The 72089-nt window shown below is 43.0% G+C and overlaps 2 protein-coding genes across 4 annotated transcripts; one reads left to right on the top strand and one right to left on the bottom strand.

Annotated features, from left to right (window-relative positions):
* Positions 1-18628: 18628 nt before the first annotated feature.
* On the bottom strand, positions 18629-34781 carry LOC131722728 (macrophage mannose receptor 1-like). Its single transcript, XM_059015741.1, has 8 exons — positions 34772-34781; positions 32614-32955; positions 31004-31345; positions 30044-30367; positions 28328-28669; positions 25211-25252; positions 18955-19043; positions 18629-18757 (listed from the first exon to the last, which is right to left on the bottom strand). The coding sequence occupies exons 1-8, from the start codon at positions 34779-34781 to the stop codon at positions 18629-18631; spliced, it is 1620 nt and encodes a 539-aa protein (XP_058871724.1).
* Positions 33011-67290, top strand: LOC117414326 (E3 ubiquitin-protein ligase TRIM39-like). 3 transcript variants are annotated; one of them, XM_059015965.1, is made up of 14 exons: positions 33011-33142; positions 37078-37164; positions 39320-39379; positions 42913-43043; positions 43526-43555; positions 43835-43939; positions 48911-49015; positions 50421-50569; positions 51314-51455; positions 52003-52140; positions 54091-54142; positions 55381-55407; positions 55493-55519; positions 64665-67290. In XM_059015965.1, the coding sequence occupies exons 3-14, from the start codon at positions 39349-39351 to the stop codon at positions 65225-65227; spliced, it is 1500 nt and encodes a 499-aa protein (XP_058871948.1). In that variant the 5' UTR covers positions 33011-33142; positions 37078-37164; positions 39320-39348; the 3' UTR covers positions 65228-67290. The 3 variants fall into 3 exon arrangements, with proteins under 3 accessions (XP_058871948.1, XP_034773950.1, XP_034773949.1); XM_034918059.2 differs by lacking the exon at positions 33011-33142 and having other exon boundaries at positions 37005-37164; positions 39270-39379; XM_034918058.2 differs by lacking the exon at positions 33011-33142 and having other exon boundaries at positions 37006-37164.
* The last annotated feature ends 4799 nt before the right edge of the window (positions 67291-72089 follow it).

Below are 72089 nucleotides of genomic sequence, written 5' to 3'. Positions count from 1 at the left end.
TCCCTGCACTTGCCTACATAAGCAAGTGCAGGAGAGATTCTTCTTTCTTTGATTTTTCCTTCTTTTTAAAACACTCCTTTTATTGATTTGTTAATTTTACTTGAAAGCTTTTATTTTTGTCTTTTTAGGAAAATCATTTTTTATGTAAATAGCTGTTTTAGTTTTTTAGTTAAAAATCGTTTTGTTTTAAAAATCCCCCATCTCTGCTGTGTGCAGAGTGGGGGAAGGGCAGGCAGGGAGCACAGGCCGTGTGCTCCTTTGTTTGCCCTTGGTTTGATTTTTGATTTTGATTTTCTTTTTAGTTTAAAACTATTTTTTAGTTTTAGACTTTGATTTATTTTTGAATTTTCTTTGTACCCCTGCACTATTGTAGTGCAGGGGTGTGTCAACTTGTATTTATTTGTTTATTTAAAAATAATAAATAAATAAATACGTTTGTCTGTATTATTGAAAAAAAAAAAAAAAAAAAAAAAAAATCCCTTTGTGTTTTTGATTGTTTTATTTTTATTTTGTTGTTTTTTAAAATAAATATATAATTTTTGTTAGTTTGTTTTATTTTTAATTTCACTACTCCTGCACTATTGGAGTGTCCGCCCCTTCTCCGGACATCCCTGCGGCGGAGCTCCTGGAGTTCCTGGAGGCCACCATCCACCGCAGGGACAAGGTCCAGCTGGCCCTGGACAAATGGGGGGATTTCCAGAGGATCCTCAACTCTGTGAGATCCTTCCTCAGGGCCAGCCACGCCAGCAAAACTTCGGGCACGTGCGTGCACATACGTGCCCGAAAGTTTCACGACCAGTTGGTGAACTTCGGGAGATCTCAGGATCTCCCGTGAGTGTCGCCAACTACTCCTGACAGAGGACCATGTATCGCATCGGGACCGTGAACGTCAACGGATGCAAGGACCATTTCCGCAGGGCCCAGGTAATCTCCTTTCTGAAAAAAGGGGGTTGCTCTGTGTGCTTCCTGCAGGAAACCCACTCCACCCCGCAGGCCGAGGCCAACTGGCTGCTGGAGTGGGGGGGGAGAGTGTCCTTCAGCCACCTCACCGAGTCATCTTGTGGGGTGGCGACGCTCTTCTCCGGGTCCTTTGTTCCCACGGTGCTCGATGTGGTCAACGTCGTGCCGGGCCGTCTGTTGCACCACCGGATCCGGGACGGGGACGCTACCGTTCACCTGGTGAATGCGTACGCCCCGTCCTCGGGTCCGGCGAGGGTCCAGTTCTTCCGCCGGATGTCGAACCACCTGAACACCATCGGCGCCGACGAGCTCGTGGTCCTCGGGGGTGACTTCAACTGCACCCTCGAGGCCGTGGACCGGGTGGGGCGCGAGCCCTACCCGCTCTCGTCGGCCGCCCTGAGAGAGCTGATCGCTCGGCTCTCTCTGGTCGACATCTGGCGGTGGCAACACCCGGACGCCTCGGCCTTCACCTTCACCAGGGTGAGGGAGGGGCGGGTGTCTCAGTCCCGGATCGACAGGTTCTACGTGTCGCGGAACCACGCTCATTGCGTTCGCGCCTCCGACATCAGGCCGGCGCCGTTCACGGACCACAATCTGGTGGCCGTGACGGTGGCCGTGGTGCCAGCTAGGCATTTCTCCGCCTACTGGCACTTTAACAACAGCCTGTTGGAGGACGAGCGCTTTGAGCGGTCTTTCCGGGACTTTTGGACGGTCTGGCACGGCAGGCGATCTCGCTTCCCCACCTGGCGTCAGTGGTGGCACGTGGGGAAAGCGCAGATCAAGGTCCTCTGTCAGGAGTACACGAGGGGCGCGAGCAGGCGGAGGGACTCGCGGATCGAGCGGCTGGAAAGGGAGCTGCTCGGTCTGGAGAGCCGCCTGGCTCGCGGGGACCAACTCGAGCAGAGCGCGTACGAGGAGAAGAAGTGCACCCTGCGGGACCTGCAGCTCCAGCGGTCCCGGGGGGCGTTTGTGCGCTCGCGCGTCCAGTTCCTCCGGGAGATGGACCGCGGCACACACTTCTTCTACGCGTTGGAGAAAAAGAAGGGAGATCGTAAAAACATCACCTGCCTCCTGGCAGACGACGGCTCCCTTCTGACGGATCCGGAGAGCGTAAACGAGAGGGCCAGGGCCTTCTACTCGGCCCTCTTCTCTCCGGATCCCGTCGACTCAGACGCGTGCAGGGTTCTGTGGGATGGGCTTCCCACGGTCGGCGAGGGCGTCCGGGACGAGTTCGAGGGCCAGCTGACCCTGGCCGAGCTCTCCGACGCCCTCAGTCAGATGCCCTATAACAAATCGCCGGGCATCGACGGGCTGACCGTGGAGTTCTACAAGAAGTTTTGGGACTTGCTGGGGCCCGCCTTTGCGCGGGTCCTGGCGGAAGCCTACGAGACCGGGGAGATGCCCCTTTCGATGAGGCGGGCGGTCATCACGCTCCTGCCCAAGAAAGGGGATCTCCGCTGCCTGAAGAACTGGCGCCCGGTCTCGCTGCTATGCACGGACTATAAAATCGTGGCCAAGGCCGCCTCCCTGAGGCTCAAGTCCGTGCTGGCAGACGTGATCCACCCCGACCAGTCCTACACGGTCCCGAACTGGACGATTTTCGATAACATCTTCCTGGTTCGGGACCTCCTGCACTACTGCAGGAGGACCGGTCGGTCGGTCGCCTTCCTGTCGCTGGATCAGGAGAAGGCGTTCGACCGGGTGGATCACGGGTATCTCTTCGGAACCCTGCAGGCATTCGGATTCGGGCCGCGCTTCGTCGGCCTGTTCCGGATGCTGTACGCCTCTGCCGAGTGCCTCGTGAAGGTCAACTGGTCCCTGACCGCGCCCCTCGCGTTCAGGAGAGGAGTGCGTCAGGGCTGCCCTCTGTCCGGACAACTGTACGCGCTGTGCATCGAGCCCTTCCTCTGCCTCCTTCGCAGGAGGCTCACGGGGTTGGCGCTCGGCGCGCCGGACACGAGGGTGGTCCTGTCGGCCTATGCCGACGACGTGCTCCTGGTGGCCTCCGACCCGGTCGACCTGGAGAGGATGCGGAGCTGCCAGAGCGTCTACTCTGCCGCTTCCTCTGCCAGGATCAACTGGGACAAGTGCTCCGGGTTACTGGTGGGTCCCTGGCGGGTGGACTCCCTCCCTGTCGCGCTCCAGCAGTTCAAGTGGAGCGCGGACAGTTTTAAATATCTGGGAGTCCACCTGAGCCCCGCGGAGACCTCGGTCGCAGCCAACTGGGTGGAGTTGGAGGACAAGGTGGCTGCTCGGCTGAGGTCGTGGTCGGGTCTGCTGAGACTGCTTTCCTTCAGGGGACGGGCTTTAGTGATTAACCAACTGGTGGCGTCGATGCTTTGGCATCGACTCACCGTCCTGAGCCCGCCCCCTGAGTTTGTGTCCAGGGTCCAGAGGAAGCTGACGGACTTCTTCTGGGCCGGAAAGCACTGGGTCTCTGCGGCGGTTCTGAGCCTCCCTCTGGCCGAGGGAGGGCAAGGGTTGGTGTGCATCAAGAGCCAGGTGCACACCTTCCGCCTCCAGACGCTGCAGAGATTCCTGTACGCAGACCCGGCCCCGCAGTGGTGCACGCTGGCGTCACTTTTGTTACGCCAGCTGCACGACCTGGGCTACGACCGGCAGCTGTTCTGGATCGACCTCCGGGGAATCCGTCTCCCCGAGCTGCCGGTCTTTTACCAGGACATGCTCAGGACCCGGAGCATGTTTTCTATTGGCCGAGACGCCGTTCCGACCGAGGGCGAGGGACTCCTGCTGGAGCCCCTGCTGCACAACCCCCACCTGGGTGTGCAGGCGTTGGAGTCCCCCTCGGTGCGGCGCGCGCTGATCTCGGCCAAGGTGACCAGAGTCTGGGATCTCCTGGATCGCGAGCGGTCGGAGTGGCTGACTCCCGAGTCGCTCGTCGCCAGGGCGGCTCGGGCGACCGTCAGGACGGCCGGCCGCGCGATCCGGGAGTGCAAAGCAGCGTTGCACCCAGACTCTGTCAGGTATCTCGAGGGAGTTCTCAGGACCGGGGAGCCATCTTCCATCCCCCCCCCTACCCCCGGCTCTCCGGTCCTGCTGATCGAACCCAAGGCCCGAGCCCCCCCTCGGCCTCCCCTCGAGAACAACCTGAGCAGGATCTCGCAGTTCTCCTCGACCCCCCTCTGTTCCGCGTCGAAGAGGACCCTGTACGCGATGACGCTCCACACCCTCCACTTCCTCGCCCTCGTCTCCCGCCGAGACACCGCTTGGCGGGAGACCCTCCGACCCCCGGAGGGCGTCGGTCCCCAGTGGGAGGCCATGTACTCCCCGCTGGTCTCCAGGGGAGCTGGGGACTTGGGGTGGAGGGTCCTGCACGGAGCGCTCGCGTCAGGAGAGATCCTGCGTCACTTTACCGACTCGGACGCCGCATGCCCTTTCTGCGGTCAGTCCGAGTCGGTAAGCCACATTTATTTTTTGTGCGCCAGGCTGCAGCCGTTTTTCCTTTTATTGAAAAACCTTTTGCTGCAGTTCTGGCTGCATTTCTCCCCAACCCTCCTCATTTTCGGGCACCCTGTTCATGGCTCCAGCAAGAAGAGGGACCTCCTCGTGAATCTGCTCCTGGCTCTTGCTAAACTGGCAATTTACAAGACCAGGAAGCGTAAGATGATCGGGGAGGGTCTCTTTGATTGTGGGGCCATGTTCAGGGCCCTCGTCCGTTCTCGGATTCAGTTAGAGCACGCCCACGCAGAGTCCGCTGGTGACATGACCTCTTTTGTCGACCAGTGGGCTCTAGGGGGCGTGCTCTGTTCCACATCCCCTTTTCTATTACACATTTAATTTACAGTCCTTTTTACCGGGTTTTCTGTTTTTTAGTTATTATTATTATTATTTATTTCTTAGCAGACGCCCTTATCCAGGGCGACTTACAATTGTTACAAGATATTTTTACATACAATCAACAACAAGTGGGACACAATCATGAAGTAACAGTAACAGGGCTGAATAATTTTGCACGCCCAATTTTTCAGTTTTTTATTTGTTAAAAAAGTTTGAAATGTCCAATAAATTTCGTTCCACTTCATGATTGTGTCCCACTTGTTGTTGATTCTTCACAAAAAATTACAGTTTCATATCTTTATGTTTGAAGCCTGAAATGTGGCAAAAGGTCGCAAAGTTCAAGGGGGCCGAATACTTTCGCAAGGCACTGTATTTGATTGTAGGTGGAAATCAATTTAGTTATCTTACAATCCTTCTGCACACATTTTTTTTATTAATCTTTAAGCATGCTTCCATGTTTGGCTGTACTTCTACCATATTGTAGCATGCATGTGCAATACTTTCATTCAGGGCCGTCATTTGCTATAGGGCAGGGTGGGCAGCTGCCCCCCCTCCCCCAGACACACAATATAATCACTATTAAGATGGTTGAAGTTTTCTTCACAAATGAATAAATGAACGACAGTGTGTGCCCAGCCTTCTCCCTGTTGCACTTATCTCACCCATTATTTGATTGACAGTTCATCGTTGTCCAGTGATTATATCGACAACACAGAATTACACTGCAATCTATTATTTCTATAAGAATATAATATTATTGATATCATGATGAGTCAAAGGGAAATGTCGGATATGTTTGTCACAGCAGATGGAAAACAAGAAATTAAACACAGCGAGACAACAAGGAGGGATTCACTTAAGAAACTATTAATATTGCTGATGCCCACGTACAATTATTTATACCTGCTCTAAAGAAAAAGTACCATAGATTTGAAACTAGATTTAGCCTCATGTGTAGAGCTGTGCTGTGCGTTTTCGGTTTGGATTGGCTGAAAATAATATTTAAGGTGTTATACTTGTTATAAATTAGTGCCGTGCTTTACAAATGCTTGCATTGCAAATTTTTTATAATTTATTTTAAGAATAAAAACGATGTTGACAAAACGCTCGTTATCTCATTGTAAACTGGACCAATTACTGCCTGTTTATATTCATTCATGATGCTAATCACTGTTTTAAAATGTTACATTGTTTAAATATGCATTTATATGGAAAAAAATAATGCAATGCTATTCATAAATCTATGAATTTATTTTTCTAACGTATTTTCGTATATATGCAAATGTTGGTATTACTTTGGCAAACATATTAGACTTACAGGCTGGTGTTGACACACATTTGCCTTGATGAAAGTGAGACGCCACCCCCTTTTATTTTATTCATGATTATCGGGGTAAACATGTTATTTAAAACTTTGCTACAGATTTATACTTTCGACATTCACAGAATTGTGGTGCTTATTTAGCAGTTCATGTTCATTGGTTTATATTTGATACAAACAGCATGATTTTCAAAAGGGGAAAAATAAGATCTAGGTTAGAAAGTGATTTCTAAAGCTGATTTGGGACACTAAGTATCTGGCTTTCAAAGGGTTTAGATGAAAAGAGTCGTGAATTCACTTGCTGACACTTTAAAAATACAAATCAAGTGATGTGGTTCCATTAATCAGGCTTTGAAAATCATTTTGCCACCTCGTTCTTGTTTTGCCCCTTTTGAAAATCATGCTGAAAGTGTCATTCTTTGTGGAAAGCAGGTGAAATGTATCAAACTTAATTCAAGGTTGTAAGTATATATCAAATCTGGTGAGATGTATTCGGATGGACGCTCTAAATTAAAGAGTTAAACTGCGTTCTTACCCCTGGCTCTTTTTGTAAAGCCCATGCAATACAGGACTTTCTTTTATTTTTTTTCAATGATCTGAAATAAGAGTCTTATGTCCCGAGCTGCTTCTCCAAAACGATTTGAAAGAGATGATGTTGTACCACTATTTGTTTAATGTAGCAGTAGTGACGGTTTGCACCTGAAATGTTTAGTTAACTATATTGGAAGCTGGCAGTACAGTAATTCAGTTAGTGTTAAAGCCTTTACTCACTTTTAATGTTGACACAACATTGCCCCCCCCCCCCCCCGAATTGTTCTGAAATGATGCCCCTGCTTTCATTTGATTTATCATTCATTGACTAGCTTTTCCTACACTTAACTACACTTTTACTATGAAACTACCATGAAAAAAGGTTCCTCACTCCCCTGTCCTTTACCATGTGCTTCCCTGTTTTACCATGCATAACAGTATGTTTTACAATAATCAATTTCGTTTACCTGGCTTGCACACTCTGCTTTTACCATGACATTAACACAAGACAACAGCTCAAAATATATATTTTGAATTACGATTGAGTCTTCAAACCCGGAATCTTTCACTCTAACTGTCCCCAAACCAGATGGATAATCAGCAGAATGTTTAATAAAGCACCAGCAATAATACTTACATATCAGTGTAGCGAGTTCACAAGCCTGCATTCTGTCTCGAGATGTTTTCAAAGATGAGCTCAGGGTAGAAACTTCACAGTTTTGAAGTTGTAAACATACAGGTTCCTCCTACTACGCCTATTTATTAAATGACCACAAACGGATTCCTAATATGTCTGATTCTGTTGTCTGACAAAACATAGTCACGTGATCTCATTTCGGGGAGTATTTATTTTTACACTGAGCATCAAACAACTTCATTTACATGCAAGAAGCTAAAACTTCTATTAAGCAACTGGCTGCTGGAAAACAAAAACACTTTACTCAAGAACTGGTCTGATGAAACCACTGTTCAAATGAGGGGATTGAAACACTTCTGTACACACACTTCTCTGTGCTCTGTGTGTGGGAATGTAAGGTTGGCAGGGATGGGGTTAAATCTCTCCCTGCCAGCAATCACAGGTGTGGTCATTCCACCATTAGGTAATTGATGCTAATTGGGGAGTGGCCACATCTGATTGTTTTGTTTAACCTTTTGTTTTGACCCTTGTGTCTTTTTCTTTGTTCCTGTGTTTGTTAATAAGCGTGCGCACCAGCACTTAAACTGCAGCTTTCTGTCTCTGAGTCTCTTCCTGCCGGTAACAGCTTGGGCCGTGATGCTACCCTGTCACAAAGGCAATAACAACGTGCGCTTATAATGCTACAAGCAACATTCACCACAGTGATGGTGTACCGTATGTACCTACACAGAATTTCCATAATATATGCAAAATGTTTGAAAATGATCTGTATAAATGATATTTTCCAGCAGAAAGACATTGTCAGTACAAAATCTAATTTCTCTGCCAGGGATAAAAATTGAAAGATCAGAGCCAGGGTCCATCTGTCCATCCATCAAATTGCATCCTGCTAACATATTTTGCAAAATATATTTTATAAATAAAGTTGTTAAGGCAGGAGAAAGGCAGACAAAAATCAAGCACATCCTCTCGACTTAATTTACTAAACGTAAATAAATGACCATCAAAATAATTATATACATTTCTGTACCAGTGGCGACTGGTGACTTCTAAGTCAGAAGAGACACGACTACAAGCCTGTTGTTCATCAATCTGCCCATTTCTTCTAGCACAGTAAAGAAAATGCATGAAATCAGGTCATTCTGTCATCCTAATAAATATGGATTCTTATTTCCATGTGAGCAGCAAGTAACTTGTCATATTGAGCAATTATAATGCTGAACTTTGCATTACTTAAGATATGTGCATGTGTCAGTGTTTCATAGTAATGTGTTCATCGCCATGGTTTCAATGTGAACTTTTGCATATTATAATGAAATGCACTTTTTAGATATCAAAACATAAACACCAAAACACAAAACAGATCAAGTGAAACTTACATACTGTATTTCTTTTTTTAAGCCCAATTGCTTGAACACTGTGCTCTACCTTTAAAAATGTCTGCACACAACAAGCACCAAGGGATAAAGATGATAAAACAGCTGTGTTTAAATATACAGTGTTTTTAAAATGTTCCTACACTTATCATGGATTTCTTTTTTGTCTGATCACTTTTTAAAATCTCACTCATAGTAGGACGACAGCAGTGCTTCAGCAGGGGACGGGGGGGCTTGAGATGATCCTCCAATTAAAACCATTGCTAGTACTGTACTGTGTGGTGGTCACAGGAGATAGGAGTTTATAACAGAGTCTTGCCTGCTCTGAGGACCCAGTGCTGCTGGTAATATAGGAATGTTCAATCCAGGGTTTTGGTTAAAGTGTCATTTTTTCTTGCATTTTAGACAATATTTTTATGTTTTTGTTTTATTGAACATTATTTTATATATATATATATATATATATATATATATATATATATATATATATATATATATATATATACTTTTGTTCATGTGAAATTGAGGAGGCAGGAGCCTCCACTGATACTTATATTGACTCATCTTGTCAATAGTGGCACTAGCTTGTGAGCTTTGTGTATGTAAAGCTGTCTTATGTACTGTAGGCTGCTCATATCCAGAGATCTAAATATATCAGCATATAATTATCAGTTGAATGATTTATTTGCAATATGAAACATATATTCAAGTCAAGACTAAAAACACACTTTTATGGCTTTCTTATCTTAGTGGGTTTTAATGTAACTTTAAAATGGCTGTTTTTGTATTATTATTATTATTATTATTATGTGTACCAGTATACTGTTATTTAAATGGTCTGATTGTGGCAGTTGTATGTGTGACTTGCTATACAAATGCATTGTGGTTTGTTCTTTTTTCTGCTATGTACTGTACAGTGCTTTGATACTTTTGTATGAAAAGCTCTACAGAAATGTAATAAATGCAATAAAGAAATATATAGGCAATATAATATTTACACATTTCTAGTGTAAAAGACTAGAATTCTATAGTCAGCATATTCTTATGGATTTCTAAAAAGTCAGTATAAAGCTGTCTTATTTTATTTAATGCAGTCCAGTGAAGGGCTTCAGTTGAGTGAGAGGAAGTGCTGGAGGATGAGCACACAGCAGGGTGCACAGGAAGTGATGGCAATACATTAAACTGACACTTTAGATTATTATTTAGAGGAGATGTTAATGTTAAGATCTTCAATCCCTGTGAACGGGGCAGGACATCCCTGGACAAGAGATGCTGCAACTCAGAGGATTCAGAAAGCTTGAACTCGCACAGCTTTAGATGATGAATTCAATACTTCAGTGGGGTTCTTTAACAGCACTGCAGAAAAGTGTCTCACACGCAGAACTTCATCTCATGAGTTACAAGCTCAAGTTAAAGCTTTGTGAACAGGGCCCTTTAACTAGACAAACATTTCAGCTAAAGCTTTCACCATCACACACTGTAACAAAAACTCTGTCAAAGACAGATCTTTTCATTTCAGGATGCTCGGATTGCACCTGCTCTATGAATAAATGGAGATGCACAAAAATAAATCATTTAAATACAATGTTAGTAACATACCTCCCCAGCCATGGATATAAAATTAAGACAAGTCTTATCAGTGTCATGAGAAAGATACACAGAGCAGTTTCATGAATATCAAACAGACTGAAAAGGGTCAGAACAATCTTTTACTCCATATAAATGTTCATGGAGGGCAGATGTTGCAATCAACATTATTAACTAGCAATACAAAGTATATTAGTAGGATTTTACATTCAGCTCTCCGAAATCCATAAATAACACAGGAGACCCACAATCACTGGGTAATGAAATAAATACTTTAATCATAGAAAACGGTGCTTTCCTCTTGTGTGAACGAGCCATTACTAATGTAAAGTTTGTATTTCACCTCCCAGCAGTGCTAAATGTGAACGAGCCATTACTAATGTAAAGTTTGTATTTCACCTCCTAGCAGAGCTAAATGTGAACGAGCCATTACTAATGTAAAGTTTGTATTTCACCTCCCAGCAGTGCTAAATGTGAACGAGCCATTACTAATGTAAAGTTTGTATTTCACCTCCTAGCAGAGCTAAATGTGAACGAGCCATTACTAATGTAAAGTTTGTATTTCACCTCCTAGCAGTGCTGAATGTTTGTTTAACGCCCCCTCCCCACATTGTTTGTGTGGCCTGTGAAGCAAATATCAAATTCAGTGTATATTTCTTAAATAGAATGTGACACATGTTGCTAAAGTTGATAACCTGCTGATAAAGAAAGAAATAACACTGAATAAATCAAGTGCTCGTGTGCTCGCTTCCTGTGCTTAGTTTAACAGTTTGTTTCAACAGGAAGTGTCAGTGAGCTGCTGTAGCTACAGTTCAGACCAGTTCAAAGGGCCTCAGCAGCATCAGCATACATCACTGTGAGAGGACTTTCTGTACCACTATTTTAAATATATATATATAGAACAAAAAACCTGACCCAGAGATAAACATTTTTATTCAAAACACAAAACAAACAAACAAACCCCCTGCTCTCATTGAGCTCTCACTACACACATGCAGGTCCCTGTCTAACATGCAGGATAGCTAAGCTGTGTACCTTACATATAACACCAAAACAAAACACTTTAATACAAATTTTCATAAAACCAAACTTAGTTTTAAACAGACCTTTACGACTTTCCATCAAGCTCTTCACTCAACAGCAGCAGCCTCAAGCAGACTGACTGCTTCCCTTTTATACCCTGCACCTGGCTCGAATTTACAATAACTACCAGGTGCAGGTGATAATTAAACAAAACAATAAAACAATTAAATGAAACAAAAGCAATTACCTTGGCAGGGAGGCTTTAGCTCTGTCCCTACCATAAAACAAAACATTTTTATATTGCAGGCCCCCCTGTCCTGATACATCTGTTACAATATATATATATATATATACAGTAACAAAAACTTTGTTAAAATAACGTTAAGGTTGCAGTTCAAAATCACAAGTGTCAGGAAATGGGACGTTAAGGCACGGAACCTTAACTCACCCCTATGATGCCGATGCATCGCATCAGATATGATGTCATACATGACATCAGTAATGACATCAGCAATGACTAATCACATGATAAATGCTCCACCAAGACTGCCCAGAAGGACATTACCTGGGTGTGTTTATTGGTATGGAGAATATTGTTCTGCCAGCTGTTCTTAGGAACTCATATGACAATAACAACACAAAGACGCAGAGTGTGGTCTTCATTCTCCATGGCACTGTTCCAGAAAAAAAATCCTTTTACTGAGTGAGATACATATTCAAATGCATTTGATAAACCAATGGTCTTGGATAGATATGTGGCATTGCCATATTGCATAGTGGCAAGAGTGCCTAGTTTTGCATTGGAAGTAACAGTAGTAATTATGCAACACCTATATATCACGTCTACAGACAACAGTGCAAAGAGTGACCCGAGTGACAGTGAGCTCAATGAAAGTGTACTTGTTCTGTCTATGATTGTGTCTACGTTGGCATGTACGCCAAGAAGCATGATAGCTACAGTCCAGCACAGAGAATTTTTTTTCCAGTGTAATGTCCATCTGGGCAGTCTTGGTGGACCATTTGTTATGTGATTAGTTATGTGAACATTCATGTTAAATTTAATTACAAAAAAAGACGTATTCCTCTAGACGATTAGATTTGACCTCTGACCTAAGCAAAGACACCTTTATATTGTCTTTTTTTAACATATACTAATATCCAGGTTTTATAAAAAATAAAAGATGTACTTCAGTGAGTTACAGGTTCTGTGACTGTAAACTAAAGGTCTCCTAGTGTATGATGACATCACAGAAACTCTCCAAAGGTTTATTATTTTGGTAATGTCCTTCTGGACAGTCTTGGTGGAGCATTTGTCATGTGATCAGTCATTGCTGATGTCATTACTGATGTCATGTATGACCTCATATCTGATGCGATGCATCGGCATAATAGTGGTGAGTTAAGGTTCCGTGCCTTAACATCCCATTTCCTGACACTTTGAACTGCAACCTTAACGTTATTTTAACAAAGTTTTTGTTAATGAATTTCCATAGTTTCTTTGTTTGTTTTACTTGAATCTACTACAGTATAAATTTCTAAAGTCCTACACACATCGAAGGAAATATGTAGTACAGCAACCCATGAAGTGGAGACCACACAGAAAAAGGCAGCCAGCCTGGTATAACGCAGGTGAAACAGGACTGTTCTAAGAGATCCGAGTAACACACCGCATATCAACACATTTTTTTTTGTTTTTCACCCAGGGTCAGGGGCATAAGAATGTGAGATCAGCTACTGAAATGTGTCAACTGGCTTATTTATGAAAACATCTGTCATTATGCACATGACTTTATTATACACTACAGCAATCCAGTAATGAGACCAGCTTTGTTTTTGTGTGCAAAATGTTCTACTGCAAAAACATGCTAGTTATCATCTATTAGTGAAACTTATATAATACTCCATACAGCATACCGCATATACAGTGTGATGAACATGAGACATAAATGCAGCCTATAGTATAAATATTACAATCGAGTGCAAATGTTAAACTTATTTAAGCATTTGAACCTGAAGGAGCGCTATTAGAATATGGATCTGTTAAAAAATGAAAAATAAATAGTTTTTATCCTGATTCAGGTTCTTTCAGTTTAATCCAAGTGGACCCTGTGGTCTACTTCCAGTTGTGACGTAAATAGCAACTTCATACAGCACTGTATTTAATTTAAATATTCTACTGACATGCAGCTGTTCATACTCTGTTTTGTGAAGGGTTTGTTATCAGTAACTTTTTTTTCTTTATTTTTTTTAATAGGGTTTGAGTGCATATTTTATGCAGCCAGCTGAATTTCAGTATGTTAGGCTATTATTATTTTTTTTTTTAGGCTGAGGCGGGGCAGTTTGGGGTGGCTGTTCAGAGCGCTGGCTCTGAAAACGCCTCCTGTGATGCTGGTGTGTGGGCTGGCCACATCCTGCGTTCCCTCTGCCTGCCTGTTGGGCCCGGTTGTTTGCTGCTGATGTGCAGGCCTGTAGGCGATGCCTTGGTTCACCCAGCAGAGCCATGGGGACTGAAACTGTTCTGGTGACAGTCCGCGTCTGAGAAGCTAGCCAGCGGCTCCACCTGCCCCAGGCAGAGGCGCGGGGAGGGAGCAACGCAGCCATCTGCTGGGACACCTCCTGTACCCGGTGGGATTTCTGTAGGATCTCCTCCACGGCTGGCACAAATATATGTCCTGTGGATATAGGTGCATCAAGCAGCGCGGTCTTATCCACATCAGGAACTCTGGCTTGTGACAGCCACAGCTGTCTACGAGCCAAGATCAAGCTAGCCAGGCTCCGGCCAAGAGCTTGCCCTTGGAGACCGGAGATCTGCAGCAGTGTGCTGGACAGGAGATGCAACTCCATGGCCACCAGCTCGGGGAGCGGGGCCTCGCGCAGTACACCGTCCAAGTAAGCAGTAAGCACACTCACTGTGCTAGACAGCTGAGTTGCCTGTGCCCCTGCTGTATATGGGGGTTCGTCACCCTACACTGAGTGTTTGGGCACATCGAGTCCCTTGCCAATCCACCTACCGACGGGGCCTTAACCACGGCCAAGATGGTGGAGTCTACCGGGGGGAACCCTGCCAGGCCAAGCTTATCCGCACCCTCCAAGGAGGCAAGTGGTGCGGCATGTTTCAGCACACTAGGACTTGAGGCTGGATGATCCCAGGAGAAGTGTACCTCCTCCATGAAGTCTGGGAAGGCTGGGAACTGCTGAGGGCGAGGAGCCATCGCCTGCGTCCAGAACACGGACCGGCGTGGTTTCGCTGGTGGCGTCCAGGGGACCTGCAAGAAAGCTGCAGCGCACCCCATAAGAGCTGAAACTGAGCTGGACAATGGGGGTGCACTGGCTTCCAAGGCCACCTCGAAGCAATGGGGCCTGGGCGGCTGGCGCCTGTTTAGCCAAGAGCTCTAAGACATGGACCATCTGGGCCTTGAAATCCATAATGTCCCTTGCCTGCTTGGAACGCTTCACCCTTCTCGCTCGTGGCGATGGGGATCGACTGCGGGCAGCCTGCGCATCGGGGATGTCTAGCAGGGGGTCCTGGGACAGGTCATGGAGGAGGAGCTCTGGGGCTCCAAGAGCTGCCGACGTTCCAGCCATAGAGGACATGGAGCTCATCCTCATGGCCCTCCCCAAACGAGCTTCTTTCACCCGGGGCTGGAAAGCCTCACAGATGCTACAGGCCATGTCCCTCTCGAAGGCCAAGGTGGCATGTTGAATGCCCAAGCATCGCACGCAGAGGGTATGCTTGTCCTCTTGCGGGATATTGGCGTTGCAGGCCGTGCAAGGGTGGAACCGCGACTTGCCTGACATGGGCCTGGTGTTTTGAATGGGCAGTGCAGAAAACACCACTTGCACTGCACTCGAGCACTGATAAGTGTGAATGCCGTGCGCTCACCTAACACCTAGCACTGCGCACTGAGTACCATGGCCACCTTGTGCACCACGTACCGTGCCACACCATATGTCCATGCAGTAGTGTAGTACCAAGCACCGTGTGCACCGTGCACTGTGTGCAGAGCCTGTGCCCACTGAGTACCGTGCAGCACCATGCGTTCTCGCACTAGCGTTGTGGCAGTGGGTACCAAGCACCGTGTGCACCAAGCACCGCACGCACAGAGGACCGTGCAGCGCTGTGACTCTGCACTGACGCTGACGCACTGGGTACTGTGTGCCGTATGCACTGAGCAGTTGTGCTCCGAGATACCTGAGTATCAAGGGCTATGCGTGCGCCACGGTACCGAAACACCGGGGAGGCCGCTACACAATGTGCCTACCCTAAACGCATGGTCAACACACTGGTCAGAATGTAACTTGTACCAGGGGGACACAAGGCCGAAGCCCCCGCTGGGCGTGCTGAAGCAGACAGCAAAACACTATTTGTTTATAAGGCCCGATTCACCGAAGTGGCAGGCTTACACAGCCGGCAGGGTCTACCCGAAAGTGGGGATGTGGCAAGGCCTAGCCCTGTGGAGGAAAGTGTGGCTGGAAGAGTTACTCAACAGCGGGGATAAGGCAAGGCCTAGCCACATGGAAGAACTGTGTACACAACGATCATTGCGAGTTAGGAATGAGCCCACAGGTGTTGAAGAGAACACAATGGTAGACCTGTGGTCAGCGTACTTGCCTGCCATGACGTCAAGGAGTTAACGTGTAAACAGGCTGCAGGTGTGGTTAGGTAGGGGATCAAGTTTGGACCATGATTAATTCTCATTAGCCTTAATTGGCCCGCACCTGTAGCCTGTAACTGTCCAATTCCAAGATGATCCAGCACCTTTAAAAGAAAGCCTTCACAGCCAGTCAAGGGTGGTTTCCAACCAGTGGGCAGTGTGAGCTTATCTACAACCAGGACTGAACGGGAATACAAAAGAGAAGCTAAAACTGCCTTTGCGACTGAAATCTTCTTTCCTGGGCCGACGCTGTTGGAAGGGAAATACAGCAAAGTGGAAAGAGACGCTGCTGGTTTTCACATGCTGGAGACAAGCTGAAGCCAGCACATGACCTGGTAAAACCCAGGAACCAATTACTTCAACTGGACGCGGTTAACTGTCCAGTTAGTTTACATTGTTGTTGTTTTTTTGGTTCTACAAATCCTGTTTGAACTGTTTATTTTCTTTATATCTCATCTCGCAACCAGGATTGTATTTTCTTTTGTCAAGTAAGCGAGCAAGTTTATTTTTTTCCCTTTGTGAAGTTTAATAAACAAACTTGGATTATATTGGAAACAACTGTCTGCGTCGTCTGTGCACCCACACGCTCACTATATATATATATATATATATATATATATATATATAATTTGGATGGAGGTGTTTTATCGGTTTTTATTAATTAAAACGAAAATCAGAAGCCCTATTTATAATGCAATCTTCATTAACAGTTAAATAATAATAATCATTACCATGAAACATAAATGTATATAATTGTTATTACAATTGAGAGCAAGAATTTAACATATTGCTCATTATTCCCTAAAGTTAGAACTTAAAAGTGATTCTATTAAATGTAATATTAAACTGCAGTTCCAATGTGCCTATTGTTGTACCTGCAATTTATTGTTCAAAGCCTTATCTCCATTTGTGACCTCTGGTCCTTGTTTCTTTTTTCAGGTCAAAAAAGTCCCCTGGGTCGACATTGCACCCTAGTGCTCCCTAGTGGTCATGATGGGAATGGTGACCCATTGTTAGACCCTGGGTGTCCCACTAGGCTAAGCATTGTCATATCTACAGAGTAGAGAAAAACTCAAAATGAATGCAAAAATGACTAATAGTACCAGATATGTGACCTTAAAGTGGCATAGTCTGGTTCATGACAGGAGGTGCTTTGAATAAAGGTCATGCTGTAACCCTTTCAAGACCAGATTATTTATTTAAACCTGCAGACAATGTCAGCAACTGCTGGTGAACTGGTGAACTGGTGATCAGCTACGACTTGGGAACTGTTACAAAGTGAACAGCAAATAGATTCATTTAGGAGTGTAGACAACAAACAGCTGATATAGATCCATTCAACCAGAACCCAGTCTCCTGAAACACACTGTATAGAAAGGGATCCATCGCTATAGAGCAGTCTCTGTTCAGCCCCTGTGCTGCCCATCACCCAGTCTCCTGAACCACACTGTATAGAAAGGGATCCATCGCTAAAGAGCAGCCTTGTCAGGGGACTGCAGTCTCTGTGAAAATAGTAATAATAATAAAAAAGATGCCATAGATTGAGATTGAAACTTTATTGAAATAAATCAGCAAAAATACATTCAGAAATACAGAGTAGTAGAGTATCATTATCATGCACAACCCTTCATACAATCCAATGACATGAATCACATATTTTCTTTGGTACAGCTCGTGTGATTTCTATGTGTTTGCATGAGATGAACATGTTTCATGAATGCATGGATTTGCCCCCCTCCCCTCTGCTCCCCACACACTATAATGCGAAATAAAACTTTTTCAGTGACTCTGTTATTTTTATGTTTTTAACAGTAATGTAAATTAAATATCATCAGAAAAAATGACATTTCCATTTAAATCATAAACTGTAGCAAACCACCCTACTCATAGCCTTAATGACTTCACCCCATGTTGCATTGCACCCTGCAGACTGCACATATATTTCTGTGTGATAATGCAGACCTATTTAAAGACCATAGGGGGTGCCACAGTGCTAGTATATGCTGTAGCTTCACTTGCATTGCGACAGGCTCCAGTCCTGGAGGGCTTTTCCTCCAGGTAGAAACGCAGCCATGGTTGGAACGCAGACCTGGACTGGAAGAGACCAGCTTACTGAGCTGCACTAGGACAACTCGTCTCACTTACCAGACAGAGGCTCAGAGTGACCCAGGCTAGAGCTGCCCATATCATTGCACTGGAGGATCATGTGAAAAAGAGAACTGTCCTTCACCTGCCATCTACCTTAGCCCTGTCCTCCTGATAAGCAATTCAACACCTGTATCCTGGCTGTTGTTTGTAATGTAGACCTTCCAGGTGATTGTATAATTATACAGGAGCTTGCTCCCTTCCTCCCTCAGTAAATGTGTTTATGGTGCCCTCTATGGGATTTAATAGTACACTGCAAGTTGTACATTCATTCTGTAAATCCATGCTCTGCCATGCCACGGGGAAGAGGCCTGTTACTCTGTTACCACTCTGAATATATTCTTTACAAGGTGAAAGAAACTTGCACCAGCAACTAATGTAACCTCTATTAGAATCATTTACTACATTAAAACACACATCATCACCTTAATATAAATATGTGCTGCACCAGTAAATAATTAAATATATATTTAAATTAACATTAAAATTAAAAAAACACCCCCATCAACTTAATATAAACCAGTAGACAATGTAAGATTAATATAAACCAGTGCTGCTCTGAAAGCCCACGCTTGTCATTGTGGGCGCTGTTATCTCACGGCATGAAGTACTTCTCCTCCTCCTCCTCCTCCTCTTCCTCCTTGTGGAATATCTTCCCGTCTTGTTTTCTCCAGCGCAGATTAATGCCGTCCATTGGAAAGTTCTTGGAGAGGTGCTCCCGAATCTGAAACAGCAACACAAGAAACACAGTGTTATCAAGGAGCACCACATCTCTCTGTGTATCTATCAGGGAAACGAGAGGACACTAGAAGGAACTAAAGGGAAGCAAAGTCAACGTGAGATTAGCTCATCAGTGTCACACAAAGTCCAGTACACAGGAAGCAGTGTCAGTTTGGATTTCTGAAAGGGAGTGTCACCTACCTGCTCTAAAATGGATTCGCTCACTTTGGGGTCCTCAAGATTCATTCCTTTGGGTACGTTTAGTTTGACCCTTGCTATTGCCATCTTATCTGTGCAGACAAACAGAAGAGTTCACACAGCCATTAACATAAGCTTATTTGCATGTGTCTTGCAGATGATTATCTGATTTCCCTGTAAAAATGCACATCACATTAGTGCAGAGCTTGCATGTAAAACAATAAGACCCCACGTAGTCTGTAATGTGCAGCACAGAAGAGTTCACACAGCCATTAAATAAACCCCATGTCAAACAATAAGACCCCACGTAGTCTGTAATGTGCAGCACAGAAGAGTTCACACAGCCATTAAATAAACCCCATGTCAAACAATAAGACCCCACGTAGTCTGTAATGTGCAGACAAACAGAAGAGTTCACACAGCCATTAAATAAACCCCATGTCAAAAAATAAGACCCCACTTAGTCTGTAATGTGCAGACAAACAGAAGAGTTCACACAGCCAGTAAATAAACCCCATGTCAAAAAATAAGACCCCACGTAGTCTGTAATGTGCAGCACAGAACGGGAGCAGCGTTCCCTTTTTAGATTCTGAGAAATGTGCCGTTATAACTGAGAAAGGATCAATTACACTATGTAACACAATTTTTATTCCTGGGTAGTAAGTGTTATTTCCTAATTGCTTATGCCTCAAAAGTATAGAAAATGGCTATTATTCCCCACAAACTTTGCTTTTAATACCAGGACAGTGATATTTGAAAATTTACCTATTTCCAATGAGAAAACGGCGAATTTGTGTCTTTTCGTTCACATAACGTCAGAAAAAAACAACATATGAATCCAAATTAACATGTATTTATACTAAAGTAATACAAAAATGACTACAAAAGATTTAGAAGTGAGTAGTTTTTCGAGATTTACAATTATACTGTAAATCACTTTCACGAATCAGCCCCCTTGTGTAGTCTCCCATCATGTTCTCGTTATACTGTCCTTGGTAGCGGCGTTCAAAGTCCAGTATATCCTGGTGGAAACGCTCGCCTTGCTCCTCCGAGTACGCTCCCATGTTCTCCTTGAATTTATCAAGATGAGCATCAAGGATATGGACTTTGAGGGACATCCTACAGCCCTTTGTGCCGTAGTTCTTCGCCAGAGTCTCAACCAGCTCCACATAGTTTTCGGCCTTGTGATTGCCCAGGAAGCCCTGAACCACTGCGACAAAGCTGTTCCAAGCCGCTTTCTCCTTACTAGTGAGCTTCTTGGGGAATTCATTGCACTCCAGGATCTTCTTTATCTGTGGTCCGACGAAGACACTGGCTTTGACCTTTGCCTCAGACAGCTTAGGGAAGAAGTCTTGAAGGTACTTGAAGGCTGCCGACTCCTTATCTAGAGCTCTGACAAATTGTTTCATAAGGACCAATTTGATGTGCAGTGGTGGCATCAGCACCTTCTGGGGGTCCACCAGTGGCTCCCACTTGACGTTGTTCCTCCCCACAGAGAACTCGGTCCGCTGTGGCCAGTCCCGCCTCACACATCTTAGCAGATGCTTCCACGGAGTACTTTTTCGCTCTTGTCTTGATAAATTGGCCGCAGACATAGCAAAATGCGTCTGCCGGATGCTTGCAGCCTCTTGATGCCATCTCACAAAAATGCAGATATGTATCCACTTAGGCAGCTGGAACTAAACTGAACTGGTGGGCTTGAGGCCCCTGTATTTATACTACTATTTATAATACTGGAAAGTTCTAGATGTTACTCCAAGTTTACTCAGCAATGAATCTATCTGGAATGTTCTGGAAAATAGGTAATTTTCAAAATATCACTGTCCTGGTCACAAAAGCAAAGTTTGTGGGGAATAATAGCCATTTTCTATACTTTTGAGGCATAAGCAATTAGGAAATAACACTTACTACCCAGGAACCAAAAAAAAAAAAAAATTGTTACACAGTGTTATCAGTGAGGAACCTTCGACGACGCACTAACCCTTTGAAAGTATTCATTTTGTTTCATTATACAATTTTGAAATATAATTTAATTTAAAAAAACTGCCTTGGTTTAATATTGCTAATTACAGCTTTATTAAAACACAGGTAGCATAGAAAGAAATAAAGTAAACAATCATTAAACATGCAATTCATTTTCCTTCCATACTTCAGGAAAGAGCAGCCTTGAACACAGTGTCTTAGATCTCAGTTTTCAGCATAGTGAATGCAGTGTCTTAGACCTCAGTTTTCAGTATAATGAATGCAGTGTCTTAGACCTCAGTTTTCATTATATTGAATGCAGTGTCTTAGACATCAGTTTTCAGTATAGTGAATGCAGTGTCTTAGACCTCAGTTTTCAGCATAGTGAATGCAGTGTCTTAGATCTCAGTTTTCAGCATAGTGAAAGCAGTGTCTTAGATCTCAGTTTTCAGCATAGTGAAAGCAGTGTCTTAGACCTCAGTTTTCAGTATAGTGAATGCAGTGTCTTAGACCTCAGTTTTCAGTATAGTGAATGCAGTGTCTTAGACCTCAGTTTTCAGCATAGTGAATACAGTGTCTTAGACCTCAGTTTTCAGTATAGTGAATGCAGTGTCTTAGATCTCAGTTTTCAGTATAGTGAATGCAGTGTCTTAGACCTCAGTTTTCAGCATAGTAAATGCAGTGTCTTAGATCTCAGTTTTCAGCATAGTGAAAGCAGTGTCTTAGATCTCAGTTTTCAGCATAGTGAAAGCAGTGTCTTAGACCTCAGTTTTCAGTATAGTGAAAGCAGTGTCTTAGATCTCAGTTTTCAGTATAGTGAATGCAGTGTCTTAAATCTCAGTTTTCAGCATAGTGAATGCAGTGCCTTAGACCTCAGTTTTCAGCATAGTAAATGCAGTGTCTTAGATCTCAGTTTTCAGCATAGTGAAAGCAGTGTCTTAGACCTCAGTTTTCAGTATAGTGAAAGCAGTGTCTTAGACCTCAGTTTTCAGCATAGTGATTGCAGTGTCTTAGATCTCAGTTTTCAGCATAGTGAAAGCAGTGTCTTAGACCTCAGTTTTCAGTATAGTGAAAGCAGTGTCTTAGATGTCAGTTTTCAGTATAGTGAATGCAGTGTCTTAGATCTCAGTTTTCAGCATAGAGAATGCAGTGTCTTAAATCTCAGTTTTCAGCATAGTGAATGCAGTGCCTTAGACCTCAGTTTTCAGTATAGTGAATGCAGTGTCTTAGATCTCAGTTTTCAGCATTGTGAATGCAGTGTCTTAAATCTCAGTTTTCAGCATAGTGAATGCAGTGCCTTAGACCTCAGTTTTCAGCATAGTGAATGCAGTGTCTTAGACCTCAGTTTTCAGTATAGTGAATGCAGTGTCTTAAATCTCAGTTTTCAGCATAGTGAATGCAGTGCCTTAGACCTCAGTTTTCAGCATAGTGAATGCAGTGTCTTAGACCTCAGTTTTCAGCATAGTGAATGCAGTGTCTTAGACCTCAGTTTTCAGTATAGTGAATGCAGTGTCTTAGATCTCAGTTTTCAGTATAGTGAATGCAGTGTCTTAGAGCTCAGTTTTCAGTATAGTGAAAGCAGTGTCTTAGACCTCAGTTTTCAGTATAGTGAATGCAGTGTCTTAGATCTCAGTTTTCAGTATAGTGAATGCAGTGTCTTAGATCTCAGTTTTCATTATAGTGAATGCAGTGTCTTAGACCTCAGTTTTCAGTATAGTGAATGCAGTGTCTTAGACCTCAGTTTTCAGTATAGTGAATGCAGTGTCTTAGACCTCAGTTTTCAGCATAGTGAATGCAGTGTCTTAGACCTCAGTTTTCAGTATAGTGAATGCAGTGTCTTAGATCTCAGTTTTCAGTATAGTGAATGCAGTGTCTTAGAGCTCAGTTTTCAGTATAGTGAAAGCAGTGTCTTAGACCTCAGTTTTCAGTATAGTGAATGCAGTGTCTTAGATCTCAGTTTTCAGTATAGTGAATGCAGTGTCTTATACCTCAGTTTTCAGCATAGTGAATGCAGTGTCTTAGACCTCAGTTTTCAGCATAGAGAATGCAGTGTCTTATACCTCAGTTTTCAGCATAGTGAATGCAGTGTCTTAGATCTCAGTTTTCAGTATAGTGAATGCATGCTTTGCCATTGTTGCCGTCTTATTTGCATTCTTGTTTCCTCTACATGTTTATGACTGGCAATATGTTCTTTTAATGGTATTGACTCATACATGATCAATGGCAGTAAAACTTGAACAATAGTGTCCCACCATCCTCATAGAGATAATCAGATTTTGTTTTAGCTCTGTCTTTTACTGAAACATTGCTTTTTTTTCTTTGTTGGTGCAGCTGTCATGTTGAGTTTCAGCAGAGACACTTGAGTGAAGTCACCTAAACTCAACTTGCAAACAAATGCACGTGGTATGCCGTCTTCAATCACTACACTGTACTGTACATTACATTTTTACCAGTTTCTAAACGCTTGATATGATGGTATTTCTGAAATGTTTGTTTTTTAAAAGTGAAATAAAACAAAACCCGTGAAAGTATGAGTATTGTGATTTTTATTTATGTTTATTTATGTTGACTATTTATACTTCTAAATAATGCAGTAAGATTGTGCTTCAAAAACGTTTTCAATTATACGATGAGTTCAAAACTGAGACATTCCTAAGCAGCACCGTGCAGCCCTCTCCATAGAGGCAGAATCTCCAGACTCCTGCTTCACCCGCCCTGCACTACTGGATTCACTGGAGCCCCAGCGAGCTCTGTACTAATGTGACGTGCATTTTAACAGGGAAATCAGAGAATCATCTGCAAGACACACGGAAACATGCTTATGTTAATGCTTTGCACGAATGCTCTCAAAATGAGATGCTGGAGTCTCAAGGGAGGCTGATATTTGATAACTTGTAAAAGTTAATAAACTGAGTGGAAGGTTGTTGCCAGTTACTGTGTAAAATGTGCGCATTTTACCCTTAGAGGGAACGCTGAATGTGAGTTAAGTGCAGGGCTCAGGTGAGGTGCTGGTACCTAGAACACAAGAAGCAGACGTGTAGAGGTAGACTTTCAGAGATGAACTCTTGTGTTTAGATGTTTAGAGGAGTGTCTAATGTTAGGGCAGTTTTCAACAGTATAAACAGGGTTACCTGAAGACAGATTATTTGTACTGGACAAAATAATGTAACTCTATACATTAGGATTCCAAACCGAAAGACAACCGTCTGCTCTCCTAGTGTTGTTGCTGAATAGTTGCACACAGCTCTCCCACAGCTGATATAGCTCTAGTGGATCACATGACACATGAGGTGGGCTGTCAATCACACTGAACAAACTGCCATCTTCAAACTGCACTTACCTTGAGAGAGCGGAGTGGAAGGGGGCCTCGAGGATTCTGCTTCTGTAACAAGAAAGAGAGAAAAAAGAAAGTTTATAACAAAGCCAGATTCCTGCAGTGGTTCTGAATCCACTGAAGTGATTACACTGCATACCTTGAGAGACCGGAGTGGAAGGGGGGCTTGTGGGGTCTGACACTGTAAAGAAAACACACAACAAGATTTAGTGTTTCCTGTTTCAAGTGTATTGTTCAAATGCATTTCAATGAAACTGTGTCTATGCTGCTGTCTCCACCAGGACAATAAATAAATACTAATACAATCAAACAATAAGTCATTTATTACAAAGCCACATTCAAACTGAACTAGTGCACTCCATACCTTTAGAGGCTGGTGTTGAGAGAAGGCTTGAGAGGTTTGGATTTGCAGGAGTAAAAATACATCATTTGCCTTTCTACATTATTGTTTAAATATATTTGTGTGTCTGTGTGTGTGTGTGTGTCAGTGTGTGTGTGTCAGTGTGTGTCTGTGTGTATTTGTGTGTGTGTGTGTGTGTGTCAGTGTGTGTCTGTGTTTGTGTGTCAGTGTGTGTGTCAGTGTCTGTGTGTGTGTGTGTCAGTGTGTGTGTCAGTGTCTGTGTGTGTGTGTGTGTGTGTGTGTGTGAGTGTCAGTGTGTGTGTCAGTGTGTCTGTATGTGTGTCAGTGTGTCAGTGTGTGTGTGTCAGTGTGTCTGTGTGTGTGTCAGTGTGTGTGTGTGTGTGTGTGTGTGTGTGGTGCTGTCCTCACCAGGGCAATAAATAAATGCTAATAAATTGAAACAATAAGTCATTTATTACAAAGCCACATTCAAATTGAACTGATACATTGGTGAACTCACTGTTGAATTAGTGAGGTTGATAACAACACTGAGATTCATTTATAACTCATGGTGTGGGCTGTCAATCACACTGAACAGACTGCCATCTTCAAACTGCACTTACCTTGAGAGACCGGAGTAGAAGAGGGGCTCGAGAATTCTGCTTCTGTAACAAGAAAAAGAGAAAAAAAGAAAGTTTATAACAAAGCCAGATTCCTGCAGTGGTTCTGAATCCACTGAAGTGATTACACTGCATACCTTGAGAGACCGGAGTGGAAGGGGGGCTTGTGGGGTCTGAATCTGTAAAGAAAACACACAACAACAAGATTTAGTGTTTCCTGTTTCAAGTGTACTGTTCAAATGCATTTCAATGAAACTGTGTCTATGCTGCTATCTCCACCAGGGCAATGCTGACAATGACATGATTTATTGTTTTCAAATAAATATAATATATAGACAGTAAGAATGTATATCAAAGCACACGTCTCTCCTGGGTATAACAATGAGGGGTAGCTGCTCCCTCTCACACTCTTAATGACCGGGCTGGATTCTGGTTCTTCAGATCTCTAGGCTACACCCTGCCCTGCTCTGGAGGTCAGACAGCTACTGAAGGATCAGATGGACTGAGCCTCTGAGTCCCTGCTCACAGACTGGGGTACAAAAACTGAGCTGAATAATTAAATGAACCCCATGTAAAACAATAAGACCCACGTCGTCTGTAATGTGCAGCACAGAAGAGTTCACACAGCCATTAAATAAACCCCATGTAAAACAATGAGACCCCACGTAGTCTGTAATGTGCAGCACAGAACGGGAGCAGCGTTCCCTTTTTAGATTCTGAGAAATGTACCGTTTTAACTGAGAAAGGATCAATTATCAGTGAGGAACCTTCGACGACGCACTAACCCTTTGAATGTATTCATTTTGTTTCATTATACAATTTTGAAATATAATTTAATAAAAAAAACTACCTTTGTTTAATATTGCTAATTACAGCTTTATTAAAACACAGGTAGCATAGAAATAAATGAAGTAAACAATAATTAAACATGCAATTCATTTTCCTTCCATACTTCAGGAAAGCCCCGCCTTGAATGCAGTGTCTTAGACCTCAGTTTTCAGCATAGAGAACACAGTGTCTTAGACCTCAGTTTTCAGCATAGAGAACGCAGTGCCTTAGACTTCAGTTTTCAGCATAGAGAACACAGTGTCTTAGACTTCAGTTTTCAGCATAGTGAATGCAGTGTCTTAGATCTCAGTTTTCAGCATAGTGAAAGCAGTGTCTTAGATCTCAGTTTTCAGCATAGTGAATGCAGTCTCTTAGACCTCAGTTTTCAGCATAGAGAACACAGTGTCTTAGACTTCAGTTTTCAGCATAGTGAATGCAGTGTCTTAGATCTCAGTTTTCAGCATAGTGAAAGCAGTGTCTAAGACCTCAGTTTTCAGCATAGTGAATGCAGTGTCATAGATCTCAGTTTTCAGCATAGAGAACACAGTGTCTTAGACCTCAGTTTTCAGCATAGAGAACACAGTGTCTTAGATCTCAGTTTTCAGCATAGAGAACACAGTGTCTTAGACCTCAGTTTTCAGCATAGAGAACGCAGTGCCTTAGACCTCAGTTTTCAGCATAGAGAACACAGTGTCTTAGACTTCAGTTTTCAGCATAGTGAATGCAGTGTCTTAGATCTCAGTTTTCAGCATAGTGAAAGCAGTGTCTAAGACCTCAGTTTTCAGCATAGTGAATGCAGTGTCATAGATCTCAGTTTTCAGCATAGAGAACACAGTGTCTTAGACCTCAGTTTTCAGTATAGTGAATGCAGTGTCTTAGACCTCAGTTTTCAGCATAGTGAATGCAGTGTCTTAGAACTCAGTTTTCAGCATAGTGAATGCAGTGTCTTAGATCTCAGTTTTCAGCATAGTGAATGCAGTGTCTTAGACCTCAGTTTTCAGTATAGTGAATGCAGTGTCTTAGATCTCAGTTTTCAGTATAGTGAATGCATGCTTTGCCATTGTTGCCATCTTATTTGCTTTCTTGTTCTCTCTACGTGTTTATGACTGGCAATATGATCTTTTAATGGTATTGACTCATACATGATCAATGGTAGCAAAACTTGAACAATAGTGTCCCACCGTCTTCATAGAGATAATCAGATTTTGTTTTAGCTCTGTCTTTTACTGAAACATTGCTTTTTTTTCTTCGTTGGTGCAGCTGTCATGTTGAGTTTCAGCAGCAGAGACACGTGAGTGAAGTCACCTAAACTCAACTTGCAAACAAATGCACATGGTATGACGTCTTCATTCACTACACTGTACACTTCCATGTGTATTTTCAACTCTAATATTGTGATTACATTTTTACCAATTTCTAAACGCTTGATATGATGATATTTCTGAAATGGTCATCTTTTAAAAGGGAAATAAATCAAATCTGTACTTACCTTGAGAGACCGGAGTGGAAGGGGGGCTCGAGGATTCTGCTTCTGTAATTAGAAAAAAAGAGAAAAAAGAAAGTTGATAGCAAAGCCAGATTCCTGCAGTGGTTCTGAATCCACTGAAGTGATTACACTGCATACCTTGAGAGACCGGAGTGGAAGGGGGGCTTGTGGGGTTTGAATCTGTAAAGAAAACACACAACAACAAGATTTAGTGATTCCTGTTTCAAGTGTATTGTTCAAATGCATTTCAATGAAACTGTGTCTATGCTGCTGTCTCCACCAGGGCAATGCTGACAATGACATGGTTTATTGTTTTCAAATAAATATAATAAATAGCAGTAAGAATGTATATCACAGCACACGTCTCTCCTGGGTATAACAATGAGGGGTAGCTGCTCCCTGTCACACTCTTAATGACCGGGCTGGTTTCTGGTTCTTCAGATCTCTAGGCTACACCCTGTCCTGCTCTGGAGGTCAGACAGCTACTGTAGGATCAGATGGACTGAGCCTCTGAGTCCCTGCTCACAGACTGGGGAACAAACACTGAGCTGAACAAGAGCACAGACTGAACAGGGAGCCTTCAATCACAGCAGAACAAGGGGTACTGATAGCTGCAATCCACATCACCCCATTACCTCTGGAAGGATATTGAGCCTGAGCAGGGAGCCTGTGATTGATTCTCAAAGTGGAAACTGCTAGATTTGTCACCACCAGGACCTAATGAAGAGATCTAATCATGCTTCCCTCTTTGAACCTGAAGGTTTACACTGAACTAAATGAGAACACAGTCTGAACAGGGTCCTCACCCTCACAGCAGAAGAAGGACTTCTGAGAGTTGCAGCCGGTGTCAGTCCATTCACCAGTCTTACTCATCATCACACAGTTCTCATCCCCTCTCCCATTGTTTGGTTCCCCTTTGCTCCAGCTGTGAAATGTGTAGCTATCCCCCTGGTGTGACCACTTCCAGGGCTCATTGAACAGGCCTATCCAGAAGGTCTTGCCCTGCGCTTTCTTCACTATTTCTTCATTTTCACTGGCGTTCTTTATACTGACGAGGTCGGTGTGGTGTTCTCTACAGTACTGCTGAGCTTCAGTCCAGGTTTTCAGTTCTTTAATCAGGGTGTATCTCTCAGTGATGTTGCTGGTCTCTGTGAACACAAACAGATCAAAATCAATGTGATCTGTGGAGGTGCGCTGGCTCTCCTGTTGTATAGTGATTGAACCCGAGTCACATCCGGCTCAGCTATCAAGGTCATGAAAAGCAACATCTCTAGCAGTGCATGGGAGTCTCTTTAGTTTATGTCTGAAAAGTATTTAATAGCAAAGTGGGGGATGGGGGAGTCTATTTAATGATTTAGGAATAATCACTGTTCTTTTTCAAATTGATCATTCATTTTCCTCACAGTCGGTGCACAATCAATATGAAGCAAACAGTATCATTATGAACACATCCCCCCCATGTGCTTTCATGTATTTCCTGTACTGGCTGGTATTTTTCTATTTTGAAGTGAGCCTGTTCCAATGACAGTTTCAACATTCTAAAGCTCTGAGGGCGTCGACTGCATGATAATGAGCATTCTACCAGGAACCTGATTGGTTGAGGCAGTGCAATAACTGTTTAGTTCAGGTGGCTGTGGTATTTATTATTATTATTCATGGTGAATAATAATTTCCTATAATCGTCATTATTATACAGTCTTATTGTACACGGTGGTGGTGTGAGATCAGTGTGTCATAAGATTGCCCGTGTATGATAAGCGGGATGATAAAACTGCTAACCTCAATCTCTAAAAACAAACTCTACCACCAGTGCATGATCACAACAACACTGTTTAAAGAGAAATACAAGTTACATTTGTCACGAGCAACAAGACTGGCTCATCACTGTGGAGGCCGTACCTCATGAAACATTGCATTTATGCAGCCTAGTGTTGGTTAGAGAAGCACCTGCCAATCGAGCACATGTTGTGCTATCAGTCTGTCAGATCCTTTGCTCATGGTGACTGAAAATAACTTGTAACAGGGAGATGCAGCTTTTATATATTGCAGAATACCTGTCAGACCTCATTTGCATAACAAATGAATCAGTCATGTGAGGTTCAGCCCACTACACACAATACAGCAAAACTACAACCCTCTTTATCACCTTTTATTCTAATACAAATAGTTATTTAACTGCTAAACATATTTCTTCTACACATCTAATAAGGGTCACATATTTAAGACGAGGATTTTGCTGTCTGGAATATAAACAATCTAAACAAAACAATAAGAACTTTGAAGAATTCACATTTTCTTAAGTTTCTTATGAAGGGAAAAAAAATCATAAGAAAATGTGTTATGAATAACACACCTTCTTAACATTTTTCTTAATAACAAACTTAGAAACACTGTATTTAAGAAGATGTTTCTTCTTTTGAACGTTTTAAGATTACGGCCCCTGTGCAGTATCCAGGGGACCTGGCTTCATCCCCCAGTCCAGTCAGCTGTTTCATTAACAAAGGAATTGAATCACAACTCACCGCTGTAACACATGAAATAGTTACTCTGACTGCAGAGTGAATCCTCCCACTCTCCCTCCGCATTGACTGAAGCACAGAAGAGGTATGGTTCCCAGTTGGAGTAGATGACATCACCTCCACTGGACCACTGCCAGTTCTCTTTGTCACGATACAGCCCGATCCAGTAATACCAGTTACTAGTTGAAGGTATAAGAGCTATAAGCTTATTAACCCTGGCCTGGTCTTGAATGGTGGGCAGGTCTCTGCCTTGGTTTCTGCAGTAGCTCTGAGCTTCCTGCCATGTCTTCCCAGTTCCTTCATAGAAACACTGACCAGAGGAGCCGCCTGGGGAGAGGGGACAGCACAATAAAGATGAGTGAAAACGTGTTCTTCACAGAAAAGATTTCCACTGGAAATGGAACCAACAGTCACAGATTACTGGTCTTGTAAGAATGTAAGATACTAGTAGAAGTGTATGGTGATAATAAATATACTAACATGCTTGTGGTTTGTACTGTAACACGAGTATCATTCTGGCATGAGTGACGAAGGTCATGGAAACACCAGGTAGACAAAGAAATCGTTGTGAGAAAAACTCAGTTCACTGTCAATCAATGTTAATGTTATTTTAGAATGTGTAAAGGTACATGTCTTGTTATTATAGGATATTGCACAGCACAGTACAATACCTTAAAGCCTAAGGAAATATAACTGGGGTTTTGTTTACTCTTTAAACCCATTTAGACCCTCTGTGATTGATTCTCAAAGTGGAAACTGCTAGATTTGTCACCGCCAGGACCTACTGAAGAGATCTAATCATGCTTTCCTCTTTCAACCTCTGGAAGGATATTGACCATCCTATCAGCCTGAGCAGGGGGCCTGTGATTGATTCTAAAAGTGGAAACTGGTAGATTTGTCACCACCAGGACCTACTGAAGATCACTGAATTAAATGAAAACACAGTCTGAACAGGGTCCTCACCCTCACAGCAGAAGAAGGAATTCTGATTTTTGCAGCCATAGTCATTCCATCCATCAGTCTTACTCATCGCCACACAGTTCTCATCCCCTTCCCAATTGTTTGGTTCCACGTTGCTCCAGCTGTGAAATGTGTAGTTATCCCCCTGGTGTGACCACTTCCAGGGCTCATTGAACAGGCCTATCCAGAGGGGCTTGCCCTGCGCTTTCTTCACTATTTCTTCATTTTCACTGGCGTTCTTTATACTGACGAGGTCGGTGTGGTGTTCTCTACAGTACTGCTGAGCTTCAGTCCAGGTTTTCAGTTGTTCAATCAGGGTGTATCTCTCAGTGATGTTGCTGGTCTCTGTAAACACAAACAAACAGCAGCTGAGAGGCTGGGAGCTGTGGAGGGGAGCTGGCTCTAAACCCAAAACAAACTGTGTGTTTTCATCAATTCTACAATTTATCACAAACTGCGTCTTGTCTACAGTCAAGTACATCTATGTGTTATTTAAAAATAAGGGGAAAAATTCTCAGAAACTTGTTACGCCAAAAATATATATTTTTAGTTGGCTAATTTAGTCCTGTTTCAGTGTTCAATGAGATTCAATAATATGAGAATCAATCATAGAGGGTCTAAATGGGTTTAAAAGGGTAAACCAATAGGGGCTTCCGAGTGGTGCATTCGGTAAAGGCACTCCGTGTGGAGTGGAGGATGTTCCCTATAGCTTGGAGTTTTTAAGCTAAGCGATTAGAAGAGGATCTCTAGAATTCTCTAGAAGTTGCTTTGACTCGAATGTTATTATTGTTAGTTCATTGATAAATTGTTGTCTAAATGCCTTGTTTGTCGTAAAATCGTTTAATGGAATATTGGCTGTGCAGTTGTTTGAATGTGTTGCCTGCTTCATTGTTCACGTTGATATTAGACAGCTAACACACAGTCTGTCTCAGACAATGTAAGAAGGATAAGGACCCGAGAGACTTCTACAAGGAACTAAAACTCCTTTACTATGCAGGTGAAGCACAGCTTCAAGCTGCTGTTCATACGTAACCTGTCTGCAGAGGTCAGAGGTGCCGTGAGCACAGAAATAAATGCAGACAACTCAATGCCCACCATCCGGAAGCTGCGGAGAGTATGGTGAAATATACAGATACCTGGCCCAATACCAGCAGCACTCAGGTACTAGGAGATGAAGCAGAGCCTGACTTTCCTGGATCTGAAAGAAATGAACTGCCACAGAACTCCCAGAGAAGATTTCAACCTTCACACAGCAAACCCCAGCCCAGAGGGGAAGGTAAACCTGACAGACCTACACCTCACCAGAGGGGGGGGGGAACAGTGTTATAGATCCATCCATCTATCACTAATGAAATTTAGGTATTTTTTAACTGCCTCTGAAACACACCAAATACATCTAATAACCGTATGTTTTTGTATCCTTTCAAGGGCAACTTGGATTCAGGGTTTTGACTGAAAATATTTGCAAGCTGAAATAGTTTGAGATATTATCAGCTGTAGGAGTGGGTGGATTTGCAAACTCATACAAGCTCCCCTCACAAGGATGCTTAATAATTATAAGAACAGAAATAAATGAATAATCAATTGCAATATAGCAACAATTACGTCTTTACCTTTGTAGCACATGAAGGCTTTCTGAAGGTGGCAGGGTAAATCAGTCCACTTTCCGTCTGAATTGACTGAAGCACAGAAGACGTCTGCCCTCCAGTTGGAGTAGATGACATCATCGCTGTTAGACCACTGCCAGTTCTGTGTGTCATCACGATACAGCCCGATCCAGGAATCCCCGAGAGAAGCTCCTGTAATATTTAAGAGCTGCTTTGCTTCTTCCTGGCTGCGCACAGTGGCCAGGTCTGTGTGCTTCTCTCTACAGTAGCTCTGAGCTTCAGACCAGCTCTTCACAGTTTTTACAAACACGTGTTTTCTGATCTGGTTGTTTGCAGGCACACAAAACCCTGATAAAGAAAAAAAAAGAAAACGTTTTTTGGATTTTCCTAAATATATGTGTAACAGGTGGGACCGCGGGAACCAGGAAGTGTTAATTGTTGGCAGTATAAATATCGGCACCATAAGGGTGCAAGAGAACCAGGTAGTCGATGTGCAGCTGTGTTTTGGTGTTCCCGTGGTTCCCCCTGTGACGAGGTAAGCCGGTTGCACTATTGTTTTGCTCCCTCTTAATTTTTATGTGCAGTACTCTTTTGGTGTCCTGGTTTTATGGTATTGTTATTGGTATATTGTAGGGCGAGTCGGCGGATATACTTTTGGACGTCAGTATTCCGGACTCTCCCGAGGTAATGGAAACTGTGTTTTCAATGTAGCTGCTGCGTTAGATTTGTTGTGGTGGTGCGGCGTAACAAGGTTTCTTTTGTTGTTGTAGGAAGTGGAACGCCGCCAGCCACTGTTTCTGCTAGTTGTCTTTCCCTGTGTTTATCTTGCACATTGTTTTTGCTTATTATTGTCCCTTGTTTGTTTTAGTTTGTGTAGGCACGTTTTTATTTGTCTTCACAGTTTTAATAGTATCGTGCAGCGTTTAGCTAGCTTTTAGTGTGTGTCTATAGGAGCTGCGAGGGAGAGCGTCGCTATTGTAGCTGCTCTGCTCTACAGAGCATTGAACGTTTAGTCAAGTAAGGTGCTGGGTTGTGTTTTCTTTTTGAATTGTGCACTATTATGTTTGGTGTGGTGATTTTGTTTATAGTTACACTTTTAATATATTTACTTTAATAATTCACGTGTGGTTTCTTTTTGTTTATTTTATCACAGGTGGTGGTTGACTGCCCTTCTGGGCTTTGGTGGGTGGAGCAGCCAAATATTTATTAATTGGATGGACGTTTCTCTATCTCTCCTCTAGGTGTCGCTGGGGACAATAAATAAGCAATTATTCTATTGTGCAAGATATATGGTTAGGATTGTGTGTAATTGCACTGCAGCAATTGTGGGTTTTAGTGTTGTTGTTGATAATAAAGATTTTGTTGGCACAACCAATTTCCATTCTTTTGTCTTTTCATTTATTTGAGAGGGGCTCTGTGTGGGGTACCCAAATATTGCTGCTAGATTAATAAGGTTATGTGAGGTTCTATTTCTCGTTAAACTATAGATGGAGTAGTCTGCATCGCGACCTGTACAGTTAAATAGAGAATAGGTCGTGGACGCCACATGTTGTAGTGTTTCTTTTTTTTAAATTAATATTTCATTGTTTTCACAAAATAATACCCATACGTTATCAGTTAACCTGCTAGTATAATCAAATCATAAATATTAGTCAGTAATTCATACATAATTAAAATGAAAGACTAAACAAATGTGGTACAGTTTGGTGTATAACTTATTTATAAAATGTTGTAGTGTTTCTTTTTTAATATTAATATTTTATTGTTTTCACAAAATAACATCCATACATTATCAGTTCATCTGTTAGTGTAATCAAATAATATTAGTCAGTAAAGCCCCTTTCACGCTGGCATGCTCTACCCGGGTCAGGACCCGGTGCCATGCGGGTCGGCTACGTGATTTCACACTGTGTTTGATAAAGCAGGGTTGCCCTGGGTGACAGACGCATGTGCACAATGCGCTTACCATTACGGACGCATCCATGCAGGCTTCTCTGGATTGAACCGTCAGCTCAAATGATGATTAGAGCAAATGTTTCTACATCCCTGCTGCAATCTCGCTTATGCTGTGTCTCCATCAACAAAAATATGGCTAAACAGAAATGTTCCTTGCGGAAGTGAAACCTTCACGCAGGCATGGCTGTTTGTTATTGCATCAGCTCACGAACAGCCATAATGCATTTTTTTTTCTTGCTCAACCCTGGTCAAAGCGTGTTAGCCCACATCCTGAGGTGGGTCGCTGGGACCCGGGTTAACCTGTGGGATTGTGACCCGGGTAGCCAGGACCCAGGTAGGAGTGCCAGTGTGAAAGGGGCTTAATTCACACTTAGACACGCTGTGCTAACTTTAAGAACTTAAAATGAAAGGATTGATTAAAGTTTAACCAAATAAATAAATAACTACATTAATAACACTATGAAACAAAAATACGTTTTGGTAGCTCATACTTATTTAAATTACAAAATGTGACGCGTTTTAGAAAGGGACTGTGACAGAGACAAAGTGATTCTTGGTGATGCATCTCCCTCCCTCCTTGTGAGGGCCCTGTGTAAAGCAAACAGAGTACCCTGGACTGGATGGCCAGACAATTCATTCCCAGGGTTAGGCGGATGTTGGTCATCTAAAGGGGGCGGAGCTCCGGTACACTAAATAAACCCGGAAGGGAAACAATGTGGCAGCCGTGGATTGGAGGAGCTGTTATTATTATTATTATTTGTTTATTTAGCAGACGCCTTTAACCAAGGCGACTTACAGAGTCTAGGGTGTGTGAGCTATGCATCAGCTGCAGAGTCACTTACAACTACGGCTCACCTGAAAGACGGAGCACAAGGAGGTTAAGTGACTTGCTCAGGGTCACACAATGAGTCAGTGGCTGAGGTGGGATTTGAAGCGGGGGCCTCCTGGTTACAAGCCCTTTTCTTTAACCACTGGACCACACAGCCTCCTAACTGTTGCACTCGTTAAACAAGGGGTCATGATAGATGGTACAAAAGGGGACGGAGCGATGTGATCTGTTCCTTTGTAATGGTTAAAGCTAACTGGAAGGAGAACTGTATTGTGAACCGTGAGTGTTTTGTTTGTCGTGTCTAAATTGTACTTGCTTATTATTTAGATGGCTAACACGATCCGGAGCTGTCGCCAAAGGCCAGCACTAAACCCGGACAACACTTCTTTATTTCACAGAGAACTGTAATTGCACCACGAGCACTTGAGCACTCACTGTGGACTTGTGTTTGTGTTTCATGTGGGTGTTTAAAGAACGGGACTGTTTATTATTTTGGGACAAACCCGCGGATTACAGTAAAGCAATACACGCCGCTGCATTGCTTTTCATTGTTATTATTTACTGTGTGTTTTGTGTCATCAGACACTGGGATATAAAATAAAACACGATTGCACCATTCTTGTTTATTGATCACCTGCACACTGTTAACCACTTTACCACAGGGACTTGTATACTAACTGGCATATAAATCTAAATTCTATTTGAAACTGTTTGAGGGGCAGACTAGGACAGCCAGAAAGCTGATGTAATGTACATTGCTGACATTGCTGATAACATTTGGAGGGCGTGTACAAGAACAGAGATTTTCTTTCAAGCATAAAGAAGGTAAATCACATGAACACTGTATTTACATATCTTCTGGCGGATTGATTTGGAGCAGTGATTAAACAGTTTGAAAGATAACATCCAAAGTCCTTTACCAGAGATTAAGGCCCTCGTAATGATCAAACTATTCTGTTTTGATAGCGCTCCAAAACCAGAGGATTTATTTTAGTTTTATATTGTTTATTAAAAGAAGCCGTGTTCCATTGGAAAAGAGACATGTGGAACAAATAAACATACAGGCACCGTCCTGTTTAAACCCCTCCTTTTATCCACCAAAGACGTGTTAGGAACCCAGAACTGTGTTCAGTTATACTTAGTGTTCCACATTTTCCATTTTTATCTTAACACATTTTTCCAGGGATTTTTTTGAGTTTATTTTACATATATTAAAATAGGGATAAAATCAGTAAAGATTTGTTTTTAATTGAAACATCAGGAAAATAATCTCACTGCATCAGCTGAGGATCCAGTAACGTGGTGCGTAGGTCAGTTAAGTCCAGTGCATAGTAGGAGGGGATCAAGAGATCTGCAAGTGCAGTCTAAGCAGGGGGGTGTTGTCTCCCAAGCACTGAAAATCATGTGCCACAATCTTCACCTCTGTACTGTGTACCGTTTTCTCAGCTATGACACTGCATAGTGGCTCAAGCACTGACTCTTAGTGATCAAAGCCATTTGAATTACAGGCAATGTATCTGTCAGTCTATCTGTGACCTGTTTAGTGAGAGGATTGAGAGGCGTGTGACTGAGCCTGCTGTCAGTGCCACCTTGCCCCTAGCTTTGGAGTTGAAACAGAGAAGGTTAACATTCAGGTCTTTCAGGATTACTTGCCATTAGTTCACCTGTATGGATTGTGCTTTCAGTTTCTACAGTCACAGCAGAGAGACACCCAGCATTGAAAACAAGACCCTGACACTCAGAAGCTGTGTGGGACTCACACCTTTTAAAAGGTAAGTTACAATGTTGTTTTATTAAGGAAATGTGTAGAAAGGACCTTAAAATGTAACAATTTCTTAGAGCTGATTGATTTGAAACCTGTTCCCTGTAGAGGAACAACAGGGCATATTGTGAAGCCAGAGCAAAAGCAAAGGCCCATTTTCAGATTAAAATCGTATGAACAGTATAAAACTAACAGGAAACTAGATTTTGTGAATAAAAAACAAAGCACAACAATGATCGTGTTGAAACCACAGAATCTAAACCCTGTATCGAGAAAGGCTGCATTCTGTCATTTTAATGTTATTTTATGTTCCTGTAACATGACCCATGTGTTGATTTCTGGCACTTCTGGTGAGGAGGAGTCAGAAAACAGTGTGTGAGACGTGATGGTGATAATCGTAATGAAACAGTAGGGTTCATGTATAAGTTAATACAGTGTGTGTCGGGCCTATCTTGTATAAGAGATGTCATTTCATGCAGTTAGTGAGACAGGACCACAAAGCACAGCTAATGAAGAATCTCCACAAAATGTGTTGTACAAGGGATAGCCTGTCACAGGGATGTGTTGTACAAGGGAGAGCCTGTCACAGTGATGTGTTGTATAAGGGAGAGCCTGTCACAGTGATGTGTTGTACAAGGGAGAGCCTGTCACAGTGATGTGTTGTACAAGGGAGAGCCTGTCACAGGGATGTGTTGTACAAGGGATAGCCTGTCACAGGGATGTGTTGTATAAGGGAGAGCCTGTCACAGGGATGTGTTGTACAAGGGATAGCCTGTCACAGTGATGTGTTGTACAAGGGAGAGCCTGTCACAGTGATGTGTTGTACAAGGGAGAGCCTGTCACAGTGATGTGTTGTACAAGGGAGAGCCTGTCACAGTGATGTGTTGTACAAGGGATAGGCTGTCACAGGGATTTGTTGATTTTGTAGATGTGATTTATAATTTCTTGTGCGATACCAATGATTACAGTTGAGCTAGAGAAGCATACAATACAGTTGTATACCACGTATGTGTTATGCTTTCATCATCTTAAAACCAAAAAGCTGCATTCGGTCACTGGTCAAAGTGAAGGGTACTGTTAGATTTAATTACAGACCACACCCTGACCCTTGAATTACTCTAAAATAAAACACACACAAAAAAGAATGAAAACCCTTTAGAAATAGAAGAGATGTATATTTTTTAACAGCTGAGGTTTTATTTAATAAGAATTTTACTGTCATCCCTGATTTTACTGTGATCTGTGTGTAATGGGTGTTAAAGTCAGGTCTGGGGTTATACAAATGATCCAATGAGCTTTTTCAACATTATACACATTTATTTAACTTCTTCCTTGTTGCTGCTTATATTGTTTGTTTGTGTGTAAAGAACATGAACCGGTTTGAGCTTCATTGCTGAAGCATTCAGGCATGTCTGCCCAACCCACTGCCTGAGCTGGGCAGGATGCCAGCAACATGTTACAGCTTCATTCTAACATTACAAGAATATCTGAGATTGGTATCTCCAGGTTTATTTGTTTATTAAAAATGTTCAGTCTAAATACCTGCAGGTTCCCAACCACACTAAGTGGAAGACAGGAGTTTCAGACAGAATTAAATACCCATCAGAATATAATCCCTGCTTCCCAATCACAGAGAGACAAAGGTGTTTGAGAGGAAACAAATGAGAGTGGAAGCTGGGACTACTTCTAGTCACAAGTTCCCTGTGGGTAGAAGCCTTTATCATTTATATATATATATATATATATATATATATAGATATAGATATAGATATAGATATAGATATATATATATATATATATATATATATAGATATATATATATATATATATATATAGATATATATATATATAGATATATATAGATATATATATATATAGATATATATATATATATATATATAGATATATATATAGATATATATAGATATATATATATATAGATATATATATATATATATATAGATATATAGATATATATATATATATAGATATATATATATATATATATATAGATATATATATATATAGATATATATATATATATAGATATGATAATAAATCAGTGGCTGTGTATTGTACATGCCACTTCTCTATCTTCCATGTGGTTCTATACAGCTGAGTGGACATTGTTCCTGATCTTGTTTTCTTGTTGTGTGTCTGATCAGTTGCTGGTGTGGGATGATCAGTAGAGAAGATGGAAAAGAAAAATGCAGACCAGGAAACTGGTAAGAACACAATGATATGTATCATCTCTGTCACAGCAACAAGGAATGCTCTTCTAGTGCAGTGGTTCTACTGTCCTGCTGGATTTTGTTCCAACCGAGCTCTCAATTACTTAACTGAAACCTTAATTGAACTAATAATTTGCTTAATTTTACTTTTTAAATTGATTAGTTTACAAAATGTTGGAGAATTCAAGTTCCTTATAAAAATGTATATTTAACTTGAAATATCCAACTCTTTAAAATAAGTAAAGAGCTCTGATTAGTTCCATTAAGGTTTTCAATTAAGTAACTGAGAGCTCGGTTGGAACAAAAACCAGCAGGACCGTGGGTCCCCAGGACCGGAGTTGAGAATCACTGATCTAGTGTAAAGATAAACATCATTGTGGATATAGAACTAGAACAGGCTCTACAAGAGAAAGACCTCAGTGTTGTAATAGACTCATCGCTGTCAGCAACCACACAGTGTGGGGAAGCAATCAAAAAGACAAACACAATGCTGGGGTATTTAAAATCTCAAAAGGAGTTGACATAGTTTAGTCTAACCCAGGTGTGGACAATTCCAGTCCTGGAGGGTCGGTGTCCCTCCTGGCTTTTGTTCCAGCTGTGCTCTAAATTATTTAATTAGACCAATAATTGGTAATTGGTCCAATTAAGTAATTTAGGGCAAAGTTGGAACAAAAGCCAGTAGGGACACCGGCCCTCCAGGACCGGAGTTGCTCACCCCTGGTCTAACTAATTCTTTAAGCGCAGCACAGAAACCAGGACCAGGGGACGCAATTGCAAATTAAGTGGAGGTAGACTCAGGACATTTTCTTATGTTCCTAAAGTGCTAATATCCTAACAAATATTTAAACAAATGTCCATATGTCTCTCATTGGCAAAACAACTTCCCTTTTCTTGTACGTTGTTTGGTTTGTTTTTGACTGTGATAGCAGCTCATTACTCCTGCCTTCACACTGTAGATTCACTCTCCTTGTGCAGCAGGTATCAGGACATCACCAGCCATCACCACCATATTAACCACTGGCTCTCACTTCACTACAGTAAAACCTCCACACTGTAGATTCACTCTCCCTGTGCAGCAGGTATCAGGACATCACCACCATATTAACCACTGGCTCTCACTTCACTACAGTAAAACCTCCACACTGTAGATTCACTCTCCCTGTGCAGCAGGTATCAGGACATCACCAGCCATCGCCACCATATTAACCACTGGCTCTCACTTCACTACAGTAAAACCTCCACACTGTAGATTCACTCTCCCTGTGCAGCAGGTATCAGGACATCACCAGCCATCACCACCATATTAACCACTGGCTCTCACTTCACTACAGTAAAACCTCCACACTGTAGATTCACTCTCCCTGTGCAGCAGGTATCAGGACATCACCACCATATTAACCACTGGCTCTCACTTCACTACAGTAAAACCTCCACACTGTAGATTCACTCTCCCTGTGCAGCAGGTATCAGGACATCACCAGCCATCACCACCATATTAACCACTGGCTCTCACTTCACTACAGTAAAACCTCCACACTGTAGATTCACTCTCCCTGTGCAGCAGGTATCAGGACATCACCACCATATTAACCACTGGCTCTCACTTCACTACAGTAAAACCTCCACACTGTAGATTCACTCTCCCTGTGCAGCAGGTATCAGGACATCACCACCATATTAACCACTGGCTCTCACTTCACTACAGTAAAACCTTCACACTGTAGATTCACTCTCCCTGTGCAGCAGGTATCAGGACATCACCACCATATTAACCACTGGCTCTCACTTCACTACAGTAAAACCTCCACACTGTAGATTCACTCTCCCTGTGCAGCAGGTATCAGGACATCACCAGCCATCACCACCATATTAACCACTGGCTCTCACTTCACTACAGTAAAACCTCCACACTGTAGATTCACTCTCCCTGTGCAGCAGGTATCAGGACATCACCACCATATTAACCACTGGCTCTCACTTCACTACAGTAAAACCTCCACACTGTAGATTCACTCTCCCTGTGCAGCAGGTATCAGGACATCACCACCATATTAACCACTGGCTCTCACTTCACTACAGTAAAACCTTCACACTGTAGATTCACTCTCCCTGTGCAGCAGGTATCAGGACATCACCACCATATTAACCACTGGCTCTCACTTCACTACAGTAAAACCTCCACACTGTAGATTCACTCTCCCTGTGCAGCAGGTATCAGGACATCACCAGCCATCACCACCATATTAACCACTGGCTCTCACTTCACTACAGTAAAACCTCCACACTGTAGATTCACTCTCCCTGTGCAGCAGGTATCAGGACATCACCACCATATTAACCACTGGCTCTCACTTCACTACAGTAAAACCTCCACACTGTAGATTCACTCTCCCTGTGCAGCAGGTATCAGGACATCACCACCATATTAACCACTGGCTCTCACTTCACTACAGTAAAACCTCCACACTGTAGATTCACTCTCCCTGTGCAGCAGGTATCAGGACATCACCAGCCATCACCACCATATTAACCACTGGCTCATTTTTACAGTTCAATATTCATTCACAGCGATACACATGAATACGTGACCAATAATAACCACAGATTTTAAGAGCAGCTAAATATTTTACAAGCACCTGAGAGATGAACATGCCTGATGAATACAGACCTGTTTCTAATATGAATGTTACCGCTCCTACACTGTCTCTACCTACATCACTGCCTCTGTCTCCACAGTTACTGTTTCTAATATGAATGTTACCGCTCCTACACTGTCTCTACCTACATCACTGCCTCTGTCTCCAGTTACTGTTTCTAATATGAATGTTACCTCTCCTGCACTGTCTCTACCTACATCACTGCCTCTGTCTCCACAGTTACTGTTTCTAATATGAATGTTACCTCTCCTACACTGTCTCTACCTACATCACTGCCTCTGTCTCCACAGTTACTGTTTCTAATATGAATGTTACCTCTCCTACACTGTCTCTACCTACATCACTGCCTCTGTCTCCACAGTTACTGTTTCTAATATGAATGTTACCGCTCCTACACTGTCTCTACCTACATCACTGCATCTCTCTTCTCTCTCTCTGACAGTCCCTCACTCCCTCCCTTTCTCTCTTCTATCTCTGACAATCCCTCCCTCCCTTTCTCTCTTCTCTCTCTGACAGCCCCTCCCTTTCTCTCTTCTCTCATACCCTCTTTGTCTCCAGTTACAGGTGCATCAGGAATCCTCAGTCCCTCACTCCGTCTCTGTCTCTACAGTTTCAGGTGCATCAGGAATCCTCAGTCTCTCACTCCCTCTCTGTCTCCACAGTTACAGGTGCATCATGAATCCTCAGTCCCTCACTCCCTCTCTGTCTCCACAGTTACAGGTGCATCAGGAATCCTCAGTCTCTCACTCCCTCTCTGTCTCCACAGTTACAGGTGCATCATGAATCCTCAGTCCTTCACTCCGTCTCTGTCTCCACAGTTACAGGTGCATCAGGAATCCTCAGTTCCTCACTCCCTTTCTGTCTCCACAGTTACAGGTGCACCAGGAATCCACAGTGTTTCACAGAGTTTTGGCAGTTTTGGCCATGACTACAAGGGTATAATCCCTGCACGTGATGCCAGCTCCATGAATATCGAAAGACCTAAATTCAGCAACTATAAGGTATGGCCACATTGATCATTAGAAGATATCCTAGTTTCAAAACCCTCAATCCAGCAGCACTTCAACTGTTAGAACATGCTTCCTCCCCTCATGGCAGGAACACTACAAAAACTAACTCACCAACTCGTCTCTTCCTATTGGAGCCCTGGGCTTTCCTTTTATAGGATGTGACTGCTCCCAATTAGCACCAAGGAACAGTCACATTATCACATGTTTTTGGCAGGGACAGGAATTAACCCCACGAAAACACAAAAAAATCACCCACACTGTTTACAGGCAGAGCTCTTGCTCTGCCACACATGCTTTATGAATACGGCCCTTCATCTTTAATCAACAGCAGTTTCTTTCACCCCCCTCTTTGCAGTGCAGTGTTTCCCTATCTTCTCCATGTTTGCTGTGTAAAGCTGACACTGCAGGCTGACTCTTCAGGCTGATTTGTTTTCATACTATAGTAATTCAATGAATGAACTTTTCTTTTGCAGATTCCTGGTTTGTTGAGGAGAGTTTTCAAGGTACAGAATGAGGGGGGGTATTGTTAAATGACAGGTGAATGAGACGGGGGGGAAGAAAAGGGGAGATTGTGAGAGAGATGAGAAGGGTGGGTGTAGTTAAGTGCCATGATGTATATTATCAATTAAGAATTTCTTCTACAAAGAATATTAATTGTATTATTAACCCACAATAGTTTTGTATATGACTTCATTTTAGAAATGTGCATGTGAGCATCTACAGTAGAATAGTGAAGATCTGAACCCATCCTGAAGGTTTGTAATTATTCACTCATTCCACAGGGGTCTGATAGAAAGTCCAGACATCAAGAGGTTGGTGAATGGAGCCTGGAAGAGTGTCGACACTCCATCATGGAGCTGGTAAAGGAGCTGAACAGAGTCGTGAAGGTACAGAGAGGGAGGGGAGGAGGGATGGGAGATTGCATGTGATTGGTTTTGGTTATTACAGAGGGTGGAGGGGGGGGGGTGAAGAAAGGGACTGAAGTAGTCAGATATTGCAAAGAAGCCAAGGAGTCTTGAAGATACAGAGAGAGAGAGAGAGGGTGAAGGGTGAGGTGTGAGGAGATTGGTAATTAATTCATCCAACAAAGAAGTTAATGTACAGTATATGTACAGTAATGTACAGTACATGGAACAGAGCAGAAACAGCATTGATAGCAACAATTAGGTGTAGTCTGAGTTTCATTGAATTTCCTGTTTAAATGTAATTAAGCAATAAAGAACACTGGCGTTTTCATTATGTGTGATTTGAGGATTCTGAAAAGCATTGTGGGAAGAGAACGCAGAATATTCAATCATTTGAACCCCAGCAAAACAATAAACACACATAGCTCATCTTTGTGCCTCTACTGATTGATTCAAATCAACTCTAAAGACCCACTTGTTCTCTTTTCTTTCAATGCTCTTTAAGTCTGATATCTACATCCTAGCCCTGTATTTAATGTATTTGCATTGTTTTTTTTACTGATTGTATTTAATGTACTATACCCTGTATTTCACTGTATTTAATGTATTATGCATTGTTCCTCACTATCTTGTAAAGCGTTTGTTGATGGTGGTCCACTATGAAAGGCGCTATACAAAATAAATATTGAGTGATTGATTGAAAGCAAAAAAGGAATATAAAACACAATAACAAAACTACAAATACAAGGTGCTGCGCCTTGCAGAAAACTGGGTTTCTAAACACCACTCGGATGCACGATTTATTTTCCGCCACAAGGTGGCACTGTGATACCGTTGTTACCAACGATGGCTGGTAAAAAAAAAAACGTATTTCACCGCTCACCTATAGCGCACATGCAGGTGCATTAAATAATAGACAAAACAGAAGGCACAAAGAAAAACGAAAATAAACACTATTAACCAAAATCTTCAAAATAAAGGTGCTGCACTTTGCAGCCGATACCCCAACCGTCGCTACCCACACGGCCCAGGACTCCGTCCTACGCTCACAATTGTTCCCTCAATTGTGCCCCGCTCCGTCCGTAGCGCCTCCGCTGGATCATTCATCTAAAAAGGGCAGACCTGAGGGAACAAAAAAGTATCCGTTTATAGGCCGAGCAATCCCCATGAGCCCGCCCCCCAGCCACTCGGAGAGAGGGAAAGCCCACACAGCCTCTTCCCCACCTCTCTGTGTCACTGCCATGACTGACAGGCGGATTCCCCGGGACTGCCCCCCTCTTCCTGCAGCATCATGCATACGTCAGACGGCCAGTCCAGGTCTCCCCTGTTACACAGGAAAATGTCACTTTTATTGGTCAAGCAACGCCCCAAGACCCGCCTCTCGACCACTCAGAGAGAGAGAGATGACACACCCTCACCCAAGGTCTTTGTGTCTTTGCCATGATTGACAGGAGGATTCCACAGGGCTCCCAAACCCCCCTGTAGGATCATGCATGCATCAGATAGCCAGCACAGACCTCGCCCTGCCACACAAGCATAGACTATATCCACTATGCCTATATTCATGATCAGCATAGATTATATCCACTAGGCCTATATTCATGACAAGCATAGACTATAGTACTACACGGTTTAAACTTGATAGTCGGTGATTATGTGTGTCTTAAATTATTTAATGCTGTTTAAAATGGCAAAGAGTTCTTCTTAGCTTGAATTGTGGGATGTCGTTCCATGCCATCTCTCCTGAAGGTGAAACCATAAAACACATGAGATTATTATGCAGAGCCAACAAAGGAGTTAAACAGTGTCTTGAAGGTACAGAGAGAGGGAGGGGGGAGGGGAGTGTGTGTGTGTTTGAAGGGGTGAGGGGAGTGTGTGTGTGTTTGAAGGGGTGAGGGGAGGGTGTGTGTCAGTGTGTGTGTGTGTTTGAAGGGGTGAGGGGAGGGTGCGTGTGTTTGAAGGGGTGAGGGGAGGGTGTGTGTGTTTGAAGGGGTGAGGGGAGGGTGTGTGTGTGTGTGTTTGAAGGGGTGAGGGGAGGGTGTGTGTGTTTGAAGGGGTGAGGGGAGGGTGTGTGTGTTTGAAAGGGTGAGGGGAGGGTGTGTGTGTTTGAAAGGGTGAGGGGAGGGGGTGTGTTTGAAAGGGTGAGGGGAGGGTGTGTGTGTGTTTGAAGGTGAGGGGAGTGTGTGTGTGTGTGTGTGTTTGAAGGGGTGAGGGGAGTGTGTGTGTGTTTGAAGGGATAAGCGGAGTGTGTGTGTGTTTGAAGGGGTGAGGGGAGGGTGTGTGTGTTTGAAGGGGTGAGGGGAGTGTGTGTGTTTGAAGGGGTGAGGGGAGGGTGTGTGTGTGTTTGAAGGGGTGAGGGGAGTGTGTGTGTTTGAAGGTGAGGGGAGTGTGTGTGTTTGAAGGGGTGAGGGGAGGGTGTGTGTGTTTGAAGGGGTGAGGGGAATGTGTGTGTGTTTGAAGGGGTGAGGGGAGGGTGTGTGTGTTTGAAGGGGTGAGGGGAGTGTGTATTTGAAGGTGAGGGGAGTGTGTGTGTGTGTGTGTGTTTGAAGGGGTGAGGGGAGGGTGTGTGTGTGTTTGAAGGGGTGAGGGGAGTGTGTGTGTTTGAAGGTGAGGGGAGTGTGTGTGTGTGTTTGAAGGGGTGAGGGGAGGGTGTGTGTGTTTGAAGGTGAGGGGAGTGTGTGTGTGTGTTTGAAGGGGTGAGGGGAGGGTGTGTGTGTTTGAAGGTGAGGGGAGTGTGTGTGTTTGAAGGGGTGAGGGGAGTGTGTGTGTTTGAAGGTGAGGGGAGTGTGTGTGTGTGAAGGGGTGAGGGGAGGGTGTGTGTGTTTGAAGGGGTGAGGGGAGGGTGTGTGTTTGTTTGAAGGGGTGAGGGGAGTGTGTATGTTTGAAGGTGAGGGGAGTGTGTGTGTGTGTTTGAAGGGGTGAGGGGAGTGTGTGTGTGTGTGTTTGAAGGGATAAGCGGAGTGTGTGTTTGAAGGGGTGAGGGGAGGGTGTGTGTGTTTGAAGGGGTGAGGGGAGTGTGTGTGTTTGAAGGGGTGAGGGGAGTGTGTGTGTGTGTGTTTGAAGGGATAAGCGGAGTGTGTGTGTGTTTGAAGGGGTGAGGGGAGGGTGTGTGTGTTTGAAGGGGTGAGGGGAGTGTGTGTGTTTGAAGGTGAGGGGAGGGTGTGTGTGTGTGTGTTTGAAGGGGTGAGGGGAGGGTGTGTGTGTTTGAAGGGGTGAGGGGAGTGTGTGTGTGTTTGAAGGGGTGAGGGGAGGGTGTGTGTGTGTTTGAAGGGGTGAGGGGAGTGTGTGTGTTTTGAAGGGGTGAGGGGAGTGTGTGTGTTTGAAGGGGTGAGGGGAGTGTGTGTGTTTGAAGGGGTGAGGGGAGTGTGTGTTTGAAGGGGTGAGGGGAGGGTGTGTGTGTTTGAAGGGGTGAGGGGAGTGTGTGTGTGTGTTTGAAGGGGTGAGGGGAGGGTGTGTGTGTGTTTGAAGGGGTGAGGGGAGGGTGTGTGTGTGTTTGAAGGGGTGAGGGGAGTGTGTGTGTTTGAAGGTGAGGGGAGTGTGTGTGTGTGTGTTTGAAGGGGTGAGGGGAGTGTGTGTGTGTTTGAAGGGGTGAGGGGAGTGTGTGTGTGTTTGAAGGGGTGAGGGGAGTGTGTGTGATTTTGGGGTTGACTCTCCCAGCGCTGGTGTCGGGGGGGGGGGGGGGGGGTTCTTTTTTTAAAAAAAAAAAAAAAAAAAAAAAATTCTGAGCGCACTTTAATTAATAAACATATAAAATATATAGGCGCTGTCTAATCTAATGGGATTAGAAAAATATGCCGCAGCAAGGTAGCATTGGCGGACTGTCAATCAAAACACAAATTGGTAAATCCGAGCTAACAAGATTGTCTCTCTGAGAGGAGAACAGAGCTTTTATATACTCACGTTAGGGACTGACCACAAATGAACAACACAGAGGCTCTTTTGCTGTTAAACAATAACTCCCGGTCTTCATTGAACTTTCCCTTTCTACCCCCCGCCTCATTACATTACATTATCATCACCGGAATGTATTAAATGCTTACTGTCTTAAAGTGGCAGTACTCAAATATGAACATTACATCTCCTATCTCGTTGTCTTGTGCACACGGCAGCACTACGCACCAGGAAATCAACTTCCTCTCTGCACTGACAGGAAGGGCACGCTCCAGCACCACAACCAAACACAATTGCAACATAGATCTTAACTTATACCACTTCTCCACTGGCACATCCGACCCGTGAGGACTCGGTATGGTACGGGTACGGGTGGTTCACCACTGAATATTTATCGAGCCGAGCGAGAACCAAACCATGAAACTGTGATTTCCATCATTACGTTGCATCAGTCAGTACACTCCAGAATAAAAAACAACAAACATGACGGGCAGCGATTGTGATGAGAGAAAAGTACAGCCTTGGGACGCTGAGGATGTGCAGGCTCTAGATTCTCTGTGGGCAGATACAAGTGTTCAGGATCTGGAGTCGTGCGCCACAAATGAGAAAGTTTATGCCTGAATTTCTGACGATTTGAAGCAAATGGACATAAACCGTGAGTACTGTACACTTAACTCACACACTCAAAAACAGTGTCTTGAAGGTACAGAGACACAGCATTGACAGCAACAGTTAGGTGCAGCCTGGGTTTCATTGTTTCATTCCTGTTCAAATTGTATTAAATATAGGAGGCTGTGTGGTCCAGTGGTTAAAGAAAAGGGCTTGTAACCAGGAGGTCCCCCGTTCAAATCCCACCTCAGCCACTGACTCATTGTGTGACCCTGAGCAAGTCACTTAACCTCCTTGTGCTCCGTCTTTCGGGTGAGACGTAATTGTAAGTGACTGCAGCTGATGCATAGTTCACACACCCTAGTCTAAATAAACAAATAATAAATACATTGGTCTCTGCAGTGTTTGTGGTTAAATTCCACATTTTAATGATTTGTTATTGATTGATTTCAGAACTCTGCCATACCTGCCCCTGTGTCCAGTGAGGATACATGCAGCCTGGAAGAGTGTCGCTGCTTCATCATGAAATGGGCTGACGAGTTGGACAAGCTGGTCCAGGTAAAGAGAGACGCAGAGAATGAACCTCGAAGTGGAGACAGGGTGCAGTGAGAGCTGAGAATCAGGTTCACAGACAGGGTGCAGTGAGAGCTGAGAATCAAGTTCACAGGCAGTGAGAGCTGAGAATCAGGTTCATAGGCAGGGTGCAGTGAGAGCTGAGAATCAGGTTCACAGGCAGGGTGCAGTGAGTGCTGAGAATCAGGTTCACAGGCTGGGTGCAGTGAGAGCTGAGAATCAGGTTCACAGGCAGGGTGCAGTGAGAGCTGAGAATCAGATTTACAGGCAGGGTGCAGTGAGAGCTGAGAATCAGGTTCACAGGCAGGGAGAGCTGAGAATCAGGTTCACAGGCAGGGTGCAGTGACAGCTGAGAATCAGGTTCACAGGCAGGGAGCAGTGAGAGCTGAGAATCAGGTTCACAGGCAGGGTGCAGTGAGAGCTGAGAATCAGATTCACAGGCAAGGTGCAGTGAGAGCTGAGAATCAGATTCACAGGCAGGGTGCAGTGAGAGCTGAGAATCAGGTTCATAGGCAGTGAGCTGAGATTCAGGTTCACAGGCAGGGTGCAGTGAGAGCTGAAAATCAGATTCACAGGCAGGGTGCAGTGAGAGCTGAGAATCAGATTCACAGGCAGGGTGCAGTGAGAGCTGAGAATCAGGTTCATAGGCAGTGAGCTGAGAATCAGGTTCACAGGCTGGGTGCAGTGAGAGCTGAGAATCAGGTTCACAGGCAGGGTGCAGTGAGAGCTGAGAATCAGATTTACAGGCAGGGTGCAGTGAGAGCTGAGAATCAGATTCAAAGGCAGTGAGAGCTGAGAATCAGGTTCACAGGCTGGGTGCAGTGAGTGCTGAGAATCAGGTTCACAGGCTGGGTGCAGTGAGAGCTGAGAATCAGGTTCACAGGCAGGGTGCAGTGAGAGCTGAGAATCAGATTTACAGGCAGGGTGCAGTGAGAGCTGAGAATCAGGTTCACAGGCAGTGAGAGCTGAGAATCAGGTTCACAGGCAGGGTGGAGTGAGTGCTGAGAATCAGGTTCACAGGCTGGGTGCAGTGAGAGCTGAGAATCAGGTTCACAGGCAGGGTGCAGTGAGAGTTGGGTGTCAGGGAGATGCAACTTAATTTATATATTACAGACTGACCCTTATTAAAGCCATTGCCCTGAATCAGTTATGGAAGGAACATCTCATTTAAACAGTGACTTAGATATGAAAGTTTATATTGTTTCCATCATCACTGTGTTTCTGTGAGTCGCGGAATTCTGGATTTCTAGGAAGCAAAGTGAGGGGGCTGGGCTGGCTGAGAAGAACACGAACATCTAGGGTGGGTTTGTTCTGTTGATCAATTTCTGAGAGAACAGGAACTGCAGCCTTGAGGACTCTAACATCTTGCTCTAATTTGTTTTGTTCATAGACTCCAAAGCAAAGTGCAGGGCTGGTTGATAGAAGAAAAGGGGTGGGGCCGAGTGAAGAAGATTTCACAGGAGCAGAGGAGATGGAACAGAATGAAGGGGAGGAGCTGGATGAGATGGGGGGGTGTGGCAAAGTGGTAGGTGAATACAGGTGAGTGCAGTGCAGAGTGGATACAAAACAGACAGACAATGATTTCTAGGTGCAAGGGTGTTTATTAATTTAATTAACAATGTGCAGAGCCTTATGGCAAACACCTGTAAATAATAATGTTGGAGTGATACAGCGGCGTGTATCACTCGGTATTTGTAAATCCCCAGGTTTGACCTGCAACCAAAACTCAAGTTTTACACACCAACACTAAACACAAAACACAATCACAGTTCCTAGTGATAGTGAATAAGTGCAGGTGGTGTTTTACAGTTCTCTGTGAAATGCAGGGGTGAAAGTGATGACCGGGTTTATGCTGGCTTCTGCTACAGCTCCAGATCGTGTTATAGGAGGTCTAGTTTAAAACAAACAGACAGTTATAACACTAACAGATAAAACAAACTCACACTTTACAGGATGGTAACACAGGCCCCTTGTTGGTTGTCTCTAACCATTCACAAAGGAACAGATCACGTCAGCTATGACCCCTATTTATATCCTCGCTCATGACCCCTAGGTTAACGAGCGCATCCGCTCCTCCAGTCCTCAGATGCCACACCGTTTACTGTCTGGGTCATTGAGTTTGGATACTGTAGCTGCGCCTCTTTCCTAAATGACCAACTTCCACCTACCCTATGGAATAAATTGTCATGCCATTTAGTTACGGGTACTCTGTTCCCGTTACACAGTGCCCTCACAGGACGAGAGGGAGATCTAACACCAAGCACCATTCGATCTCTGTCACAGGGGGCTAAATGAGAAGGTGGAACATTATGAAGAGGTGGGGGAGAATGAAGGAGAGGAGCTGAACCAAGAGGAGGAGCAAAGACTGAAGGATGGTCATGACATCATCATGGAGTGGACAAGGGAGCTGAAGACAGTGCCGGAGGTAATATTTTAACACATTTCAACAGCTGGGTCTAACACACTGTGCATGAGTTAATCTCAAAAGAGGTTCCTGTATCTCATTCCTCCACACCCACACTGCTAGTGATCTGTTCTGAACACACTGTCCATGAGTGCATCTCAAAAGAGGTTCCTGTATCTCATTCCTACACACCCACACTGCTAGTGATCTGTTCTGAACAGGATATATTTTTATTTTTCATTCATGAGTTAATCACTGCTATAAACCTAGGTACATGCAGTCATTTGCTACTACAATGTAGATAGATTCATTTAGTAAATCTAGCTTCTGATATCAGGTCGTTTTTCACAGTGAGGCTCCATTTAGATTGGTATGCAGTGTTGCCAGGGAGATAGCAGAGTGCTCTCCTGTTTTGAATTCACAGCCATGGCAGGGATGTATGATACTGACATGCTTGTGTGATTCATTTGAAAACATTGCCCAACTGAAACCCTTCTCTAGAGTTCCTGACACACTGTGGTCTGGAGTGAACACTCCTTATCCTCTAATCTATATTGTCTTTAACCAGAACTCTGTTTCAGCGGGGGAGGCTGTGGAACAGGGTCTTGCAGAGCTGGTGAAGGAGTGGAAACGAGGCAAGCTGAGGAACATCTTACCCATCATGGAGTTCATCATGTGGGCCCGGATCAAGGAGGAGGCAGACAAGGTGAGAGCAGCAAGATAAACCCACAGCAGAACTCAGCTATATACTTGTACATGTGCTTTGTGTCACAGTGGAGCACACAGGGATAGGGAGATGCTCATTTCTATTTATTAGCAGAAACTCAATCATTTTATTAAACTGCACTTACTAATACTTTGCCCTATGTTAATATCTGTACCATTTGACAAATACGTCATTTGCTATATACAGTGCTGAGAAAAAGTTTGTGAACCCCTTAGGATTTTCACATATTTCATACCTAAAATGCAATTGGATCTTAATCTAAGTCCTAATAATAGATAAAGATAACCTGATTAAACAAATGACACAAAAACATGATACTTTTTCAACATTTATTCATCCACAAATGATTCAACATTCAATATCCATGTGTGATAAAGTATGTGAACCTTTAGATTCAGTAACTGGTGGCACCCCCTTGAGCAGCAATGACTTTGACTAAGCGATTCCTGTAACTGTTGGTCAGTCTCTCACATCGGTTTTGAGGAATTTTGGCCCATTCCTCCTTACAGAACTGCTTCAACTTGGTGACATTTGAGGGCTTCCTTGCTTGGACAGCTCGCTTAAGGTCCTGCCACAACATTTCGATGGGGTTTAGGTCTGGACTTTGACTAGGCCATTTTAAAATGCAGAATTTCTTCTGTAACCATTATTTTGTACATCTGCTTGTATGTTTAGGATCATTGTTTTGCTGTATCACCTACTGTTGGTTCAACTTCAGCTCACGGACAGATGGCCTGACATTCTCCTCTAGAATCATCTGATACAATGCAGAATTCATGGTTGTGTCAATGATGGCAAGCCGTCCAGGTCCTGAGGCAGCAAAGCAGCCTCAAACCATCACACTCCCACCACCATGCTTGACGGTTGGGATGAGGTTCTTCTGTTTGAATGCAGTGTTTGGTTTTCGCCAAACATAACGTTTCTCATTGAGGCCAAAAAGTTCTACCCTTGACTTGTCTGTCCAGAGAACATTGTTCCAGAAGTCTTGTGGATCACCTATGTGCTCTTTGGCGAACTTCAGACAGGCAGCAATTTTTAGAGAGCAGTGGTTTCCTCCTGGCTATCCTTCCATGAACACCATACTTGTTCAGTCTTTTTCTGATAGTTGAGTCATGAACACTCACGTTAGCCAAGGCGAGAGTGGCCTGCAGATCCTTGGATGTTACTCTGCGGTTCTTTGTGACTTCCTTGATGATTTTCCAGTTTGTTCTTGGAGAGATGTTGGTAGGATGACTGCTCCTGGGTAGAGTGACTGTGGTCTTGAACTTTCTCCATTTGTAGACTGTCTGTCTGACAGTGGATTGGGCCCCAAATCCTTAGAAATTGTTTTGTAACCCTTTCTAGACTGATGGGCATCAATAACTGTTTTTCTGAGGTCCTCAGAGATTTCTTTTGATCGTGGCATGACGTGTTTCCACACACCTGTATGGTGAAGACCAAACTCACAAAGTTTCTGATCTTTATATAGGGTGAGGCCTCCCAAAACTCACCCCTGAAGATCTACTTAATTATTTAAACACCTGATTATCCCCTTAATTGAGCTGATAAAACAAGGGGTTCGCTTACTTTTTCACATACTCTGAATCGTAATTACTTATTGTTTGTCTAATTCATACATCATTTTGTTTCAAAAGACATGGAATTGGTTAATATAAACCGTATTTGAGATTTAAGAAAGGACTGGTTTTGATTCAAGAAGGCTATCATGGTAAAATTATGGAATTTCCATAATTATCATTGGGGTTCACAAACTTTCTCGGCACTGTATTAACACAGGGCAAAGTATAATGAATTGATACAGAAGACACTCACAGACAGTCACATATAGTAACACAAGTGAAAGTATAATGAATTGATAAAGAAGACACTCAGACATCTTCGATACATTCATTTGTTTCCCACTTGACTATGAATTGTTATTGTTTTTAGGGAATTGTCACTCGGATGTGGTTCTGTAGAATGCTAAAATCTCAGAATATTGGTGAGTATGGCAAACCTGAAAAATGTAAAACTTCATCTGTGACCGTCCAGCACAAGATTTTCTTGATGACAGAGACTCGGAATCATCACATCTGTTTAATTTGCTAATTAAAAAATAAATAGAGCCATATCACATTCATAATTTATTGGAATGCCTGTAAGATGTATTGGACTTGATGTGTTGCTTCCTATGGTAGCTGCTCAGGTTGTGAGGAAACGGTCTGCCTGGTTCAAGTGCAGCCGTGTCACCTGGGATGAATGAACTCAATGGCCCGTCGGTTTAGACATGTTTCATTTGTTGTGTTTTAGACACTATTAAATCGTTTTTAATTTCTGTAAATGCCACTGCAATGGTAATTTTAAACAGAAAATGAACTAGTGTTCAGATGTCATCTCTGGCCTTTTTCTTAATCAGAAGCCTGGTCACTCTGAACTATCATTCTTGCATTGTGTGCCTGCTCTTGATTCATTCATTCATTCATGTTTTATGTTATAGTAATGTTACTGCAATAATAGAGAGAAGACAAGCACACTTGAATGATTAAAATAACAACCAACCCTAACCAAAGCGTCCCTAAATAAATGTGTATTGTTATTATTATTTATAATAAACATGATTCTAATGAATTATATCCTCACTAGTCATTTTAGAACAACACTAACCTGAGAGTTGTTCCCTTCCAATGACAAGGAGGCAGTATTTGAGTGACAGGTCACTTCTTCTGAGGGGAGCAGGTTCATCTTGATTCCTGCTGTCTTTTGAACACAAGTCGATGTTATTTCAAGTTGCACCTTGACGGGTGGAATTGTATTTCCGTGATGGAAACTGAAAATGCGCGAAGGATTCACTCAGGGAACCCAACAAGGAGGCGGGTCTCTCTGAAATGGGAAACGAGAGAATCACAAAACACAGCATGGGAACTTTCACAAGCAAAACACAGCATGGGAACTTTCACAAGCAAAACACAGCATGGGAACTTTCACAAGCAAAACACAGCATGGGAACTTTCACAAGCAAAACACAGCATGGGAACTTTCACAAGCAAAACACAGCATGGGAACTTTCACAAGCAAAACACAGCATGGGAAGTTATATAAGTAAGGTAACATTGTTAATAATTGAAAACGACACTATGAAGTTTAGACTATGATAATGGATCTTTAAAGAGATTCATCTATATTTCTTGCTGGAATATTGATGCAATTCTTTGCCAACTCTGTCTCTATCTCTTCACACAGGTGCTGGGAGATGCCTTCCTGATTCAGGTATTTATCACTGTTGTAGTTTTGTGGATTTTCAAGTGTTACATTCTACTGTTAAGAATAATCTATTTTCTTTCATTTTCTCTAGTGTGGCAGTGGATTCACAAGGCATCAGGTACTCTTTAGTTTTACTATGTGTTGCTGAAGTCTGATATTTCTGATTGATTTTTGGTAACAGTTTGTTTCTAGTACAGAAGGACAGCACTATATTGACAGTGGACATCTCTCTGCTTTACAGTTCATTTAAACCATGTTCCCCTCTTTCTCTTTGCTTCCCATCTTACTTTCACCCTTTCCCCTCTCCCTCTCTGTTGCTCCCTTCCACTTCTACCACCTTCTCCTCTTCATCGTTCCTTTCTCCTTCATCTACCTTCCCCTTTGTTCTCTATTACACCATTCTCCCTCCCCTCTCTTCTCCTGCCACTCCTCTCCACCTCTTCATTTCTCCTTTTCACCCTCATCTCTCTTCCCCTTCCTTCTCTATTTCATTGCCCTCCCTCTCCCTCTCTTCTCCTGCCTCTCATCTCTCCCTCTCTTCTCTCCATCTTCATCTCTCCTTTTCTCCCTCATCTCTCTTCCCCTTCCTTCTCTATTTCACTGTCTTCTCTCTCTTCTCCTGTCTCTCCTCTCCCCTCTCTCTTCTCTCTCCCTTCATCTTTCCTTTTCTCTCTCCCCCTCTCTTCCCCTTCTCTATTTCACTGTCTCCCCTCTCTTCCCCTGCCTCTCCTCTCCCCCTCTCTCTTCACCCCCTCTCTCTAAAAGATGCTCCCATAGTTTATTAGAAGTAGTCTTTTGTTTGTTTGTTGTTTGTTATTTAAGAATAGGGGTTAGTGTGTGGCTTAGCTAAATTACAGTTTAGATTACATTGTAATCTATTCTGGAAATCACACTTTTTCCCCTCCCTCTCTCTCCCTTTCCCTTCTATCCTTCACTTTTCCCCAATATTCTTAACATGAGTGCTTCTCCCAGGTGGCAGGTATGTACAGTACAATCTTGCTATAACAAACCTGTTGGGATCCAAGCCTTTTGTTTGTTATAGCCGACGGTTCATTACAGCCAAGGGATAATCAAAACGAGCAACAATGAAGTCGCTTGGATAGAGGAGTTAACTACCGGTAAATGAATTGCAGTATCATAATATGGGCCTGTGGCAAGGTGCCCCACCCCTGTCTGTATTTTTGTGTTATATGTTGCATAGTGTGTTAATGTTGGTGTATTGTAGTTGGTACAAGGGATATAATGCGGCTAATGAGCACGAGTGTTTAAAATGTATAATTGTATTTACTTGTATCACTTCACAGGCATTTAAAATATTTAATAATATGTGAGCGCGGAGTTGCTCAGGTTAATTCACGTGCTGGGATTCAAGTAAATAATTAATTGGTAATTGAATCCCAGCACAACAGTATATATAGATGCACGATTCATTCACTCTGGGTTGTGTGTTTGAGAGTGGAGAACGGGTGAGAGAGAAAGGAGGGTGTTAATAACAATTGCTACTACGTGCTGGAGAACCAGCACGGTACTTGTTTGTGTCTGTTCATCCACTCGTTTGTCTGTCTGTTTATTGTCTCTTCATTTTGGCTACTGTGCTGTTTTATTTTACAAAGTGTTTTTGTGTTTGTTCAAACCTTTTATTTTTCCGTACTTAATAAACCGCGCAACAGCGCTTTCATTCATTATTTTCACTTGTGGTGCTGTGTGTTCATTTCTGGTCTGACGTCACCACTAAAGCCAGCCTATCACACGTGGTGTCGGAACCGGGACAACAGCGCCTTCAAGAAGCAGGCCAGAAACAGTACTGCAGGTGATTTAACAAGAACCACAGGACTGTTTGTTTAAAAAAAAAAAATGGGAAAAAGCAGCCAGAAGAAGCAGCAACAGCAGAGCAAAAGGGGGCAGGAGGAAGCAGGGCTGTGGTGTTTCGCCTGTCACACCACCAGGCATTGCTCCGTCCATGTGGCTCTTCAGGCATTGTCCCGAAGATGGGACAATGCCTGAAGAATGCCTGCTGGTTTCCACTTCCGAGACAGAGGGAGAACCGCACGCGTCCCCTGTAAATGAAGGAGTGCCGCACCAGTCCCCTGCAACAGGGGGAGACTACACGCTGCTCCCACCTCCGTCGCCAGGAGACTACACGCTGCTCCCACCTCCACCGCTTCCGCCACTAGGAGCAGAGCAGCGGGAGCTGCCTCTGCCTCCACCACCTCCACCAGGAGCAGAGCTGCCTCTGCCTCCGCCACCTCCACCAGCAGAGGGTGAATACCTGCTGGTTCCGCCTCCCCCAATGTGGGAAGACTGCTTGCCGCTCCCACCACCACCACCAGAGGAACTGGAGCTACCTCCACCACCCAAGGGAGAGGAACTGCAGCTGAGCATTCCATCACGTCACTGCCCGGGGGTGCCTTCACGTCACCGCCCGGGGATGCCTGCCTCGCACCGCCCAAGGATGCCTACCTGTTGCTCCGCATCGCCTGGGGCTGCCTGTTGCTCCGCATCGCCTGGGGCTGCCTGTTGCTCCGCATCGCCTGGGGCTGCCTGTTGCTCCGCATCACCTGGGGCTGCCTGCTGCTCCGCTTTTCCAGGGGTCGCCGCCAGCTCTGGGGATGTGCTGGGGCTGGAGGAGCCAGGCCGGAAGCCATTAAAGGCTCTGCTGCCAGTCGGTAAGCTGACAGCCTTTCCACTGTCAGTTAGGGAGCCACTGGTTGTGAAGAGGGGAGAGGAGGTCAGGAGACCACCTTCCCCAGCAGCACTTTCGCTGCCAGAGATACTGTGGCCGGAGCCCCGGAAGAGGGAGCTGCCAGCTACGAAGAAGGGGGGAGGTCAGGAGATGTTCGGCTGCCGGGATTGCCTTGGTCGGAGGAGCTGGCCTGTGCAAGGTCAGCCTTGCCCGTTGTGGGCCAATGGAAGCCTCCGTCCCCATCCCTGGAGCATGGGGAAGACTTTTGGGATTTTAAGGGGGGAGGTGGCCATTGATGCCATGTGTACTGTGCACAAGGGGGGTTATATGTGGCAATGAGCCCCACCCCTGTGTGTATTTTTTTGTGTTATATGTTGCATGTAGCGTGTTAATGTTGGTGTATTGTAGTTGGTACACGGGATATAATGCGGGTAATGATCACGAGTATTTAAAATTTATCATTGTATTGCAAATTGAAACAGGACTTTCAAAACCAGTCGAACGTGAAAAATGTAAACATGCATTAACATCAATTTTGCTTTGCCGTGCTGGTTTCATGGAAGCTGTACAAGCCATCATCAGTATTTGGCGGAGTTGCAGGTTTTGTATTCCGTTAACGTCCTGTGTTTCCATCCATGTGATCGCAGTCTCCCCTTCACTGCCTCAGATGCAAGCAGGGGTGGGGTCGCTGGTTCGTCTGCCTCATCAATTTCATTTTTTCACTGACCTCCCCAACACTTCGTCAACGATGTCTTCATCTGTCAGCATTGGTGGTCACTGCACACTCATCATCCACATGAAGCCAGTCATTCACTACAGCTTCCAGATCCTCCTCATCATCCAGAAAATGAAGTGTCTGAACATACCAGACCATGCGTCAGCTGCAAGATACATCATATATTTCAGGGTGAAGGATTTCAAAAAAGTCACATAGCCTGTATCCCTGTGATTTTCAGTGTTGTGTTTGTAGGTAAGTAAACAACTTTAATTTTTCCGTCAGATGTCACTAACTGGTCTGCAGTTGGCTGAATCAGCCCTCTGCAACAATGTCCTGTCAGGCACACATTTCCAAAACAACCCTGTTTCATTGGCATTGTATATCTGCTCCTGTGTATAACCTCCTTCTAACAAAAGTTGCTTCAGTTTTGGGAGAAAGCTGTTCACAGCCTCATCATTGCACGAACCGGACGTGAACGTCGTGCCTTTTTTTAAATCGCCACAGCCATCCGTCAGACGCTTTGAATATTGTTTCAGGATTAATTTCCTTCACCTCAGAGAGACACTACTGGGAGCTGTGGGTGGGAGAGAATACATTCTGGAGATTAGGAGTCAGGAGAGAGTCTGACCCCCCAACAGGGTTACTGGACTGTGGGGTGGGATGGAGATGAAGATAAAGGTGAGTTCATTGCTCTCACTGACCCCCAGACCCACCTCCAGAAGCTGGGGGTGTATCTGGATTATAAGGAAGGGTAGCTCTCCTTTTACAATGTGGAGACCAGATCTCACGTCTACACTTTCACTGACATGGAGTTCAATCCCAATGAGAAACTCTATCCATTCTTCTGGTCGTTGGAATACAAAGACCTTGTGTTGGTGTCCCCGGGGAAGATGAATGACAGCTCTTTCTTTCTTCTAGTCTGGAAATTGATTCTTGCTGCATCAGGTACTGGCTCGCTTTACTACTTGTTTGCTAGAGGCTGATATGCTTGTTGATTTATTATTCATTTCTATAACTCTCATCTGGTTATGTATTTAATGGTCGCTGACCACTAAAATAAACACATACAGACCTCACTACTTAATTATATGTAAATGTTTTTTGTTTCTTAATTAACTTTGTTTTTGTAATGGGATGGAAATTACAGAAATAATAAAATAAAACCATAATGTTTCAAAACTAGAACAAACAAATACGATTCATTTTGGCGTTAAGTGTTCTATTCTTTCCTTTCGCAAGTAAGGGAAATTACACGCTGCACATTGACTTAGATGTAGTGTATATCCTGTATTGCTAATTTTGCTAAAAATGATTAATTCTGTGTTTCCATTATTTCATGTGACAGTCATGTTCAGGTAATAGTTCATTAATTCATTATGGTCAGTAAAAGTTCACTACAATGCCAAAAGAAGGCTTGCAGACAGCAGCAAAGAGGAATATTCAAAGATCATGGTTTTATTTTTGCTGAGATGGATGCAGAATAAATCTCGGTACTTCTATTAACTGCAGTGTTTGCCCTGAAGTCAAAGGGAATGTGTTTATTTTTTTAAAACTATTTACTTTGCCAATGAATTAGAGAGAGTGAAAATGTTTCCACACACCTGGTGGTTCCAGTCCCTGATACTGAAATGACCGCGCAGTTATGATTACATTAACATTACCAGTGACCTATATAACCTAAATATTACATTGATAAATTATGGTTAGTGTAACTGTAGAGTGAGGGCTGTGCAGCTTCAGGGTCCCTTCCCCTTCTCTTCTCACCTCCCTCTTACCCTCCTCTCCCTCCTTCTTCATCCCCTGCCCTCTCACTCTCCTCTCAAAATCTTTATCCATGTTCTCTCTCCTCTCCTTCCATCCCCTTCCCTTTCTCTTCCTGTAACCCTCCCCCTCCTCAATTTCTCTCATCCACCTCCCCAATTTCCCCTCTCTCTACTCCTCCCCCTGCCCCTCCCCTCTGATTGTATTGTCTGTGGGGATGCATATCCCAGGTGACATGCACTGTATACACTACAGGTCCACTCTCCCCTGCACCTCCCCTCTGATTGTATTGTCAGTGAGGATGCATATCCCAGGTGACATGCACTGTATACACTACAGGTCCACTCTCCCCTGCACCTCCCCTCTGATTGTATTGTCAGTGAGGATGCATATCCCAGGTGACATGCACAGTATACACTACAGGTCCACTCTCTCCCTGCCCCTCCCCTCTGATTGTATTGTCAGTGAGGATGCATATCCCAGGTGACATGCACAGTATACACTACAGGTCCACTCTCTCCCTGCCCCTCTCCTCTGATTGTATTGTCAGTGAGGATGCATATCCCAGGTGACATGCACTGTATACACTACAGGTCCACTCTCCCCTGCACCTCCCCTCTGATTGTATTGTCAGTGAGGATGCATATCCCAGGTGACATGCACAGTATACACTACAGGTCCACTCTCTCCCTGCCCCTCCCCTCTGATTGTATTGTCAGTGAGGATGCATATCCCAGGTGACATGCACAGTATACACTACAGGTCCACTCTCTCCCTGCCCCTCCCCTCTGATTGTATTGTCAGTGAGGATGCATATCCCAGGTGACATGCACAGTATACACTACAGGTCCACTCTCTCCCTGCCCCTCCCCTCTGATTGTATTGTCAGTGAGGATGCATATCCCAGGTGACATGCACAGTATACACTACAGGTCCACTCTCTCCCTGCCCCTCCCCTCTGATTGTATTGTCAGTGAGGATGCATATCCCAGGTGACATGCACAGTATACACTACAGGTCCACTCTCCCCCTGCCCCTCCCCTCTGATTGTATTGTCAGTGAGGATGCATATCCCAGGTGACATGCACAGTATACACTACAGGTCCACTCTCTCCCTGCCCCTCCCCTCTGATTGTATTGTCAGTGAGGATGCATATCCCAGGTGACATGCACAGTATACACTACAGGTCCACTCTCTCCCTGCCCCTCCCCTCTGATTGTATTGTCAGTGAGGATGCATATCCCAGGTGACATGCACAGTATACACTACAGGTCCACTCTCCCCCTGCCCCTCCCCTCTGATTGTATTGTCAGTGAGGATGCATATCCCAGGTGACATGCACAGTATACACTACAGGTCCACTCTCTCCCTGCCCCTCTCCTCTGATTGTATTGTCAGTGAGGATGCATATCCCAGGAGACATGCACAGTATACACTACAGGTCCACTCTCTCCCTGCCCCTCCCCTCTGATTGTATTGTCAGTGAGGATGCATATCCCAGGTGACATGCACAGTATACACTACAGGTCCACTCTCCCCCTGCCCCTCCCCTCTGATTGTATTGTCAGTGAGGATGCATATCCCAGGTGACATGCACAGTATACACTACAGGTCCACTCTCTCCCTGCCCCTCTCCTCTGATTGTATTGTCAGTGAGGATGCATATCCCAGGAGACATGCACAGTATACACTACAGGTCCACTCTCTCCCTGCCCCTCCCCTCTGATTGTATTGTCAGTGAGGATGCATATCCCAGGTGACATGCACAGTATACACTACAGGTCCACTCTCCCCCTGCCCCTCCCCTCTGATTGTATTGTCAGTGAGGATGCATATCCCAGGTGACATGCACAGTATACACTACAGGTCCACTCTCTCCCTGCCCCTCTCCTCTGATTGTATTGTCAGTGAGGATGCATATCCCAGGTGACATGCACAGTATACACTACAGGTCCACTCTCTCCCTGCCCCTCCCCTCTGATTGTATTGTCAGTGAGGATGCATATCCCAGGTGACATGCACAGTATACACTACAGGTCCACTCTCTCCCTGCCCCTCCCCTCTGATTGTATTGTCAGTGAGGATGCATATCCCAGGTGACATGCACAGTATACACTACAGGTCCACTCTCTCCCTGCCCCTCCCCTCTGATTGTATTGTCAGTGAGGATGCATATCCCAGGTGACATGCACAGTATACACTACAGGTCCACTCTCCCCCTGCCCCTCCCCTCTGATTGTATTGTCAGTGAGGATGCATATCCCAGGTGACATGCACAGTATACACTACAGGTCCACTCTCCCCCTGCCCCTCCCCTCTGATTGTATTGTCAGTGAGGATGCATATCCCAGGTGACATGCACAGTATACACTACAGGTCCACTCTCTCCCTGCCCCTCCCCTCTGATTGTATTGTCAGTGAGGATGCATATCCCAGGTGACATGCACAGTATACACTACAGGTCCACTCTCTCCCTGCCCCTCCCCTCTGATTGTATTGTCAGTGAGGATGCATATCCCAGGTGACATGCACAGTATACACTACAGGTCCACTCTCCCCCTGCCCCTCCCCTCTGATTGTATTGTCAGTGAGGATGCATATCCCAGGTGACATGCACAGTATACACTACAGGTCCACTCTCCCCCTGCCCCTCCCCTCTGATTGTATTGTCAGTGAGGATGCATATCCCAGGTGACATGCACAGTATACACTACAGGTCCACTCTCTCCCTGCCCCTCCCCTCTGATTGTATTGTCAGTGAGGATGCATATCCCAGGTGACATGCACAGTATACACTACAGGTCCACTCTCTCCCTGCCCCTCCCCTCTGATTGTATTGTCAGTGAGGATGCATATCCCAGGTGACATGCACAGTATACACTACAGGTCCTGTATGTTACTCTTTAATATATCTAGAGATCTGCTTGTCCAAATGATTCATTGGAGCCTGTCTCTCCCTCCCTCCCCCTCCCTCTCCTCTTTCTTTTCCCTCTCTTCTTCCACTATCTTTCTCTCTATTCCTCTTCCCCTCTCTACTTCTATCTCTACCGTCTCTCTCCACTCCCTCTTTTCCTTCTTAATTAAAATATTCAATACTTTAAAGATGTTAGTGGAGTTCATTAGTAATAGTTTGAGAATCAAGCCCTCAGTTCTTTGTTTCTATTGGGAAACAATAGTTCAAATTAAACTGCAATCTGTCCCTTCTCAGCGGGGCTGCATATGTATTATGTTTAGGACTTACGTTTTTTGTTTTTTATTAATTACATATTTTGGTGCTTATTTTTAGCTCTTTGAGTTTTATCTAAATCGTTTTTTTTCAGGGCTTTCACTTTTTAAATTCTGTATGAATTTATTGTTTTTGGTTATTTCCAAAATGCTTAGGTTTGCGTTTTTTTTTCTGTCACAATAGTAGTAACTGGACAATATGTGCACACTTAAGTTGTACCTTCTTTCCTTTTCTGTCTTCCACAATGAAATCATTATAGTCACAGGCACATTCTCCTGAGGTTCTTGTGTGTAGGCATTTTCCTTTACATTTTGCCACAATTTGCAATTCTGTTTTAAATCCTGTGTATCTTAACTATAATGAACTTACAATTCTGCAAACATTCGGGTTTAAAGTATTCAGAATGAATCAATGATGGGTATACAAGTCAGACAGGAGGGACATCGCCCACATTGGAAAATGTAGTTTGTTTTTGTTTTTTATGTGTTAGGTTTTTGGGAAAGTGGTGATGAAGTCAATGTGAATTGAGTAACCATTTCCTGTATTTTCCCAGTGTTTATTATACACATACACATATATAGTCTTATCAGGTTTTATCAGTTAAAAGCAAAAATCAGAAGCACTAATTATATTATTATAGTCCTTTTATATTGATGTTTTATTGTGTATGTGTATAAATATGTCATGAAAGCATATATTAAAAATCCCATTAAAATGTAAACCTGTATGCTAGGGGTACACAGACAGCTGATAGGTCTGGAAGGGGGTATGTGGCAATCAAAAGTTTAGGAACCCCTGCCTTAGATCTTTGACTAATAATCTGCAGAAGAGACATAATCATAATAATAATAATAATGTCTCCTCCGCTCCACAGTTGACGTGACTCTTGACCCTGATACAGCACAGCCCTGGCTCACCCTGTCTGAGGATGGGAAAAGAATGAGACGGGGAGAGACACGGCAAGATCTCCCTGACAATCCAGAGAGATTTGATGGCTGGCACTGTGCGCTGGGCAGGGAGGGCTTCACCTCAGGGAGACACTACTGGCAGGTGCAGGTGTGGGGGAATACATGGTGGAGATTAGGAGTCAGCAGAGAGTCTGCCCCGAGGAAGGGGGAGTTCAGCATGACCCCCCAGAAAGCTTACTGGACTTTGCAGTGGTGGAGGTGTAGAGATAGCCATGAGTTCAGTGCTCTCATTGACCCCGAGACCCCCCTCCCCTCGAACCTGAAGCCCCGGAGGCTGGGGGTGTATCTGGATTATGAGGAAGGGCTGCTCTCCTTTTACAATGTGGAGACCAGATCTCACATCTACACTTTCACTGACATGGAGTTCAATCCCAATGAGAAACTCTATCCACTCTTCTGGACTTGGGACTTAAATACAGACCTTGTGCTGGAGTCCCCTGACCCTGACCCTGTCAGCACTGCAGATTAAACACACATTGCTGTCTGAACCAGGAAACTATTCAAACAGCTCAGACAATCTCCTCTTCACTTTCACTAACACTCTCTCTGCACTCTTGTGGGCTGATGATACAAAGTCCTCTCTCTTCCACCCTCTTTACTCTGAGCCCCTCTTTATTTTTTTACACCCCCTTTCTTTCCCTTCCTGTCTCCCTCTCCCCATACCCTACACATCTTTATCTCCAGATATCCTCTCCTTCACTTGTTATCTTCTGCTTTCCTCCCCCTACCCCTCTCTCCTCTCTGCTTTTCTCTCCCCCTCCTTCTCTCCTCATCTCTCCCCTCTGATATGTTACCCTTACTTACTACTCTCCTCTCTCCTGTCTCATCTCCTCACCCCTCTCTCTTTCTCTCATATCCCCTCCCCTTCTCTCCTCTTCTATCCCCCTTCCCTATGGCTCTCCTCTCCTCATTCTCTCTCCCTTCCCTCTGATATGTTACGTATACATTTTGATTTACTTGGGTTACAACTTAAAATCTCTCATCTACCTTCTCCTCCCTGCCCTCTCAAACTCTCCTCCCCTGCCCTCCATACTCTTCCTCTCTCCGCCACTGTCCTCCCTACTTCACCTATCCCCTCCCTGCCTTCTCTACTCTCTCTCCTCCACTGTCCTCTCTACACTTCTTCTCTCCTCTTCTGCCCTCCCTACTCTCACCCTCTCCTCTCCACCCGGCCCTCTCTACTCTTCCTCTCTCCACCCATCCTCCCTACTCACCTCCCTGCCCTCTTTCCACTCTGCCCTCTCATCATCTCTCATTTCTACTCTCCCTCTCTCCTCCGCTATAATCTCTAATCTCTTTCATCCCATGTAATCCCTACTCTCCCTATCTCCACACTGACCTATCTCCTCTCTCCACACTGACCTCTCCACTCTCCCTCTCTCCACACTGACCTCTCCACTCTCCCCCTCTCCACACTGACCTCTCTACTCTCCCTCTCCTCCCTGTCCTCTCTACTCTCTCCACTCTCCCTCTCTCCTCTCTACTTTCCCCTCTTCTTTTATGTGGTGATATAGCTGTGGAATGTGGCAGACCTGGAAGCCGCCAGCATTAGTAACTGTAGGACCATAAGTGTAGTTAAAGGGTTAAACACTAGAACTACCGGGCGTACATACATACCTGGAACTACCGCAGCAGTCATTTTTACGTTATATTAAAATGTGTATAAAACTACTGCAGCGTCGCACGCTACGAAACTGTTCTGTGTTAATGTAGTCAAAACAGCGTGTTTATTTTAACATACCAAACAGAGTGCTTACCTTTAATTACAATCTCCTCACTTGTATTTTCCCATCATTTCTTTGTAAATCAGACATTCCCCCATCCTGCCTGTGATATCTGGAGTGTTAAAACTTTGGTTTGCGAAAAATGTTGCGTTTTGATGTTATTATTTGTTTTCCTTCAGGATATTGTCTGTGACACAATTTTTGCAGCCTGTTTACACACGTGAGGGAAACCTGTTACAACACGAGCACTGACATGAGGCTTGGGGGTGGTGCTGGAAGGGGACTTATGATTGCAAATGCTGGGCTGTGAAACAGAGTGGTTTTAGCAGATCAGAGACGACTTTTGGCATGCAGCGGGAGCTTACAACACTCTGTGGGAGCAATAGAGAATAGTGTCAGAGATTTGTTTGTTTGACTGTTTTATACAAGTGTTTTCTGTTTACCCTTTTATTTTGTGCCTGAGTTTGACTCTGTTAGCTGTTCAATGGTAATTTCCGTCTCCAGTTTTGCAGTAGCTGGTTTGGTACACTATTATTGAGTAACTTTTTTTTTTTTCAATATAATCACGTCTAAGACTTCCATAGATAAAAGCGCATTCAATCTTTTTACAGCTGTTGATAGATAAATCATGTCTGAAAATGTCTCCTGTAGCTATTCAAAACAAGCACAAAGTTCTCAAGTTCAGCAGCACGAAGCCAAACCATGGCAGTCAAAATGACAGCTGCGGTAGTTCTAGGTATAACGTATCAGATCTCCATAAGTTTCTGCAACCCTGGATCTACTGATGGTTTGAGATGATTGATTAATATATATATATATATATATATATATATATATATATATATATATATATATATATATATATATATATATATATACACAGACGTGCTCAAATTTGTTGGTACCCTTACAGATCATTGAAATAATGCTTCATTCCTCCTGAAAAGTGATGAAATTAAAAGCTATTTTATCATGTATACTTGCATGCCTTTGGTATGTCATAGAATAAAGCAAAGAAGCTGTGAAAAGAGATGACTTATTGCTTATTCTACAAATATATTCTAAAATGGCCTGGACACATTTGTTGGTACCCCTTAGAAAAGATAATAAATCATTGGATTATAGTGATATTTCAAACTAATTAGTTTCTTTAATTAGTATCACACATGTCTCCAATCTTATAATCAGTCTTTCAACCTATTTAAATGGAGAAAAGTAGTCACTGTGCTGTTTGGTATCATTGTGTGCACCACACTGAACATGGACCAGAGAAAGCAAAGGAGAGAGTTGTCTCAGGAGATCAGAAAGAAAATAATAGACAAGCATGGTAAAGGTAAAGGCTACAAGACCATCTCCAAGCAGCTTGATGTTCCTGTGACAACAGTTGCAAATATTATTAAGAAGTTTAAGGTCCATGGAACTGTAGCCAACCTCCCTGGGCGCGGCCGCAAGAGGAAAATCGACCCCAGATTGAACAGAAGGATAGTGCAAATGGTAGAAAAAGAACCAAGGATAACTGCCAAAGAGATACAAGCTGAACTCCAAGGTGAAGGTACGTCAGTTTCTGATCGCACCATCCGTCGCTTTTTGAGCGAAAGTGGGCTCCATGGAAGAAGACCCAGGAGGACTCCACTTTTGAAAGAAAAACATAAAAAAGCCAGACTGGAATTTGCTAAAATGCATATTGACAAGCCACAATCCTTCTGGGAGAATGTCCTTTGGACAGATGAGTCAAAACTGTCCAAGTCACATCAGCTCTATGTTCACAGACGAAAAAATGAAACTTTCAAAGAAAAGAACACCATACGTACAGTGAAACATGGAGGAGGCTCAGTTATGTTTTGGGGCTGCTTTGCTGCGCCTGGCACAGGGTGCCTTGAATCTGATCTGAATCCTATCAACATCTATGGAAAGAGCTGAAACTTGCAGTCTGGAGAAGACACCCATCAAACCTGAGACAGCTGGAGCAGTTTGCTCAGGAAGAGTGGGCCAAACTACCTGTTAACAGGTGCAGAAGTCTCATTGAGAGCTACAGAAAACGTTTGATTGCAGTGATTGCCTCTAAAGGTTGTGCAACAAAATTTTAGCTTAGCGGTCCCATCATTTTTGTCCATGCCATTTTCATTTGTTTTCTTATTTACAATATTATGTTGAATAAAAAATCAAAAGCAAAGTCTGATTTCTATTAAATATGGAATAAACAATGGTGGATGCCAATTACTTTTGTCAGTTTCAAGTTATTTCAGAGAAAATTGTGCATTCTTCGTTTTTTGTGGAGGGGTACCAACAAATTTGAGCACGTCTGTGTATATATATATATATATATATATATATTTATATATATATATATATATTTATATATATATATATATATTTATATATATATATATATATTTATATATATATATATATATTTATATATATATATATATATTTATATATATATATATATATTTATATATATATATATTTATATATATATATATATATTTATATATATATATATATATTTATATATATATATATATATTTATATATATATATATATATTTATATATATATATATATATTTATATATATATATATATATTTATATATATATATATATATTTATATATTTATATATATATTTATATATTTATATATATATTTATATATTTATATATATATTTATATATATATATATATATATATATATATAAGGGCTCTGGATCTTAGATAAAAAAGGCAGATTGGAAATAGGCTGGTAGTTATAGGCTGGATGAATGAATTACGATCTCGTAATATTGTATTAATCAGATTTCACTGAAATGTATATTCTAATATTTACTGATTGGTATTCACTCAAACAGCTATCCTGCTTGCAGATTCATATTATTTGATTATTGATTTAAGAATATTGCTACTCCTATATAAACGACATTCTAGACAATAGATTGTTTTGTTTGCATTATTTTCCATGTAATCAATATTTACACTGAAGCTGAGATGCTCCCTGAATATTATTCATTGCTAAACTTAGTGAACTGATTTCTGCTATTTTGATATGAATCTTCTGTTCTGTTTTTGTAGCGCATCTATTTTCTATCTTTCTTGATAAAATGTATAAAAGATATAACGGTGTTGTGTGATTTGCTGCTCAATTGTTTACCTCGGCAATCTTGAACTCGTAAAAAGAAAGACATTCATGACAGCAGAGTGCTGATTAAATTAGACCACTACACATATGAATGAATTGGATCCTTAAACTGGACATTTTAATTGTGATTCTTCCCACATAACTCTCAACAAAAACAAGCCTGTTGGGTCCATGAGCAGATTCTTCACAGAGATGCTGTGGAACAGCTTGCTGTACGAGTTACAAAACCACAGTCCAATGAGAGCTACACAAATGCCATTCAGGAGGATACAGAATTGACAGCATTGTCTAGTTATCCAGTATCTACATAAAATAAAAATCCAGTATCTACCTAAAATACAATAGCGTCAAATAAGAGTGTTTTGCTATATTTCCTATTTAATATTTTTCACTGTGATTTTTTTTTTTTTTTTTTTTTTTTTTTATTTATTAAAATGACTTTGTTTCTTCCAAATCAGCCATTATGCTTTGTGTTGTGGGGCTTATTATTCTGTTTAGTCTGTATTTTAAAATAATATTAAGAATAATGAAACAAGTTTTGAATGCCCTTTGAACTGTGTTTCTGTTCCTGTGTATAATTTATTAAGGAACCCCTTGAGCATGGTGTCCTGGAGAGGACAGTCTCAATCATTCACTCATTCACTCACTTGCACACTCACACATACCATTTACAAATGGACTTTTCATTTCCATATAGAGGCATATTTCTCTACATGATATGTGTAAACCCCTCTCAGACCTGCATAAGTGAACACCCTTGTGTCCTTTTCTCAGAGATGTGAGTCATGTCTCCTCAGTAAGCACCTCAATGCTTATCCTGCCTCACTCATCATGTGTTGCTCTGTTTTCACTGCTGTGATTGACTCAGAGTGTCTGTGGAGCTCCAAGCTTCCTGCAACCCAGGGGTTCATTTATAAACACAAAGGTACTGGATCTTATCATTAAGCAAGAGGGACAGCATTTCTGTTTCTAGTGCTGATGTACGCTAATCTCATGCGTCTCTCCCACTCCTTTAATTCAGTGGCCAGTTTATCTTTATCGATGTATCTTTTAGTCGGTATAAACTTAAGTCCTTTACTCAGTACTGCTTTTTGGGATGTGGTTAAAGTTTTACTTGATAAATTGAATACTATGTCTTCTGTCTTATCTTTTGTGTATTTGGTACCATGTCTATTTTCGGATCTCCTATCTTTCTGTTTTGAATTATCTGTCTTAGTCATGTTTAATTCTCTATTTTGCATTTTATTATTTACTTTAACCTGGTTTATTTTTACTGTTTTAGATTTATTTTGATTATCTTTCTTAATTATGCTACAGTATTCAGATGTTCTAGTTTCATTTTCTTTAAATACAATAACTGAGAAATGGTTATTGTTGTATAAAAGATTAATTGGATTGTTCTTATTTTTAATATATTCTATTGTGCCTTCGTATTTAAAATAGTCTTTATTCTTTAAGACTATGTATACGTGTATGGGCCTATTTAGGAGGTCTACAGCTGCCAGAACTTCTGCCTCTGTAGCCCATGAATCTATACTCCCATCACTTAATTTCATTTTTTCAATATGGGTCCACTAAAAACTAATACCTACTGTAAAATATCAATGTTGTTTATGGAATAGCCTGTGAAAAATGTGATGAAATCAAATATGTTGGAGAGATGGGAACTACTCTATATAAAAGAATTCAGAACCACCTTTCATTAATTAGAAATAAAAAAATGAATGAACCAATAGTACAGCACTTCACCAGTCAGGGACATGACATAAATGATGTAAAGTTTGTAGTATTAGAACAGCTCAAATTAGACAATGCAACATATAGAAGAATAAAAGAAAGTAAATGGATAAATAGACTGAACACGATTATGCCAGCGGGACTCAACAGAAAAGAATGAACTAATTAACTTCAATAAATATATAACATTTAAATAAATAAACAAAATTCATTCAAAAGTTGTGCATGCTGATGCGCTGGGGAGGCCAAATCTAGACTGATCCTCAAAGCCAGCATTGCATGATATAATAAAAATATAAGTTTATATAAAGTAATATTAATTAGAATGAATACAGATTCAAAGATAGAAGTAAAAATGATGTCACAATATATAGAACACCATTACATCATGTAAGAATAAATCATGGATTTGAATATAAACAATAACAAGTAGTTGTCATGCCGTCAAAAACCTATAAATACCTCCAATGTTTTGATTCAAACTTGAGAAAGATATGTACAACATATCGAAACGTTTCCCAATGTTTTGATATGTTGTACATCTCTTTCATTTCCATATATAATATATATATATATATATATATATATATATATATATATATATATATTAGCTCAAATAGCCAGCTGCCCTCATATATATTTATTGTGAGGGAGTGTACTTGTGCAGCTGTGGGGCCCTGGGTGTAAAGAATGCACACTCCAGCTGGGTGAACGATTGTATAACTCTTTGA

This window comes from Acipenser ruthenus, chromosome 51, assembly GCF_902713425.1.
Source record: "Acipenser ruthenus chromosome 51, fAciRut3.2 maternal haplotype, whole genome shotgun sequence".
Classification (NCBI taxonomy): domain Eukaryota; kingdom Metazoa; phylum Chordata; class Actinopteri; order Acipenseriformes; family Acipenseridae; genus Acipenser; species Acipenser ruthenus.
The sequence above is the reverse complement of the archived record's forward strand: the minus strand, read 5'-3'. Positions and strand labels throughout refer to the sequence as shown.

Bases quoted from the DNA above. Each gene is read 5' to 3' on its own strand.
- LOC131722728 (XM_059015741.1), bottom strand. The intron at 31,346-32,613 runs GTAAAGACGTAA...TTGTGTTTACAG, and splicing joins AGCCTTCATGTGCTACAAAG to AGACCAGCAACATCACTGAG. The intron at 25,253-28,327 runs GTGAGGACCCTG...TTCTTGTTACAG, and splicing joins GTCCTTCTTCTGCTGTGAGG to AAGCAGAATTCTCGAGCCCC.
- LOC117414326 (XM_059015965.1), top strand. From the start codon at position 39,349: ATGGAAAAGAAAAATGCAGACCAGGAAACTG. The intron at 50,570-51,313 runs GTGAGTGCAGTG...TCTCTGTCACAG, and splicing joins AAAGTGGTAGGTGAATACAG to GGGGCTAAATGAGAAGGTGG. The intron at 55,408-55,492 runs GTATTTATCACT...CATTTTCTCTAG, and splicing joins GAGATGCCTTCCTGATTCAG to TGTGGCAGTGGATTCACAAG.